This window comes from Microplitis demolitor, chromosome 8 (assembly GCF_026212275.2).
Source record: "Microplitis demolitor isolate Queensland-Clemson2020A chromosome 8, iyMicDemo2.1a, whole genome shotgun sequence".
Classification (NCBI taxonomy): domain Eukaryota; kingdom Metazoa; phylum Arthropoda; class Insecta; order Hymenoptera; family Braconidae; genus Microplitis; species Microplitis demolitor.
In genome coordinates, this window is record NC_068552.1 from 10,818,265 (window position 1) to 10,890,353 (window position 72,089).

Here is a 72,089-nt window from a genome sequence, read left to right on the forward strand (position 1 = left end):
AACCGTCTGGCTTAAATTTTATTAATAAATTAATTTTATGACTAATTAATTATTGACTATGGGCCTAGACGCGGATTGCCCCCGACGAACGACTAAGTATTTTGAATTAAATTAATATTCTGGCTTCGGCCTAAAATAATTAATCTAATTAATACCTGATTCTTTTCCTGATGCGGTTTCTCCTTTTATTTTCACCGTCTCTCGTCAGATTCTCCGGTTGTCTCTCGTCTTTTCTCCTGTTAATTCTTGTCTTTCCCTTTTGTTATTTTCCTTTTGGTTCTTTGTTGGCTCCTTCACCTGCTTTTCCAAATAATTAATATATTGTTATCAAAGGTACCGGCTAATGGCCTGGTATCAATAATAGTTAATAAAAATATCGCTTAGTTCCACAAAAGAATCCAAGTCTATAATTAATTAATTACCTGTCTAATGGAGAGCGTCTTAAACTTTCAGCGTCTTGTCCAGTTGTGTGTCTCGGCCTCGGTTTTCTCTTCACTTATCATTGTACACCCACTCGACCGAATTCGGCAACTTCCGGAAACTTCGCCACCCCTACTTATCACTAAGTGGGACTGACGGACAAGCCCCTACGATTTCCGCGCAGGACGACAGTCGCACTCTACCCCGGATAACCCTGGGGCAGTAATAGATTATATCGACCGCGCACATGATAGAAAATCACGGCAACTGAGCGTGGAAAATTCAAAATTCCCTGTTACAGCCTAAGTCAAATGTATAAATTTGCCACGTCAATTCACCAACTTATAATCATTATAAAATTTATAGTTTAATAGACACCGAACAATACTTGCTTTCATCCCAGATGTGTTGGTGGAATCGTTAGAGAGGCACCTCCAACACATCCTGCCTCATACTTACCCGACTAGAAATTGTGCCAATCCATATATTGGGTCCCAATTAGGAATCGCTGTGGCATGCCCAGTAGGTCTACCCCAGTTGGAACTCAGTTGAGAACTTGTTAGGATATCTCAATGCAAAACTTACTTACCCAACATCAGTTTTTCCCAAAGAGTACCTAATTGGGAACTCGTTGGGATAACTCAATGGAACAATCAATGTGTAAAATGAGCGAATAAACTAATTGGATCTGGTTTAGGCGAGGTTAGATAAACAATTAAAAATTACTCAGATTTTATCAAAAAATAAATTATAGATTTATTTACACTTATTTACACTTAAAAATTATGAAAACTTATATTTAAGCGAATGCGACTCGAAATTAATACGCGATAGCGAATGCAAACTCAGATATTTAATTCACGTATAAATTGACACGTGGTCAGTAGCGGTTAAGTCAACGGAAAATTAATTTACAATAAATTACTAGCGAAAGAACAATTTATATATTCTCAATAAATAGCAGCCTTGATATACTGACTAAATATTGAGGATAATTCAGCGTAGCGGTTTAGTTTAATATCACAAAAGTTATTAATTACTGAAGCGGTTCAAGCACGAGGTTGCAAGCAGCAAAGACACGTTGTAGAAACGTCTGAGCGAAGCGGTTAGACAGATAGTTGTAGAAAGAAAATTGGTAGCGTCGTTGAGACGTCGAGGAGCTTGGTGTCGACGTGGCAGCCTTGCTGCATATAACGAATTTTCCTATTGGCTTAAAAGCGTGCCAACAGGTAGCAGTTGATAGCGAGCTCTCTCATAGGCTGACCAATATAAAACGAATTTTGTGATTGGTCAGCTTGTAGCAGGTTCTCAGGACGTCTTGACACGATCCTGAGTTAGAAATTGTATGTGCCGGGCCCAAATAGCGAGTGACCCGGCACTATTCTGACCTTCAGTCAGTAGCGAACTCGGCAACTCCCGAACTGAGCAGAAGTGCACGAAGCTTGATTCAAATTAATCAAGCTCGTGACTGAACACAATGACATATTGGTTTTGCCACATCGAGATCCTATTGGGAACTTGTTGGAGTAGCCCAATCCAAAAATTATAATTATTTTATTAACATTTATGATTCACATACAATCTAAAATGCTCAAAATTTGTTATTAAAAATTTTTTTTTTTTTCAAAAATTTAATAATCAAACAAATTTATTTTTTACGCTCGTACACAATACTTATATTAAAATTATTTTTTTCTTATCTAAATTGTTTATAAACAATTTCATTTTATCAAATTTATTTAATTTTCAAATCAAATTATTTTTTACTTCTTCTGAACAAGATATTCTGTTTTGTGTCCCTCCCTCTTCTCTTTCCTATTCTTCCGGGTATAATTTTGGTTGAATAAAATTTTGATTGAATGATTTTGTTTTGATTTATTTGAAGTACCATGAGGTTATAATTTGAAAATTCATTAGACAAATTTTTAATTTTTCTTAATATGTTGTTTACTGGCTAAAAATTAAACAAAGTACATAACAATAATATATTTATATAAAGAGTACGTCAATCATTGCATCACGGATTTGTTATTTCTTCGAGTTATTCTTTGGTATCATAATTAATATACTATTCACACTCACGCGATCGCATTCGTGAGTCAGTGCAGTGGATAGCTTCAAAAATTTTGGATCGGAAGGATGTAGGTTAGAGCCCAGCAGTCATCGGGACTTTTTCATCAATCAAAATCATGTACAATTCCTCTAAGCAACCGCTTCTAATATAATAGATCACATTTCGGATCTAATTAAAATTATTTTTTTTTTAAGAAAGTCGATGATTTTCGAAAATTTCGGGAAGTTATTGTTTTCACCCCGATTTTCGAAAATCGAGTTTTCATCAGATGTCGACGTTTTGAAGTCCTAGGAAACTATTTGAATATTTTCAGATTGATGTCCGAGCGTCCGTATGTGTGTTTGTGTGAGCGTATGTGTCTGTATGTATGTGTGTGACCGTTTTATAACTTTTTACCTAACGAACCGATTTGAATGGTTCTTGCGGCAATCGAAAGAGCTTCTTGGCCATCAACTTTCCTGAAAGTTTCAGATCATTTGATCAAGTAGACTCGAAAATACTTGCGAATTACAAAAAAAATTTTTTTTTTTAGTTTTTTATCGATTTCTCAGAAACGAGTTGAAAAATCGACTCCAAAATCTAATCAGCTGTAGAACTTAATAGAACGCGTCCATTGCTGCCTTAGCCATCCAAATCGGTTAATTCGTTCGCGAGATATCGTAAGAGAAAGAAATGCTAAAAATGGTTTTTATCGAAAACAATGTCAAACAAAAGTATTTTGGGACTGGCCCGCAGGGTCAAACGATAGACCGATTTTTTTAAGAGGGATCGTACGTTTGGGAATACATAGGTTTTACTCAATTGGGAACCTATAGGGATTGCACGATCGGGGCCCAAGTCCGTTTCTGCGTTTCATCCCGATGTAGGGTCCACATTGCGCAACCCCATTGGGTCCCAAGTTGGAGCACTTAAAAATTTCTAGTTGGGTAATACTGAAGTTATCAAAAAATTATAAATGGGTTTTTTCTGCAAAAATATTATATTGTGTTGTTCGGTGTAGGATGATAATTTTTGTAATGAATATTGTCCATTTTATTTCATTGGTTTATTAAATATATGTATCGAGATAGAAAGAGTTTTTAAGATCATTTGATGTTACGATCTGGCAATACTTGGTCGTCCTCAAAGTGACCTCATCCACTATGAATTTATTTAAGCAGTTGATATAGCTTTCACTACTCACGCTCATGAAATTCAAAGTTCGTACACTGTATGAGTATGTACTCTTCCTATGCACTTCCATCGTCAAATGTTTTATTTATTATTCATTTATCCCATCATTGCGACCAAGAATTTATTATTTCAATAACATTTTTACTTTTTAGTTATTAAAAAAATGCTGACGGTTAAATTGGCCCAACTAGAAATAAAACTTGAAATTCATCGAAATTAAAAATTATTTTTATTTTTATATCACTTGAGTCAGCTTGTATCTTTAATCTTAAAGTATATAAAGTTACTGACTTACTCCAACGTCACATTCAGATCATCATGCAGTATAGATTAACATAGCGTATCAGCCAGCATGATACGTAGAAATGACGATTTTGGCCAGTTTAGAGCTAGTTTTGGCCACAGGATTTTAAATAAAATAATTTGTAAAATACAACGACATAATTAGTATTTTAAATGTATTTTGAAGATACTTTAACACACTATTACAATGGAATTTCTTTTTTTCATACTCTTTTATTAATTAAAGTAAAGTATTGAATGTCTAAAAATGAAGCTGTGGCCACAAATGCTACTTCTACCCTATGTCATTGACCCGAGCGCTACTTCCAAACGTCATAGACTAACAAGAAAAAAAACAAACTCAAATTCTACATATTATTTATTTTTTTCTTTTTTTTTATCAATAATTCGACGATAAAAATACTTCCTATTAATTATAAAATATTAAAAATCATTTTCGTTTTCAAGAAGGAAATAAAATAAAGAAATGAATAAATTTTTCCATCGATCGAAAAATATGTGCTAGTACATGATAATTTATTTTAACAATCCAGAATAAAATTATTATTATAAATTTATAATAAACGATAAACTTTTAAAAAAAAATTCAATTATTTATAAATAAGAACATTTACTGTAGGTTTTTTTAATAAAATCAGCTGCTCTCTCACCTATCATCGTAACTGTTGCTTGAGGATTTCCTGAGACAACCTATAAACATTTAAAATAATGATAGTACCAATGTTGAAAATTTCTAATCAATTTTGAATGTGTTATTCATAATTGATTTAAAAATTTGAGTTAGGATATTAACTTTAAGTTTAAGACATTTTATTGATTCATTTTCAATTTTACAATATATGTTTATTGTTATTACGTAAATAAATGAAATGCCATTTGTTGTCGGCAGTGATTTGGTGGTTATAGCATTGGTTATAGCATTTTAATTTTGAGAAATTAAAAAAAAAAAAACAAAGAAAACAATTTTTTCGTAATTCTTTCGATAATAGTTTCTCTTGAACGAATAAAACGATTTTGATAGTTAAGGTGGCATTTGACGCAGCTTATAAAGTTTTAGAGCTGATTAGATTTTGGGATCAAGCCATCGAGCACATGAAAAACTATCCAAAAAAAAACATTTTTGAAAAAATTTTATTTTTGGAATTTCTCTGAACGCAACGGTAACAGTGCGTCTTTTGATTTTCGACTTGAAAATCGAGCGGAAAGCTTCAACTGATCTCACAGCCATCTATTGTGATAATTATACCTTAATTAACACTCTTTAGTCATCCGGGGCCAGGCCAGAGGCCCCCTAAATCGAATTCTATTGAGACAATAGTGGGGTAGTTTCCCACTCTCAGACTTTTCACGGCTTTCAGATATTGATAAGTCACGTCGAATGACACCTTAACGATCAAAATCGGTTTATTCATTCAAAAGTCACAGAATATTTACATACATACATACGTACGTATACATACATTCGGAAATAATTTTGAAATTAGTCAGAATAGCTTCGTAGAACCTCAAACGTTAAGATATGTTAGAAATTCGATTTAAGTAAGTTGTCAATTTTCCACGATAGCGAAAGTTGAGCGCACAAACGAAGTGAAAACTCACTTCGTTTGTGAGCTCATTCGCTCGTGTGGATCGTCGACTTGTTTACTTGTCGCACTCAAATTTACTTGTCGCACGCAGATAATCTTTTAATGCACACGAATTTCGTGGAAACAGTTGAATAGGCAAACAGCTATTTGGCCAACAAAAGAGCATGCGCTACGATAGCACTTATATTGCATGAATGATAAAAAAAAAATAAAGATTATATAACCCGAATATGAATACCTCAAGGTTGCTCGAAATTATATAGTTTCGATATTTGATAGAAAATTTTTAAAGACATTCATTTTTTATGCAATGACATTTTTTGGGAATACACTGATAGAAGGATTTGTTTAGGAGTAATAAATTGATTTATTAAATTTTTCTCAACTGACTTTTTTGGATTTAACAAATATTTAGTAATTATTAACAATATTTATTATAATGAAATAAGTAACTTCTTTATTATTAAGAAATATTTTTAATGCTAACAAAGTCTTATTAACATAAAAGAAATATTTGTTAGCACCAAACAAGGCTTGTTAATATTTAATAAATATTTCTTAGACGAATTTGTCGGTAGAGGGCTACACACGAGCCTGTAGTGGTGTACACGTATTAAAAGAGCTATATGTGTGTGTCGTTGCGACGTCATATTTTTTACTCCGTTCTAGCTTGCATTGTTGGTTAAACGTAACCTACAACTGAAGCTCTCATATACTTAAATAATATTTATATCAGAAGTGTTTTGTAAATTGTCATCCATATTATAAATATGAAAATATGGAAGCGTTGTTAATTTTATTCAGTTCAATTTTAATCAAATATAAAACCATTAAAAACACATGTACTATCAAACGGATTTTATGTTATTTCTCAGCGTAGTTTAATATAAGAAATTTTAATTTGTTTATTCTAGTTATAGTGTTAATTACTATGAAATTGTATTTTGAAATTAAAAGAACAGAAAATTTTATACGATGGTTGTTTTAGTTATTTTTGTTTATAAATATAAATATTAATGAATGTGTGTAGCTGCATGCAAAAACATATATAGATATATATTCTTGAACTGTGTGATTTTATGAATTAAATTTTAATAAATAAGTTAATAGATAATTTCTTAAATATAAAAAAAAAATTTGTTCAAATAATAAAAAATATATTAAATATAAAATATTCATTTATTAATTATTAAAAAGTGATTCATTAAATGTTAAAAAGTGATTTATTAAATACTAATAAATCATTTTTTAAATGGAAAGAAATCGTTTATTAAATATTAACAAATCGTTTATTAGATGCTAAGAAATATTTATTAAATAGAAAAAAATGATGTTTAAGAAATGATTTGTTAAATATTAATAAATATTTCTTAAATAAAGCTCCGTTAAGAAATAATTTGTTAAATATTAACAAATCTTTTTTAATACTAAGAAATCCTTCTATCAGTGTATAAAAAAAATTCAAATAGTCGATTTTTTTTGCGCTTTACTTATATATATATATATATATATATATATATATATATATATATATATATATATATATATATATACTAGCAGATCCCGCCCGCTTCGCGGGCAATAAAAAGGTATTACTAATATAAATTCACTTACATATATATTATAACAAAGGAGGTGTTTGTGCCTATAGTACGATTTGCAGCCGAAATTAATCATCGCGATCGAATAGTGTTCATATGTGGTAGTAGTCATAAGTCTCCTATGGTGCAAGGGGAGGTTGCGAGTGATAACTATAAGGATGTGGAAGATATGGGGGTTGAAAGAAGATGAACCTTGAAAATGTGTCTATGATAAGTTAAGAATTTTCTAGATTGTTCTAGAAATTTCAAGAATAATCTAGACATTTTGGGAATAATCTCAAAATCTCAGTTCTAAAATATAAATTAATTTTCTAAATTATTCGAAAATTAATTCTAATCAATGTGGAATGCTCAAAAATCAACGTAGTTGATTTAAATTACTGAAGATTTATTCTAATTAGTCAAGAATGCTCTTGATTGATATAAAAATTTCTAGACACATCTGAAATGCTCGAAAGTGAACTAAGTTGATTTAAATCACTTGACATTAATTCTAATGAGTCTAGAACGTTTTAGATCGTTCTACAAATTTCGAGACACATCTGGAATGCTCCAAATTGAACTTAGTTGATTCAAATCACTTGACATTAATTCCGAAGAGCCTAGAATGTTCTAGATTGTTCTAAAAATTTCGAAACATATCTAGAATACTGCAAATCACATTTAGTTAATTTAAATCACTCGACATTCATTCTAAGTAGTCTAGAATGTTCTAGATTGTTGCGAATATTTGGAGAATCATTCGAAAGCTCCAAATTATGATTAGTTGATTCAAATCTCATAAAAATGATTGTAATTAGTCTACAATGTTTCACGGAGAAAAATGCTGGCTCGAAACCTACTAATTTATATTATGCTGTCGACCAAACTTGAAACAGGAACTGAAGCATCCAAAAAATTATTTTGCTCATAACGATATAATATAAAGAAAATTTCTATGCTGTATCATAATATTTATTACAATCGATAAGCTTTAATAACATTTGCTTTCATACATTATAATAATTGTGATGCGGCATAATAATTTTTTATAAGAGCATAATAAATTTTTGGATGCTTTACTTCCTGTTTTAAATTTGGTCGACAGCATAATAAAAATTAGTAGGTTTCGAGTCAACATTTTTTTCCGTGTTTGCAAGGTTCTGGAAATCATATAACATTCTATAAAATGCAATTATATGTAAATACGTTAAATTACTTAAAAATTATTTCATGAATGTTGGATGCTCTGGATTGTTTTAAAAATTTGAAAAATGTTATAAAAATTGAAAATTATATTTCAAAGTCGTAAATTACACGAAAATAATTGGAACAACCCATTCGAAAAATAGTTTAGAACAATCAGAATTAATTTGAAGTGATGTTCGACATTCGAATATTTTAGAACTTATCAGGATCATTTTTGAAATTTTAGAGCAGCCTAAAAAATTTAATACATGAATAAAAGCACCACCAAAATATAACGCAGCGAATCGGGCGTTCACAGGTAGAATTTATATAAAAAAAAATTTTTTATCAAAACTATTGTCTGCATAGCAATAAAATTTCTCAACATTAAAGTTACTATTAGACATTTAAAATAAAATTTTTGTACGTTGAAACAAAAATTTAATATGATGATGATGATTATTATTATTATCAATATTTTCAGTACTTTTCAAAATATTAAGATAAAAGCCTATACCCGCTCATTTTTCATTGGAGTGAGATTAAATCGCTCAATATAAATTAATAAATCAAATGAAAAACCACATTTTTATTTTATAGTTATTTTTTGTAGTTTGAAGTATTGAAATAAAATTTTAGCTTGAAGAATAATGTAAAAAATTAATTATTATTTATTTTTTAAAGAAGATCCTTGAGTGTACTCATAGTTACTCACTAAAAGTTGTGATGTACCATTACTCGATCAACACATGTCCCTATCATCGATCAAAGTCAATATCAATTAAACTATGATAAGTTTATTGATTTGGAAAATAATTTATTAATTATATAACCTCATTTTTTCATAACATAAAATTTCATGAATTTTCAAAATATATCTAAGAAGATATAGTTATAATAATTCTTAAAAAATTTGACGAAACCTAAATTCAATCTAACGAATAAACGTTGAAGTATAAAATGCCTGGCTGAGCGCGATTTTGAAAACAGTCAGTTAATTTGGATTTATAATCTATTATAAAATAATTTGATACATGATATTTTAATATATTTAGATTTACGAATAATTATTTATTAATAATAATTGTTTTTTGTTGAAATTTTTTTTATAAAAATTATAAAAAGCGCATTAAACAGTTAAAGTGACCGACTTATGGTACTGAGCAGAAATAGGGGGTTTTACCTTAATTAGAAAACAAAATAAAATTTTGTCATGCTAAAAAAAAGACAGTTTCATACACTGATAGAAAAACTATCTTGATTCGAGAAAAATTTTTTCTTCAAAATGTGGTTCTCGTTTCAAAATTTTTAATTGTTTTAATTCAAGAAATAAGTCTTTGAACCAAAAAAATTAAAATTCTCAGATAGAGAAAAAAAATTTTTTGTTTGAGAATTTTATTCTTCGATGAAGCCTTTTTTGTTTTGAAACAAAATTCTGACATATTTCACTTAAGAATTTCTTGCTCTTGGATTAAGATAGACAAAATGTAGGTTTAAGACATGACCGATTTGTTTCGAGAATGGCGCGATTTTTAAATCAAGATACCAATTTATTCAGCTTGAAAAAAAAACTTTTTTTTTTATTTTAAAAATAAAATATTTTAAAGTGATTTTTTAGGACTATATTCATTTACTTAAGATATGTTAAAGTAGAAATTTATTTAAAAAAAAAATTTTTTTTTCATTACTTTAAAAACATCTTCCATCAAGGAATTATTACTTAAACCAAAAATTTAAAGTTCTCAAAACAATAACACGACATTTTTAGTTGAAGACAAATGGTTTTGCTTCAAGAATTTAATAGTATATCGATTGACGATAATATAGTTTTGGGTCAAGACACGAGAGTGATCCATCAAAGATACAAAATCTTTAGAGCCAAGAAAATCTAAATCAAGACAAGAATTTCTTTAAGCAAGACAATTGGTTTTCTTCAGAAATAAATTCATGGCTCAAGAAAATAATTATTGAGTCAATATAAAATTTCTATCAGTGTATATATTATGTTCTTTTGTTTTATTTGAAAAAAAAGAGAACGATTGATAATCGATAAAATTTATTAAAACGAAATTAAAAAAAATATAGTTTTTATCATCAAAATCGTAATAATATATAGCTAAAAACCATCTTTGAAACACGCAGAATTTTGTGCTGTAAATTTTATGTCAAAATATTCAGTAGTTTTTACGTGATGCGCGTTCAAAAAAAAGACTTGTCATTTTATATGTATATAAAATTTTTTTTTCTGTCCTACCTGGTAAACAAACAATTTATAGAACAAAAAAAATATTCCTGCTTGAAAAAAAATTCTAAGTCAATTAGGGGCTTCACACTCATCAAAAAATTCGATTTGCCATTTAAGTAACATTTAAGGGAAAAAAAAATTTTTTTTAGTTTGGAATGTTTTACCTCGGCAATGGCTCAATGTATGAATAAGCACAGCATAAATTTTTGTAGGGAATTTAACGCTCTACAAAAAAATCTCTTGTCGTTTTTTGATAAATCCATCTGTTCAAAAGTTATTGGACCTCGAAGTCAAGTTCGAGTAAATTTCGGGATCTTTTAATTTTTCTGGCGAAACTATGGAACTTATCATAAAATGCCATGAAATCTTTTTTGTAGACAATTTTATTTCCTACAAATTATCTAGAATGAATTTTTTTTTAATTCTGCATTGTTTTCTAGTTATTTCCATTTTAATGCTAAGCTCCTAAAAAAATAGTGTTCTGATCGATTTAAAGAGCTTGGCATCAAAATGGAAACGACGAGAAAACAATGCAGAATTAAAAAAAATTTGTTTAAGATCATTTGTAGGAAATAAAATTGTATACAAAAAAGATTTCATGGCATTTTATGATAAGTCCAATAGTTTCGCCGGAAAAGTAAAAAGGTTTCGAAATTTACTCTAACTTGACTTCGAGGTCCAATAACTTTTGAACAGATGGATTTATCAAAAAATGATAAGAGACTTTTTTTGTAGAGCTTTAAATTCCCTACAAAAATTTATGCCGTGCTTATTCGTACATTGAGCCATTGCCGAGGTAAAACATTCCAAACTAAAAAAAAATTTTTTTCCCATATAATTTAAATGGGAAATCAAATTTTTTTATCAGTGAAGCCTCTAATTGACTGAGGAATTTTTTTCAAGCGGGAATATTTTTTTTGTTCTATAAATTGTTCGTTTTACAGGTAGGACAGAGAAAAAAATATCGCTTAAGTGTGAAACACCCTAATAAGTATACTTTCCAAAATTTTTTTGTTTCAGGAAACATATTTTAGTTTAAAATCAATAAATGTAATATTAATAGTTGTTGGATTGAAACCGAAATAAAATTTAGTAGTAGTAGTAGTAGTAGTAGTACTAATAATAATAATAATAATAATAATAATAATAATAATAATAATAATAATAATAATAAAAATATATATTATAATATATTATGATATATATATATAATTATTATTATTATTATTAAATAATAATAATAATAAATAACCTTTGGCATAACAGAAGCATCTGCAACACGAAGTCCTTGAATACCATGTACTCTAAGATATGGATCAACGACAGCGAATGAATCGGAAGTAGGTCCCATTTTACATGTACCACTCTGGTGATTTTCTGTACGTGTGTCTATATGAACGGCACATTTGAAATAGTTATCAGAAAGAAATTTATATTTCTTGCATTCATCGATTGGTTGGCTTGCAAGAGTAAGACCTAGTGATTTCATAGTACTTGAATTTGCAATATTAATAAGAACATGAATACCATCGATCAATACGTCAACGTCTGCAGGATCGGCAAGATCATTACTCCAAATTATAGGATGCTCCAGTGGATTTTTACTTGCCAAACTTATAATTCCTTAAATAAAAAAAAACGATTTGAATAATTTTTTTTTTTCATCATCTTATAATTCATATAATTTGAATTGCAAATTAGTTTAGCAAATAACTCTGACCTCTACTTTTAGCATGTAGATTGACTGCTGTGAATCTGACTGTTCTTTTATTATAATAATTGGTAAGATCTACATTACCATTCTCACGACACGAAGCTTGAAAACCCGAAAAAAAAATTTGTAAATCTGGATAGTCTGGTGTTGTGTAACGTGATGATAAAATAGCGGTCACTTGAGCTAATCCAGATGACGATAATGGTCCCGTTTGATTACGTATATACTGACTTACATTATCTAAATTAAATCCTTCTGAATTAGGTTCATTGGCGAGTATAAAATCTAATTTATAAGAAACATGATTGTGAAGATTTTTTCCAACTCCTGGTAAGTCAAGAACGACAGGAATCCCTAAAGAATCAAGTTGCTCTTTCGGACCGATACCGGATAAAAGTAAAAGTTGAGGAGAGTTTACGGCACCTCCTGAGACTACAACTTCCCGAGTGACCTTTGCTTTATGAATTTTACCATTCTATCAAAAAATATTGATATTTACTTTCACTATAACATCATAAAGGCAATGTGTTACAGTAAATACAAATGATATGTATGTCGATTAAATTGATATTCATTTTTTTTCATTTTTTCTAGTCAAATTACTCACCATAAAATATTCAACTCCAATAACCTTTTGTTTTCTAGTCAATATTTTAGTGGCGGTAGAATTAAGCACTATATTGAGATTTTTCCTATTGCGAATTGGACGGAGAAATGCTGATGCTGTGCTCTGTCGCACTCCATTTTTACTCATTGTTTGAGCAACTGTAAAACCATGAATTTTTTCACCAACCATGTCTTCTGTTGTTCCGTATCCTGTTTCATTGGCAGCTTTTAATATTGCATCAGCGAATGCTGGTTTCCATGGAAATCTAACAATATACTATTTGAAATATTATATACATACTTATTACTTATAATATATAAGCAAAAATTAGATAAAATAAGGTATTTTAATTTGTTAAATTTTTTTTAGCAGGTATTGTATTTTGCTGGAAAATTTAATTGGCGTTAAATTTTTTTGAAGCCTACGATTTCTTCAATGTCTTCATTTGACTCGTCTTTAAGTAAGAAAAAAAAGTATATTTAATAATAGACACCTTTCAACTGTCATCGGACCTCCAGTTGCATGATATTGACGACCAACACGATTTATTTCTGAATTGTTTTCTGACTTCAGGAAAAATGGTAAAACCTAAAAAATTTATCAATGACATCAGACTGTTATTTCATAGCAATATTTTTTTTCTAAATCTTTATTTGAAAACTTTTAATAAATACTTGAAAAAAAAATCCTCGTGAATTTTATAACATTTGATATTTAAGTAAATATATAATTTTTTTTTTTTTGTACTTTTATGGTTTATTCATTTATTACTGGAAAATAGTAAGCGATTTTATAATAAATAACGATAATAATAAGTTGTAAGCTCTATCACTAACAAATAACAGACTCAGAAAGAAATTTAGTACGGTGTATTTTTTTTGTAAAGAATTTCATACCCTACAAAGCTGTAAAAATTGATAAGGCTAAAAAAAATTTCTTACTGTAGAAAATAATAATAAATTAAAAAAAAAATTTCATATTTTAATGGATGAGTATGAAATTCGAAAAGTTCTATTACCATTTTAATTAAGAGCTGTAATTCACAGAAGATTTTTTTTTGTGTTGACCAAAAAATTTTCACCAGTTAACGTGGTAAGTAAAACATGTTTCTTTTATTTGATAAAGAAAGAAATAAAAATTTTCGAGATTACTTCTGCCCATGACCATCCTTCATTGCCCATGGCAACCCAATTTTCATAATCTTTAGCGTTGCCCCGATGATAAGCCATCCCATGGTGAACTGTTGTCCCACCGAGATTACGTCCACGAGGCCAGTTGCATGACCCTTTTTGCGCCAGACAAGCATGAGTTTCATTAGTCGTTTTGTATTTCCAATCGAGACTACTGCCTTTAGAATTAAATCCCGCATTAAATGACAATATAAATAATATTTCATATTGTAACCTGAGTCGAAATTTAACTTCGCTTTAAGTAGTCAATATATTTAAATACATCTACTTTGGTACTTGAGATTCTTAAGTGGACCAAAATAAGTATTTTTTATACCTTATACTCTTATTAGTTCCTATATCCGTTCTAAGAAATCAAAATTTTACATCTTTTTATATCGAAAAAAGAGAACTGGTTTCATCGGTAAAAAAAATATTATATTTCGAAAAAAAATATGACACTTGTAATTAGATCCAAAATGTGATCAATGTATTAGAATCATTACTTAGAGGAAGTACACATGATTTTAATTGAAAAAATCCCGATGACTGCTTGGCTCGAACCTGCATCCTTCCGATTCAAAGCTTTCGATGCTATCCACTGCGCTGATTTACGCATATGATCGCGCGAGTGTAAATAGTATATTCGTTATGATACCAAACAATAACTGATGAAGAAATAAAAAATCCGTGATGTTATGATTGACGTACTCTTCATATCAATATATTATTGTTCTGTACTTCTATTTTTTTTTATTTTGAAAGTTTTTTATTAAAATGTTCAAAAATAGCACCATAATTATTAATTATATTTATATCTAATATAATATTTAATTATTTGCTAGTTAAAGTTACTAGTGAATTAGTGAAATTCACAAATTAACAAGTGCATAACAGCTTCACTTGTGGAAATTATGAAAATATCGCTAGATTATTAGTGAAAATCATTAATTTTCCTAGCGAAAATTATAAATCTAAATTCAATAGTGAAAATTCACTAATGAATTTGTTGTTGAAATTCACTGATTGTCAAGTGAATACTGCTTCACTAACACAATTAATAAAATTTTCACTAATTTATGTTTAGAGAGTAAAAATTAAAGTACTAATTAAGAAAATTTGTCGAGTGGTTCAATAAGATGTACAGTACTGGCAATCAATTATGAACTTTGATGAAGAAAATGAAATTATTACATCTCACACTGTAATTTTTAAAATCTTTATACTAAGTATTATCAATGTATCAGCAATCACGAACTTTTACTATTTAGAATGTCAAAATAGTAAAACTACATTTTAAAATATCGTTAATAAGTTTCATGAAATTATAAATTTACTTTTATATAGCTTTTGCAGTTTGACAACCATTCAGTAATAATTGAAAACTGAAAATTTGTGTCTCAATTCCATGAAATCACTTGCATTTAAATTTGTAAGTTTTACATTCTAGATGTTCAAACTTTAGACCGTACCACGGCAATTAGCTGACTGTATGAAAATACTACTAATACTACTCAATTGTCAGTGAAATTTTTTGAAGTAGTATATGTGAGTGCACATTGCAGTTACACTGAGAAAAAAATTTTCTTCTGACAACTAAATTTTAATTATGACAACAAAATAATTTGATTGCCCACTGCCAATCATATATTTGATTGTTTTAACTAAATACTTTATAATCCACCAACAAAATAAATTATTAGAGACTACAAAATATTTAGTAAAGATAATTACGCGTTAAGTAGCAAGCATAAAATCAAATTGATTACCTGTAGAGCCAATAAAGTAAGCATAATGAAGTATATTAGTGATCCTTAGAGAATGAGTTATTAATTATAGTTAAATATTATTTTAAAATTACAGAATATTTATTCAACGCTAAATAAATGCATATTTAGAAAAATAATTTATTTCCTTGACGTACTTTTTTTATGTACTGTGACAAAAATTGTTCAGGAAAACATTAATATAAAACATTAATGTCATAGTGTAATAGGATACCCTTATATTACTATCAAAAAGGGTTATCCTTATTCTGCTAATTAACAGCGGAGAATCCGTCTCATAAATGCTTCAAGTTTTGAATATAATAACTCTGAAATAAGTTTCTTATCAAGGACACTGCAAAAGGTGGGCGCGATCTAGTGACAAGCACCGAACTACTCCTGCTACTGCTGCCCAGGACCATAACTTTTTAAATCAATAATCATTAGGTTTTAATATATATTTATTAACATCAAACAAATATATATATTTATTCTAAATGAATATATTTTTTTGTGTCTAAGTAATATTTATTAGAGTTTAAATAATTATATTTTGCTTTAATATTTCATTTTGTTGGCACTACAAAATAATTTAGTTGTCTATCAAATAAATATTTTTTTAACTTTACCAAATGATTTTACTATCGTAGCAAGAGAAATATTAATATCAACCAAATAGAGTCTATTAAATCATTTGTTAAAAATGACAAAATAATTTCTGTTGACGTAATAAAATTGAGTTGTCCTAATTAAATATTAGTTTAACAGAATTTAAGAAAACCAATTTAATTGTCCGAAGAGAAATTTTTTCTCAGTGTAGCCAAGACCCATGCCTCAATATTAGAAGTTATAGTAAGAGTCTTCTGTTTCACGGTCGTCTCATGTGAAGTTATTATTCAACGTTGTGTTGTCTAGTAAAGTTTAAAGTTGTCTAATATTGTGAATGTTAATAATTAAATGATTATGTTTGATAATTAAATAAATTTTCTATACAATTTGCTTGTTTACTATTAATTTAATTTTCGTTTTCTTATTTTATACTGATTTTACTCGGTCGAAAGAATTCCCAACTGAAAAAAAAAAAAATAATTTTTTTTTCTCGGCCGAAAATTGGCCGAAAAAATGCCTAGGTATACGGAAAAAAAAAAGAACTGTAATAAATAAAGCTTGATGCCTAATAATTGTGATATTTTCAGCAATTAATATTCTTTCAAATTGTAAAATCATGATTTCAATATTTAATAAATAATAATTATAAATTGAATGCTAAAATATATAGTTCATTTAGATAAAATTATTATTCAAAATTATAAAAAAGAGAAAGTAAATGCTTAAAAAATTAAACTTTGAAGATTAACAGCCAAAGCTTAAATATGTGTTGTATGTAAAATAAGTAATTAAAGTCTCAAATAACAAAATATAAAAGATAGAAAATAATAAATTTAGTTAGAACGTTATTTTGTAAAGTCCTTTAAATAAAAAACTTTAGCATGAGTTGCTTTTAAATGTTGATATTAGTCAACAGTCAAATTTAATGATGTAAACAAAAATAAAAAAATTTTCATGGATATTTATTATTAAAGTAAATAATAAATATTCCCACTGAAATCAAAAAAGATTGACTATGTGAAACTGTATATTATACTTCATCAATTTGTAAAAACGTATGTATCAGCTTCAGCAAATTTTATTGTTTGATGCATTAAAATTTCATGTGCTACCATCATCTATTTAAGTGCGAAAATAACTTTCTGTTTTCATACGCATGCGGTGGCCGAGCGCTCTAAGTGCCAGGGACTGGTCCAGTGTACTGGACTCTGTTCACGAAAGGTTCGACGGTTCGAGCCCGTGAGTCGGCTAAAATTTTTCTGATGATTTTTCATATAAAAATTCGAACATCTATATACTGTATCGACTAAATTAGTTATTCATAATATAGACAAGGATGGAATCAATTAGATGTACGACGATAAGAAAAACAGACAATGGAAGAAGGGGGAGAGAAGGGGTGAAATCCGAAACCCGAATGTAACTTCGTACTACGAGAGCAACGGTAAAAGCCAGAAGTAAATAATTCAAAATAAACAAATACAAAATCGATCGAAAAAAAAAATAGACATATATATATATATATATATATTTTTTTTTTTTTTTTATTTTATATAATAAAAATGAGGGTTTAGAACAAAAATTATTAGTATGGTTGCACAAGATAAAATAACGATTGACTATGAAATTATATATATCGACTTGAAGATTTGTATTGCTTGAAACTTTAAAATTTATGGTCTAAGTTTTAATTTTTACCATAGTCAGTCTAAAAAATATCATCCTGCCAATAAATACAATTCAAGATATTAATTTTTACTATTGGAAATTTCAAAAACTATATGTTTATCATGTATTCTTCATTTTTGACCATCAGTATATTTTAACAGATCACTTATATATTTTAACTTTGTACCTTATAATATACAACAAAATCACACTCGGGTGCCGCAGTAATATTTGAAACAATAAAAAGTATTGAGAATTCGAATAAATTGTAACATTTTTTTTCCGTGTAGTGAATACGAGGCCGAAACTTTTTTTGTGTTCTTAATATATTTTTTTTATAAATTTTTTTCATGGGGGATATTTAGACATTTACATTGACTACGGAATATTTACGAGCTCTCTTGAAATATATTCTTAAGGAATAATTGTTTAAAATAATGAGCTGTTAATAATGAAAAATTTTGTTTGTATAAAGTTAAAATAATTGATTTTTCATTTTTGCTCATTAACATATTTTCACTCAGCGACGAACTGTCATTTAACTTGGATCAATGATACCACGAAAGAATATTTTCTACTGTATCAAAATATAAACTATTCCTATAAAAATTATGTCACTCTAACTATAAAATAATTAAATGTTTTCACTATGTCTTGCATAAAATTATAACTTAGTGAGTTACTCAAACATTTTATAAATTGAAAACATAATTTTTCTCGAAATTTTGAAATACATTTTTAAGTTCCACAACTTGAAACTTTTTTATGTTCTATTTTGAGTTGCATGAAATTTTTTTTTATGTACCATAATTTTATTTAATAAAAATCACTATAGCCGGAAACCGGCCGATTCGACTGTCGGCTAAATTTCGGCCAAAAATTTTTACTCGCGATAATTTTATTGGAAAAAAAAAAATATTCTGGCCGAAAACAGGCCGATTCAACTGTCGGCCAAATATCGGCTATATTTCCGCCTGTTTTTCGCCGAAGATTATTACTTGCGATAATTTTATTGAAAAAAAAAATGTATTCTGGCCGAAAAAAGGCCGATTCATTTGTCGGCCAATTATCGGCTGAATTTCGACCTCTTTAAGAAGAATAAAAATTTTTCGGCCAAATTAAGCTGTTTCGACATATTTTCAGCCAAATATTCTCATCTGGGTTATATAGTTGTCAATTCAAAAAGAAAATTGAAAGTGTGGTAATTATTGTTTTTTTTTTTTTATTTTTGGTCATGTTTAAGAATTTTGTAGCTTCTTTTATTATTGTATTCTATTTATTCTAAAACTATTGGTACAATGGACAATAACTATCGTGATGATACCTTCGGCAATACTAATCGAGCGGTTTATAGTGAATTAACCCCTGTTGCATCACGTTCGCCACGATATAGCAACGTTTGTTACGCTAGCCATGGTAATTATAACGCTGGATTCGTTTCTTAAATATGTTTTGGCTTTTGTATTGCTGTGGTCATATTTATACACGTAAAATAGCAAACATTTGATAGTATTCGGTATTAACTAAACAAATAATATATCTACTCTTTTAAAATGAACCAGTGAATTTCACTGGCTGAATCAGTGAATATCGCGCTCATTGGTTTCAACCAGTGAACTAAAAATATGTAAGCGCGCGGGTACAGCAGCATTCTGTACATGAATATATTTAAGTGTTTTATTGTGTCAATCAGTAAGTAATAGTTATTTATTATCTTTATTAGGGTGTGCCATTTTGAGGCTTTTTTTTTTAACAAAAAAACAAGCTGAAAACTCACAGGAAGGTAAGAAAAGAAGCCTGTTAAAAGCGGAGCTCTTAATATTAATATTTAGAGGTGCCTATTTCTAATTTTCCATTTCTTATTTAAATAACATGGGAAAAAAAATATTTTTTTTTTATTTTTCTAAATCGGCATTCACACCTCATATAAATAAGTCCATAGCATAGTCTTATAGAGAATTAAACGCTCTACAAAAAAGGTCACATCATTTTTTGATAAATCCATCCATTCAAAAGTTATTAGAGCTGGAATTCAAATCTATAATAAATTTCCAGATCTTTTTACTTTCCCAGCAAAACTATCAGACTTATCAAAAAATGTCTTGGAATCTTTTTTATAGACAATTTTATTTCCTACAAATTATTTCCAATTAAGTTTTTTGAAGTTCCGCATTGTTTTCTAGTTATTTTCATTTTAAAGCCAAGCTCGTAAAAATAATAGTCTTCTAATCTATTCTGAGAACTTAACATTAAAATGAAAATAACTGGAAAAAAATGCGGAAATTAAAAAATTTTATTGAAAATAATTTGTAGGAAATAAAATTGTCTATAAAAAAGATTCTATGACATTTTTTGATAAGTCTGATAGTTTTGCTGGAAAAGTAAAAAGATCTGGAAATTTATTAGAGATTTGAATTCCAGCTCTAATAACATTTGAATGGATAAACTTATCAAAAAATGATAAGATACCTTTTTCGTAGAGCGTTAAATTCTCTGTAAGATTAGCTATGGACTTATGTATATGAGGTGCAAATGTCAAGCTAGAAAAATAAAAAAATAAAATATTTTTTTTCCCATGTTATTTAAATGGAAAATGGAAAATTAGAAATAGGCACCTCTAAATATTAATATTAATAGCTCCGCTTTTAACAGGCTTCTTTTCTCACCTTTCTGCGAGTTTTCAGCCTGTTTTTTTGTGGAAAAAAAAGTCGCCTCAAAATGGCACACCCTAATCTTTATATAATATTTCAACTAACTTTTATATAACAATAATAATTATTTGACACAATTTTTACAGAATATAAAAATAAATAACTTCAAACTCCGTCAATTTCTTCTCAATTTTACATAAATTATTTAAATTAAATTATCCTTTCAGTTTAGATAATGTTTATAATTTTATTGATCACTACATTTTTAAAATAGCCACAGCCCGTAAGGCTGTCTCTTTTTTAAACATAAAATTAAACATTATAAAAAACCATTGAAAATGGAATCAAATTAAATTTTTATAATTCCTAATAAATTTTCACTTAACTCAAATAATGAAACAGATTCATCTTCTACGGAAATAAGGCACCTAATGATGAATTTGGTTTTGTACATAAATTACAATAGAATTCATAAGAAACGTATAATCAAATCTATTTACCCGATGAAAAAAGTTTTTGTCTAATTATATATGATTATATATAATTATACATGACCGCATACATAATTAGATCTGATCATACCTGGCTGTTATAAGTCCATATATACGTCTATATATGATCAGATCTGATTATATATGTTTATAGATAATTAGATATGATCAGACCAGGCTGTTATAACCCCATAAATAATCATACATAAGTCTATATATGTTATATCTGATTATATAAGAGTCTATATATGATCAGATCTAATCATATATTACTCTATATATAATTAGACATGATCATACTTGGCTGTCAACACCATTTATAACCATAATTGAGTCTATATATGATCAGACCTGATAATGTATAGGTCTTTATTAGACTGGGCCAAAAAAATGGACAATTTTTTTTTTTCTTTCGGTACTGTGAAAATATTATTCCTGCTGACCAAAAAAAATTATTGTGCAAGTTTGAGCCCTTAATATTAATATTAAGAGGTGTATCGTTATGTCTATTCGTTTTTTGACAGAATTTTCATTTTTTACCCAAAACTCGTAAATCATCTATCTGAAAAATTTGAACAATGTACATTCTTAAAGGAAATTAAATTCCCGACAAAATATCTCTCCTAGTAAATTGACGTAAAACGAGCCGTTTTTTTGTAGTCGTGCCTTATATATTGATTTGTTTTGCTAGAAATATTAACATTTATTCTACTCAAGATAAACATTTTTGAAGGAATTTTAATGCTCTACAAAAAAGGTCTCTTAACATTTTTTGCGAAATTCAATCCTCCAAAAGTTATTCAAGGTTGAAGCTAAGTAAAAACGACTTAAATAATCTGAATAACTTTCGAAGAAGTGAATTTAGCAAAAAATATTAAGAGACCTTATTTGTAGAGCATGAAATTTCCTTCAAAAATACGTATGTTGACTAGAAATAATTTTTATATTTCTAGTAGTTACAAAAATCCAAAATAGAAACAAAGAATTAAAAAAACAAATCAATATATAAGGCACGGTTACAAGAAAACGGCTCGTTTTACGTCAATATACTAGAAGAGATCTTTTGTAGGGAATTTAATTTTCTTTAAGAATGTACATTGTTCTAATTTTTCAGATAGATGATTTACGAGTTTTGGGTAAAAAATGAAATTTCTGTCAAAAAATGAATAGTCATAACGATACACCTCTTAATATTAATATTAAGGGCTCAAACTTGCACAATAATTGTTTTTGTCGTCAGGAATAATATTTTCACAGTATCGAAAGAAAAAATAAATAGTCGATTTTTTTGGCCCAGTCTAATATAGACCTATATATTATCCGATCTAATCATATATAGACTCACATAGGATCAGATCTGATTATATATAGACTTGTATATAGTTATAAATGGAGTTGACAGCCAAGTATGATCATTTCTAATTATATAGAGTCATATATGATTAGATTTGATCATATAGAGACACACGTATGGTTATATATGGAGTTATAACATCAGAAGCTGTTCCTCATGTTGTTCTCGTCGTCCGAAAAGATGAGTATGTCGTCGATGTAAACGAATATAAAGTCCAAGTCCCTGAGTAATTCGTCCATGTAGCGTTACCAGGATGGATCAGCATTTTAGAGACCATAGGCTATCCCTAGATATGCAAAAAGACCCCATGGGGTAATTATTGCTGTTTTTTCCACGTCTTCAGGATGTACTGGTAGTTGTAGATACGCTTTTTGTAGGTCTAGTTTTGTGCATCTTTTCTTACCACGTAGGCATGAGAAAAGTTCAAGTATCAACGAAGGAGGATAATTATCCGGTACAGTTACCTGGTTGAGATTGCGGTAATCACCACACATTCTCCAGTAATTATCTTTTATCCTTGTCAGATGAATAGGACTGGAGTATCTGCTGCTGGGGGGTCTGATTATATCCGCATTGAGCAGTTCTTTGAGCTGAGCTTTGGCTCAGGAGGCTTTTTCTCCCGATATTTTGCGTGCACGAGCAGTAGCTGGCAGTCGTTCGGTTATAATTCTGTGTGCGAAGGTTGTAGAGGCGAGCTGTGATTTCCCAATTGGGCAGGTGACTTCAATGTTTTGTTTCAGCAGTTCAAAATACTTTGTTGGCAGGTCCGAGTTGATTGTCGAGATGCCGTAGTATTTAGTTCCGATGGCTTTTCCTTTCGAGGATAATTGTGTAATTGGATCGATCAATTGTTGATTTTTAGGTCAATTAAGAGATTATTGTGAGCGAGGAAGTTGGCACCGATGATAGCATTATCCACATCCGCTATGATGAATGCCCAGGAGAAGTCTCGGCGAAGGTTCAGCTCGAGATTGACTACTTTAGTACCGTAAGTATTGATTTGCGTTGTGTTTGCGAAGAGAGTCAGTTAATCGACTTCTCGATTATGGTGAAAGGTTTTTGCAGGCAAGATTGATACGATTGATTCAAAATCTATCAGGAATTTCTGATGCGTGAAATTATCTATAATGTGGAGTCGGAGCTCTTTTTGTGAGGAATTATCGCTATCATTCACAGCCCCTAGTGATGACAGCGATTCTAGTTTTCCTGTTGTTTTAAAAGAAAATCTGAAGCCAAATTGCATGGTAAAATGCATTTTCGTGCTTCAGCCCCGAACTTGTTATGATAATAACACATACCATTACGCGTTGGAGTTAGAAATCTTCCCCGTTGGCGTTGCTGCAACATCTGAGGGTTAACAGCTTGTTGAAATTGTGTTTGTTGCTGCATGAATTGTTGATGTTGTGCATATTGATTTTACAGGAGTTGTTGCATGTTTTGCTGTTGAATTTCCAGGTCCTAAATCTCTTTTATGCACGTTTCTAGCGTCTGCTGTAATTCCAACACTTTCAATTCAACGTTAGTCCCGTTTTGAAACGAAATTTGTTGAGACGTAGCCACGACAGATGGAGATGGCCCTATCACTTCAATCAACCGATCAGCAAACTCGGCTACTGTTTCCAGCGGAAGTTACTCGTGGTGATGAGATGGGGTTTGATGTTCGGAGGAAGCCTGTCCAGCCATAGTGATTGTAGGACGCAGTCGTCAACGGTACCATTAGCTAGCTCACGCATTTTTCGCAGTAGTTGTGATGGTGTTTTCTCGTCCAAAGTGGTTTCACTTATGAGTTTGTGCACTTGTTTTTGTCTAGAATCAAAAAGTCGTGAGAGGATAGCTGTTTTTAAAGTGTGGTACTTCTCTGTCGCAGGTTCCTTGCGAATGACATCCGCTAGTTGATCATTTGTTGTCGCGTCTAGTTCCCTTATAACGTTGACGTATTTGATCCTGTCGTCGACTATTGATGCGATGTCGAATACGGCTTCCGCCATTATAAACCAGATTTCCGGTCTTTCCGTCATAAAACCTGGCTTTAGTTTTGGTTTTCCCATGGGCGTTTGGACTGTTTAATTTCTCTGCATCAAGTTGTTGTAAGCGATTAGTTGTTATAATGTGAGTGGATTTTGCATACCTGAGTTCATGGTGTTTGGCGGTATGTTTTTGTTCCCAGTGTCATCTGTTTTGCTGTTGTCTGCATTTATTCCAGCCAGTATTTGATTAGTCAGTATGCTGCACGAGTCACTGAACAAATTTGTGTTGAAAGCAGGTTGTTTCTTTGTGTCCGAATTTGGCCTCACCCTGTTGCCGCTGTTCATGGACTTGGCCTTGCCGGCTGTGTCGTAACCCATAAACTCTTGATCCAAGTAATCCTAAAACTTCGATTAAGGTCATCAGATTTTATTGAGGAATGTTGCAATCCCATCGTGTGTTTGATCTTGGTTGTTACTTGGTAGTTATTTTGTTATTTTATTTTATAGTTTATCTTTTTATCTACGCTAAATGCGATAGAGATAGCCACCGTTGATGCATGCTTTTTGGCGGACAAGCGATGCTGTACCACGATATAAAATATCACGTCAGGGTCACCAATTGTAGTATCACTTACACTAATACTACTAAATAAGTGGTACACAGCGTATATAATTATTTTATACTTTACTTATAAACAATGTGACGATTACAACAATATATTATTTAAGTAATCTATTTTTTGTACTCGACAGCTATAGCGTCTTCTTCATTATTTTTTACTTATTAAATTATTATTATTATCAGTCTTACCAACTCTCCAGTTGGTTTTTTCCTCTATTCCGGTGGTGGCGTCGAAGCGCGTTCGTTACGGCTTTGGCCACTGTGGCATGAACGAGGAGACTTAGCCGCCAGAGTATTAAGAGCATTAATTAGGCGAAGTAAACATGTTTTTCATTGATGAAAAAATCCCGATGAGTGCTGGACTTGAACCTGCGTCCTTCCGATTCAAAGTCCTTGATGCTATCCACTGCACTGACATGTATATGTGATCTTGTAAGTGTAAATATTATATTCATTATGATGTCAAAGACTAACTGATGAAGACGTAAAAAATCTGTGCTGCAATGATTGACGTGATTTTTATATAGAATTCATTCGTACTTTGTTTAATTTTTAGCCTGTAAATAAAATATTCAAAAGGATTGGATAACTTTTTTTAACTTCCCGCTAAGAAAATCGACGATTTTCAAAAATTTCGGGAAGTTATTGTTTTCACCCCGATTTTCGAAAATCGAGTTTTCATCAGATGTCGACGTTTTGAGGTCCTAGAAAGCTATTCTGACTATTTTCAGAATGATGTCTGAGTGTGTGTGTGTGTGTATGTATGTAAACTCTTTGTAACTTTGGAACTAATGAATCGATTTGGATGGTTGAGGTGGCAATCGAAAGAACTTTTTGGCCATCAACTTTCCTGAAAATTTCGGAACATTTGATTAAGTAGATTCGGAAATATTTGCGAATTACGAAAAAAAAAAAAATTTTTTTTTTAGTTTTTTATTGATTTCTCAGAAACGACCTATACGATCGACTTCAAAATCTAATCAGCTCTAGTACTCAATAAAACGCGTCGATTGCCACCTCAAACATCAAAATCGGATAATTCGTTCGAGAGTTATCGCGGGAGAAAGAAATGGTGAAAAACGGTATTTTCTAAATATTTTCGAAACGACTGACGCGATCGATTTCAAATTTTAATCAGCTCTAGAACTCAATAAAACGCGCCGATTGCCACGTCAACTATCGAAATCGATTGATTAGTTGAAAAGATATCGGCGTTGAAAAGTTAAAAAAATAACATTTTATGTTATTTTTTCCGGATAAATCATAATATAACGTACTGAAATGTGCCTGATATCATACCAACTCATCTTTTTATGATTTCTTTTGATCATATAATGTCATCGAACTTGATTTTCAGTTTAAATCATATTATCAACAAAAAAATCGATAAAACGTAGTTTTTAATATTTTTATCGGATATTTCATATTTTATTGTTTCTTACATGAGTTAAAATTTATTTAAATCTTGATTTTGATCCCCGACATTGATTTCTGCCTCAATACACTTATTTTACTGAACATAATCAGGAACTAAATTTTAAAAACCGCTTCATTGATGATTTTCGATTCTTAAATTTTCAAACTTCAGCATAAAGCGTAACTTGTTAGAGCTTGAAAAGATCGTAAAAAAACAATTGCATGTGATAGCATTTTCGAGCTCAAAGAGCTCGAAAATATATCTACACTAATGTTTTCGAGCTCTTTGAGGTCGAAAACAGCGGGAAGTTTTGGGGCTGGCCCGCAGGGTCAACCGACAGACCGATTTTTTTAATAAGGATATCCTGATGAAGTCCTGATAAGGAACTCGTCAGGTTTGTCCTAATAAGGCAAACCTTATATTAACCTGACAAGGTCCTTATGGTACTTCAGGCAAATCAGGAAAAAATTCTAGTCGGGAACGGGAGAACCTCTGCATGAATCCAAGAAAAAACTTACTTGGCTTAAGCTCGCAGTACTCTTGGTTCAAGATTTGTATTTTAGTTTAAATTATTACTTTTTATTGATTCGAAACATCGCATTACTTTATCTAATATTATACCTTTCTTGTACTGAACATTTATATTTTTTGGTTAAAGTAATAAATATATTACAGTGAGGAACAATATTTATTGAAACAAGAAATTTAAATTATTTAACTAAATAACTCAATTGTTGAATCAATCTTTGAAGATTTATTGAGTCAAAAATATTTTTTCTTTATTTGAAATTTAAAATCCAAGGATTTTTTTTCACTTTCCTCAAAAAAATGTCGATTTCCATTCTCTGTCCTCAAAATGTTCTTGGCTCAAGAAAAATTACTTTGAGCCAAATAATTTTTTTTCTGTGCACGAGTGATATTTAAAAACTGTTGAATTTACTTCTCATATTGAATGAATTTTGCGTGCAAATATTTTTTATTATGCACATGTAGATATTAAAATCTACAAAAATCTGCTACTTTCCTTTCTTTTATAAAAATAAATTGAAATTATTAGGACTTAATTCAAGTGACAAGTATTGATAGGGTCAAATAAATATGTTAAAAGTATAGGTCTACTAGGTCCTAATAAATAATGTAAAATTCATAGGGTTCAGTCAGCTTTTATGGTATGTTCTGTCTCTGATAAGCATTAATAGTTTTTAATTATTACGCCTGTATATTGACTGAACCTGCAATTTTTAACCGTCACTGACATTTATAGGTTTTACATAGGAATTGTTTTTCTATAAGAATCAAGTACTTAGTAAATCCCTTTTTTCTCTTGATACTAGAATTTCTAGGTTCTAGTAAGGTTTTAAATTTCGACTTAGGAAATTACTGAATATTTTGTTTTTTTATTACCGATATAAACTCCAAAATTCGACGGAATTTCAGCACCAGCCGGTTCATCAGGACCAGCTTCAAGTAATAACACTCTCCAACTAGGAACTTCACTTAGCCTACCTGCAACTGCACTTCCTGCAGCTCCTCCTATTGCGTCAAAAATATATCTCATTATTTATAACGTTCAGAAAAAAAAGAATCATTACGAACTTATAGATTATTTTCAAATTTTATTTATATATAATTACGTATATTAAGGTATACCTATATAATAAGGTATACTATAGTACTATCAATACCACAAGTGTCAAATGTATACTTCGTGTAATTTGACTTCCATATTATATACATTTGGCAACGCCGCGTAAAAGCAAATGAGATAGAAGTATGCTTACAGCAACTCTGTTTCAGTCATTCAATTAATTCCAATCGGATTTAATCCTAAACTTTCGAATGATTTTGATTGAAAGTTAATCAACAATTTCCGATTTTTGGGAAAAAAAATTTCTATATAATTATATAAAGTTATACAGAGTTTTATATATTATCCCTCATTAACACAAACGATTTAAATCGATTCGAAAATTTGAACCTCTAGTAACTGATTAAATGAACTATCTCAATCAGATTCAATCGGGAAATAATCGAAAATTAAATTTATTTTTATCTGACTGAATCTGATTGAAAAATTCCAATCAGATTTAATCGGGAAATAAAAAATTTTTTTTATTCGATTGAATCCGATTGAAATTCAATCGGAGACTTCGAACGCTCCCGAACATTTCCGTTTAAAACTGATAGAATTCCGATTGAGTTCCAATCAGATTCAATTGGAGTTTTTAATCAGGGGCAAGTTATTGGCTTCATATGTTTGTTTATTAAAATACTATGCTGCATTATTTAATAATATAACTGTATTAATAAAAGATATGTTGTATGTTTTGTACTAAATTATGTGTATAACACTGATATTCCCACACACCGCATTTGTTGCATGTTTAAATTTCGCGCGCGTCATAACCTTCTTGGCAGCGTTGCCACATGTAAGTAACATAGCACATTTTTCTTAATTATTTACTAATTACTCTCATTACAAACTCTGAAGCTAATATTCGGATTAACCAAAATGTTTTCATTAAAATTTAAACGTCACTTTTTGTGAAATAAAATAAACTCTGTGATTCTACATAAGGATCAATGGTAAAGGCAAACATTTTTTATTATTAATATCTTTTTTTCAGTTCTCTGAAGACCTTCAAAAATTTAACTGGTTCATTATCTTATTATAATGTACCAATATGCTAAGTTTCAATAGTCTCAAAGTCTCAAAGTAAAATATTCACTGTGCCTTTTGTTCGAGAATATATCGTTTCAGATCGGAATAAACATTTATTATTATTTAACTCTCTGTCCGTCACACTATGAGCGCAGCGCTGCAATTTTGATTGAAAAATTATTTAAATCGACAATAAATTTCCTAGTCTTTTGAAATTTTATAAGTTCTATTTGCTATACTTTCTAGTATCAAATGAATAAAATGATAATTATTGTTCAGATTTTTTAAGCTCGAGTAAATTCGAGCGTTGAATTTGTTCGGATTTTCTGCGCAGCGTTACTAGTTACCATCAGTGACTCATTTCCAGCTCATTTATTTTGCAGTATAAAAGTTATAAAAAAAATTACAATTGTCTAGTCGTATAAGCTTGTGTGGTTTTTAATTTTGAAAACCATAATTATGATACTTGGCAACGGCGCAATGTTACACACATGGCGGTGGAATGCTACGGCGCGACGAGCGAAGGGTGGCAAGATCGCGCGACGGACGGAGGGTTAATTAAAATAGTTGAATGAAAAAATAATTTAATACTAATGAAAATAAAATTTAATTATTTGATTACCATCTGTCCTAAGTTATTTCATTATGATGTATTATTATTATCATTTTATTGTATATTCTCACCTCCAATTACAATAAAATCATAAACGTCACGTGGCTTTTCGTCAGCAGTAACACGACCACAGGGATCAGCAATTGCCGGGCTTATGTCAATTAAATTGTTTACAATATACAAAAATAATACAGTTGACGCTCTTGTTGATGGGCAAACTTCTGTTATAGAAGGGCCACCCATAAACTGATTTGGACAAGCCATTGAGTAGTTGAAAAAATTTAAATCTCCCTAATAGACATTTATTTGTTAAATAAAGCTTAAATAATAATTAATAATTAGTGCATGTTATTCAAATATGAGCCTTTAGTATGAAAAAAAATTTGGAATAAATAGAGAGTGGATTTTTATGTTTTTATTCACGAAGTAAAAGAAATAAAATCTTTACATCAGAAATTAATGTAAACTGATTGACATATGATCTATAGAGCTCTCTCATGATTAATCCTCACATTAATTCTTACTCTCGACGAAACTATTTACTAACCGTTACTTTATACAGAAATAAATTAAAATATATTGTGATTTAGGTTTGCAACCCAAAATTAAAAGAAATTCAATTTTTCTTAATCCTCGACCCTAAAGTATGGACCTCCTGGCTGCTTTTTTACACCAGAAAGAACAAATTTTGTGGCTTACAAGAATTACTGCGCGCTTTAGTGGACTACGTTTTTTCTTTCTGGCTCGGTCGCGTAACTATATTCACAAACGCGCTTGTGTGAGCATACTCACACTATAAAGTGTATAGTATACAGTGCCGTCGTAGTGGCAGCTCAACATAACCAACAATATAACCAACACAGTCCGCCCCTTTCTCCACCTTCGAACGTATTTCCGTACTTTCGGTTGGAGATAAAGAAAAATAGTGTTCAACCCACGGACAGAATGTTGGATACCCTGATGCATGGAATATAGAAGCCTCGGCCTCTACATCCCATGCGCCAGAAAATCCAAATTTCTGGACTTGGGTTGTAATATACTATTTCTTCATACTCGGACGAATGTACATACTCTCTGTCTCGAGATCACTAGCAGAAAGTCTAACATTTGTGTCGTGCTGAGATTACTGACGTGCCGTCTTTCAACAATTTTTTGTCGGAAATTTATCGCTCTACAAAAAAGGTCTCTTATATTTTTTCAATAAATTCAATCGTTTAAGAGATATTTAAGCTCGAAATAAAAGGAATTTTTTATATCGTCAGAGCGAAATTTAGAGTCGGTTTGTGAAAGTTGTCTTTCAACTTATTAGTGCTTAAATAGCTTTTAAATAGTTGAGTTTATCGAAAAGAATATAAGAGACCTTTTTTGTAGAGCGGTAAATTTTTGACCAAAAACTGTTGTAAGCCAAAGTATATATCTGTTTGCTGAAGAGTTATAGAATTTTAATCGAAAAACATTATTTTTTAAATCTATCAATTTTAAACTTCGATATCACTTAAATGGTTGGATTTACGAAAAAAGTGTAGGAAACCTTTTTAAAAGAGTGATAAATTTGCTATACGAAAGTTTATAGCGCTTAATTTTATGTCCATGTGTGAGAGAGTAATCAAATTTCAAACAAAAACGTCAATTTTTTCAAACAAATGAAACTTTGACCTTCAATATCTCTCAAACGGTTGGATTCATGAAAAAAACATAAGAGACCTTTATTGAAGAGTGGTAAATTTCCAAAAAATGAAATGTTACTTATTGCTGTTCACTTATTTTTAAACGAGTAATAAAAGTATGCTCATTGTACTAAAATGGGAATGTATTATTACCTGGACAGGGTTAAACGACATTAGAATAAACTTTTTTGTTTTTTTTTTTTCATTGTTTTTGGATCATAAATAAATGATTTATATCATCGCCGAGTAAAAAATTTAATTTGGTAAATCACAAATACCTTAATCTTTATATCTTTGATTTGTCAACGTACTCTCGTCCGGATATAAAGAAAAATAGTATACACTACAAGGGCAGAAAGTTGAGATTCCTGCACTACGCGCCATAATGCCCGAGGCTTCGCCCGGAAAATTTGATAAATTTCTTTATTGATAGTTTTCTAAGGATCACTCTGGAACCACACATAATAAAAAAATTTGAAACCCAGACCGAAAATTAGACACTTTAAGCTACAATTTGCCTTTTTGTTATTGTCGTATGACCATTTTCCTTCTAGTTACAACCTGTTGAAAATCACTTGAAAATTTGAAAGGTATTGCGAGTTTTGATCCCTCGACAAAATATCCCCGGAAAAATATCTCGAACAAAATATCCCCAGGACAAAATATCTTCAGACAAATTATCCTCGGACAAAATACTACCGTAACAACATATTATTGCATTTTTTTGGGAAATTTCTATATTTTTTATCATTTTGGAACTTATACCTTTTATTTCAACAAAAACATTATAAAAAGTATTAGTCTAATTTTTTTTTGAAACAGTACAGTACTATTGCAAGTGTATAAAATTATGTATTTTATAATTACGCACACATATAACCTGTGAAAAAAAGCACAGTACTATTCTAAGCGTATATGTTCATATATTTTATAATTCCACGCGTAAAAAACCTGTGAAGAAATTGCATACTTTTATTCATATTTTCTAAAGTATGATATACATATTATATTAAGTTATATTTGCGAGACATAATGTCATGAAGACAAATTATTCTTGGGCAAAAAATCTTGAGCCTTTTTGGCTAGTTTTTTACACATATTTTGAATATCTGTTTCTCACTGGTGTCAAGCAATGGAATTTCTGCATGTATTACATTATTTATAATCCACAAGAGTTTTTACACGCTTCGAACACCAAACAAAGAGGTTATGCTTAATTACCAACTTGTCAAGGTCAAGTGATTTCCTCACATTAAACTGAATATAATATTTTTATATCACACTTAAACGTTATGAAAAACATTATTATAAAGAAGTAATACTAATAAATAAGCCTGATACTTTTTTAAAGTTGTCCAAAAAGTATTCTTAGAAAAAAAACTTGATTCAACAAACATGGGCGATTCAAATTTTTTTAATATTTAACTTTTTAAAATATAACATGAGTGTTCGAGGCGTACACTTTCGGAATTCCCAATTTTTTTTTTCAAATTTCAGTTAATGATGATCAATATTTCATTATTAAAGAGATTTTTTGTAAAAATATTCTGACAAATGAAATTTATTGCTTCACGGATATTTTGTCCGAAGACATTTAGTCTTGAGGATATTTTATCGGGGATTAAAACGCACCGAACCATTTGAAATTTTTTTAACATCCCTTAATTTTTATAACTAGTGTATTATTGAAAAATTTTTTAATTTTGAGCTGTCACAATTTAATTCCCGGATACTTTTCGAAATGCTCTGACATTTCCATGATATTTCCCAGTTGCATTAAATTCCCTGATAATTCCCAATATTGCCGGTTTGTGGTCACCCTGATTTTGTTAAATAAAAAAAAAACTAGTCAATATTTTTATTTATAACTTTACAGAATTATGCAAGGGCATTTACTGATTGTTTTTCCGGCAAAAACTCTTCAAAAATCGTCAAAAATCGAGTTACGATGTTGCGTTAGAAAACCTTCGAATATATTCTAAGATATATTTTCAACATACTTACAATACATTTAAAATATATGAAATATCTACGAAAATCGACCAAAAGTTAGCTATTTAAAATATATTTTTATAGATGTTTTATATATATTTATGTACTTTTTATATATTTTTAATGCATTTTTTTTTTATATTTTGACATATATTTTTTTTATAAATTTTTTCCATGGGGGAAGTTAACCTTCTAGGAGACATAATTTCTGATGACAAGACCCCATGATGAAAAGGACACTACGTGAATATGGCCGCGATAGCTGAAGGCTACGACTCATAGCGACGGGAGAACGACGGTGGGCTTAGCTAACGCTAGCTCCTGGTTCTTTCTGAACTATAGTGGGGACTCCTGACAGCGGCTGTGCTTCGCTGTTTTCTCGGATTCGGGGCGGGTAATCACCGAAATAAAAACTATGTCTCCTCCACCCATAAACTCACAAGCAATAGGCAAATTATAAATAGTTGTCGACAGGACAGTGGGCTTGCTAAGTTCGTCGTTAGGTAGTCCGACAAAAAGCAAAGCCTAATAATGATAATCGCTAGAACCGTGATCTTCTCCGACAACTACAAAATTGTCCTCAGTGGGTCCGGGTACAGTGACTCTCTAGCTGATTGCCCGGTAAAAATCAACTAATTCTCACAATCTTCTGATTTTTTACAGTGTAATACATACCATTATTACGAAAATTTTTTTTGTTTTTTCACTACACACTGATGAAATTGTTATGACTGAGCTATTAATACTCATTGTTAGCTACTTATACCACATATTATTTAAATGCAGAATTATTTTTAAATAACGATGTATTTAGCATAGATTAACAATATTATCACTCTATAATTAGCTGTTATTTAAAATTACTGCTGTCATTACAATAAATTAACTTTAAGTTATTATCAATTATCAATTATGTGAAGAATATTTATATGTGCGACATATGTTTACTTGTAACTGTACGTTACTATTATGTCATATGATAATATTATTGATTTGTTATTTTTTAAAAGATATTCTTATCACTTAGAGAAAAAAATGGTTTTTTGAACTATAAAAAACATTGGATAAATTCAAAAAGTTGATTTTTTTTTATTCTCAACTCAAGTGAAGTACAGGGGTAGTTACGTTTATACTGCATTTATATATTAATATCATACTTACATGCTCGCTCTTCTCTCCGAGCATTGGATTCTGATCACTACTCTATGAAGGATTCGAACTTAACACTTAACATATTAGATGTGCGAGAGACCAACGATAATGCCACTACACGGAGAGAAATTTATGGTAACAATTACGATATATTATGGGAATGGTTCCCATCCCATACAGGAACTGCCAGAGTTGAACGAAGGAGCCCTCCTTGGCTCAGCACTGGGGAACCTAGCCTTGGCCGTTACAATGATTTCCCGGTCTTGGGCCAAAATTGGGTTTTCCTGTCTTGGCCATCCAATAGAAACCTCCACTTGGGCCAGGACTGGATAACCTAACCTTGGCCGTTACAATGATTACTCGAGTTTAAGCCAAGACTAGGCTTCTCTGCCTTGATCATTCAATGGCAACCCAGCAGAATTTTCACCGAGATTTTTCACGTCATTTACCTCACTTAAATAGTTTAAACGTTAATGATCACAAATTCTAGTACGTTAATAATAATAAAATTTTTTGTTAATTAAATGTATTTGTTTTTTCGTTGCATGGGTAGGGTCTGGCAACCAGGCTTGGCACGATGCTATCATTCCAGACTTCTACCAAGGCTGGCTTACAAGTTTGGCCTAGAGTTCTATATAGTTGAACCAAGCCTGGGCCCGTCGTACTTTTCTGTCTGGGATAATTCATGGTAACCGGTTTTTTTTAAATGTTAATTATACGAACGGCATCTATATATGTTATAGTTATCGTTACCATAAGATTATGGTAATGGTTACTATAATATTTTGGTATTGGTTACCATAATATTATGGTAATGGTTACCATATATATAGTAATAGTTACCATAATGTTATGGTAATGTATAGATTTATACATTCGTTATTTGTAGGAGTGAACTAAAAAAGTATTGTTATTATTATTGCTGAAGTGTAAGTTCTGAGAAATAATATTAAATAGTTTCCATAACAGAACAAAAAATGTTAATCATGCTTAGTTAATATTACTACTTCCAAATAGGTCTGGACACTATGATATAGTACAAGAAACTAGAAATATTAGTCAAGATTACTATTTTTTCTTACTCATCCCTTTCTAGTTACCACAACCATGCACTTTTCTCTCAGTGTATACATACTGAAAATTTTCCACTATTAAATAAATACTTTTAAACATTAAATTAACTGTTCAAAATCCAGGTTGGGCCTCACTGGGGTGTCAAAAGACCTCGGTGGGCTCTGGTCGTCGATTATTTTATAGGATTATTACCTCATCCACGCGTTGACATTTTGGTTTGTCTACGGATGGATTGCGTCGACGTTTTATTATTATTATTAACGATATTTCCGTTTACACCTTTCAGAAATTTTTGATAGCTTTTAGAATATATAACGAGTTACAAATTCAATTAAATACGAATTCTAAAATATTTCTAAGAAGTAGGCAGTGAACGCCAGTGTTCTCTTAATCCTAGCCAATCGTGTTTGAAAAATGCTGCTGCTCTTTCCCCTATCATCATTGCTGGAGCGCCCGTATTTCCAGACTTAACCTGACAAAAAATTAATGATTTCTATACATATTTGTACAGATAGATATATAATATAAAAAAGTCAACTTTAAATTGATGAGTTTGTATACATCGTTCTTTTAAATTTTTTATATTTTAATTAATCGTAATCGTAATTAATCGTAATTTCATCAAAATACTTTAAGATTTACGTTCAGCCCCTGTAGGAAAAAATATTGACAGCGACGCCGGTCTCGGCACAATACTGGGCTTTTCAGACTCGACCTCGAAAGGTTTGTCCGAGATCCGACCAACGTTCAAGTGACGAGCTTCGGTTCGCCAGTCTTGTGCCTAGATTCAGCTACTTGAAACAGGGAACTTTGAATTTTCCGCGCTCAATTGTCGTGATTTTCTATCATGTGCGCGGTCGATATAATCTATTACTGCCCCAGGGTTATCCGGGGTAGAGTGCGACTGTCGTTCCGCGCGGAAATCGTAGGGGCTTGTCTGTCAGTCCCACTTAGTGATAAGTAGGGGTAGCTAAGTTTCCGGAAGTTGCCGAATTCGGTCGAGTGGGTGTACAATTATAAGTGAAGAGACAACCCAGACTGAGACACACAACCGGACAAGACGCCGAACAACCAAGACGCTCTTCATCAGTCAGGTAATTAATTAATTTTAGACTTGGATTCTTTTGTCGAACCAAGCGATAATTGTACTAATTATTATTGATACCAGGCCGTTAGCCGGTACCTTTGATATCACTGTATTAATTATTTGGAAAAGCAGGTGAAGGAGCCAACACCAATTAAAAAAAAAGACGAGAGACAACAGGAGGAAAGACGCGAGACAAAGCAGGAGAACGCGACGAACGAGACGGGAAAAGGATCTGACGAGAGACGGTGAAACAAAGAGAACCGCATCAGAAAGTAATCAGGTATTAATTAAATTAATTATTTTAGGCCGAAGCCAGAATATTAATTTAATTTACAAATACTTAGTCGTTCGTCGAGGTATCCGCGTCTAGGCCCATATTTAATTAATTAGTTGTAAAATTAATTTAGTAATAAAAATTAAGCCAGACGGTTGTCTGACCGGGTCCAGGCCCAATTGCCGGGTCCAGGGCGTTGTCTTAAAATTCCAGGCCATTGCCGGAATTATATGCGTCGTAGAAAATTCTAGGCCGATGAGCCAGAATTTTCCATAGTTTAGTCCGCGTTGTTACAAATTAATTTATTAATTAAAATAATTAAATTAACCAAATTAAATATTAATTAAAATAATTACTCGGACCAGACTAATAATTAAAGTAAATTAGTAATAAATAGAATTAGTTAATAAAATTATTATACAATTATGTTCAAATAAAAGAAAATCTATAAAGTAATAAGTCGAGTAACTTGAGTGTTGAGTCAGGATTAGAAATGAGACTTTACTAACTAAAACTTAAAACATTAATTCTAGTAAATTCGGATCAGTATTATATTGAAGAAATAATGTTACTTATTGGAAATGAATTAATTGAAATTAATTAATTAATTAATAATCATAATTCTTCTCATAAATTAATTAATTAATCAAGTGCGTGGCGGGAAGAGCCATTTTAAATTCAGTGTGTGTGAAGAGAAGTCCAGGGGACTCGAGTGCAATATGAGTGTAGGAAATAAATTTTAAAATGTGTAAAATAGTTAATAAATAATTCGGGAGGTAACCGATTTTAAATTGTAAGTCCAAAGGTAGTTGGCAACGATTTTAACCGAGTGTGTGAGAGTGTGACGCCAAGGTAGTGGCTATGTAGATTAAGTAAATAAAGTCGCCAAAGGTAATTGGTAGGATTTTATTAGGTCAATTGTTATAAGGTAAATGGTCAAAGGTTATAAGGTCAAAAGGTCAATAGTTATAAGGTCTAAAGGTTATAAGGTATTAGGTCTAATAGTTATAAGGTATAAGGTTTAAGGTCAAAAGTTATAAGTTTATGGAAATTATAAAGTTTTAATTACAAAGTTGTGAATTAATAAAAAGTGAATATTGTGATAAATAAATCTAAGTTATTTATAAAATTATCCTTCCTCTTCCTCCTCTTACAATTAAATTTTACACCGACCCTGAGCATTAAGAACCGGTTCTGGAAGACCGTTTAATCTTTCCAGTGGCGCCCTTAAAAAGGAAATTAAGGACGACCAGAGTAACAGCATAGCCCTGTTATATACTACTCAAGTAACAAACCTTGGTTTGCCAGTCTTAGGCCAAGATTTAAAAGACATTTAATTGACAAACCTTGATTTGCTAGTCTCGGAGCAAGATTCAGCCGACATTTACTTGACAAGCAACCTACAGTCATTATGTGACTGGCTAATTATCACTACGAAATTTATGAAATTCACAAAATTTCTTGCCGCAAAAAATTTTTACTTGCACCAAAAACTTTTATGAGTTATGAATTGAATAAATTGAATAAATTCTAAATTAATTTTTGTTTTCGATTTACAATGGAAAAAAATTCTTGGGGCAAGTAATGATTTTCTTTAGGCGAGTGAAGATTTTTTGCGTCAATGAATCCTGTTTTTCTGTGTACGCTCTTTTGGCTTTGAGAAGCTTTCTAAAACCAAAAGGGAGTATAAAAATATGTCATTTTGGAATTAGTAACGCGATACAAATAATATAACTATACGGAGAAAAAAATATAGTAAAATTTACTAAAAAATATGGGAATAATTACTAAATTTAGATGGTAATCTTAAAACGCATATGATTTATATGCAAAATTCATGAACAGATAAGTAAATTTCACTATCCCGTTTAGTAAATTTTACTATTCCGTTTAGTAAATTGTACTATTCCATTTAGTGAATTTTACTGTCCCGTTTGGTAAATTTTACTATTCCGTTTAGTAAATTTTACTATCCCGTTTAGTAAATTTTACTACATGAGAATGGAAAAAAATAAAATTAAATTTTTATTAGCTTTCAACTTTTTATTATTATTACTATCATTTTGATTATTATTGCTATTTATGTCATCTGTATTGGTGTTGGTGTCGATTTGTGTTTTTTAAAAAATCACTTGGTTTCAACCGAGACTCGAACCCTGATCTCCCGCGCGCGAGTCCTTTCCTATGTCTGACGGCCCGATGTTTCCTTAGGACAAAAGTTTCAGAACTTGTAATACATATTCGTACATGCTATCCCGACTAAATTTTAATTTTATCTATACATAGTAGAATTTACTCTACAGATAGTAAAAAAATATAATCGTAGTAGCAAAAAATACATTGCGTATAGTAATTTTGAATATTATGTATAGTAACAAATTCTATATTGTATTAGAAAATTTACTTTCTTAAATTTGTATTTATTAAAAATACTTATCGTAAAATTTACTATATAGATCGTAAAAAATACAATTGTGTTAGCAAAAAATACATTACGCATAGTAATTTTTAATATCTTATTATGTAATTATTACTAACTAGTAAATTTTACTAAACGTTTAGTAATAATTACAATACAGAAGGTATTTTTTCATATCTGTTCGTAAATTTTACTATAAGATTGTAATTTTTACTATATTTTTTTCTCCGTGTATATATTCGGTTTTCTCGCGTCATTGAAATGTAATCCGAATGATACAGATAAATTGCTTTATCTCAATACTTGGCAATAAAAAAGAGTTTAAACTATTAAAACGCACAAATTCAAGTTAAGATGTTTCTAACGATCCCAATCCCGATAAAAAATGTTTAGATTCAAGCATATATGATTGGAACCAAACAGTCAGATATGCTTAAATCCAAATTTTGGCGCGATCCAAGCGGATCCAAACAGATCTGACAACATCCAAAGAGATTTCACTACACGGAGAGAAAATTATGGTAACCGTTCCTAGTACGTTTATGAAATATCATCCCATACTGTTATGGTAATGATTACTTAGGATTATGGGATATAGACCCATACTTTCTGGGAAAAGTTTCCATAAGTATGGGAACAATTCCTACCATTATGGTAACAGTTTCCATATCGCATGTGAAAGAATCATGGTAATGATTACCATACTCAAAGGAATAGTTCCCACAAGCAAATAGTAACCGATCCTATAACCACATTGTAATGGTTCCTAAGTGGGTATGGGAATAAGCTCTATATAATAAGGTAACTATTCCTATAATATTATGGTAAACATAACCATCATATTATGGTAACGGTTACCATAATATTATGGTAATCATTCCCATAATGTATGGAAATCATTACCATGATATTATGGTAACTATTCCCATACTATTATGGTAACCATTCTCATGATTTTATGGTAACCATTCTCATGATATTATGGTAACCATTCCCATGATATTATGGTAACGATTCCCATACTACTATGGTAATAATTCCCATACATTATGGTAATTATTACCATAATATTATGGTAATGATTACCATAATGTATGGGAATTATTACCATAATATTATGGTAACCATTATCATAGTTACATGATAACGATTACCATGATTCCATAGGAACTATTCCGATACCATATGGGAATTATACCCATAATTATAGGAATGATTACGATAATATATGTGGGTGCCGTTCCTATAATTAACATTTCAAAAAAACCTGTTACCATGCAGTATGGGAACCATTCCCAAAATATATTGTAACTGTTACCATAATTTTCTCTCCGTGTATATCTAAGTATATCCAAACAGATCTCAAAATATCCAAAGAGATCCAAAGAGATCTCACTATATCCACGAATACATAAGTGTATCCAAGCAGATCTGCGTAAATGTCAATCTTTAAAGAAAATTTAGAAATCTAAAGAAATTTCACTACATTCTAATGAATGCATGTATAAATATAAGGTACCGGCGGGTAATAAGGCCTAGCTAAGGAAGAATTTGAATAGAATCGAAAATATTGGATTTAATTATCGAAATGTATCATTAATACTTATTTCAATACATTAGCTATAAAATATAATATAGTAATGGTAATTTATACTACAAACAAACAAAAAATAAAACTTTTACAAAAACCATACAAATAGGCCTTATTTTACTACGGTAGGGTAATAAGGCCTAAGGGTTAAACAAACTGGAATAGTTTAATTATACTTAATAAAATTGGTATGAGAAATAAATCATCACTTAAATTTAGCGACAATACTTTTTTATAGACAGAAGACTAGATTGTTTTGCTCAACAGCACTTAAAACTATCAGTATTCTTTTTGAGAGTTTGAAGATCAGATTGTTTTTTAAGATTTCGTCTGCACTACGACATAATATGACGGATGATGAAATATAGAAGACAGGGAACGTGGTATCGGGACTCAATAAACTTGTCGTAATATCTCTACGCAAGACCCTTCTACTAGAGTAGCCTTTAGCGGAGGCGGTTATTTTAAATATCATTTCTGTCACTTAGGCCTTATTATTCGACAGGCCTTATGACCCGCAGGTACCTTATTATACTTTTGACCATTCTAAAAACAATACCTACTCACATCTTGGATCTTATTGCTATTACCTCTTAATGCTTTTGATGAACCTATGTATAACATATATCAAAAGTCAATTGATATTTAAGTTAAAAAAAATAGATGAATACTTCAGAAACATTGATCAAACTGATTTATTTTATTTATTCATTGCAGTCTTAAGTTTATGATTTAAATAACATGGATCTGACCAAATATGACTACATATAGACACACGTTTTTGGATACAGTCATAAATTCATGGATATACGTAGATCTGCTTGAATATAAATAATTTTTGCATCTATATACCCACATACATACAGTTAGGTCTGAGCAGATATAACTATATATACTTGTATCTGCTTGAATATAAGCATATCTGCATGGATATCGATTTTTATATCTGCTTATATATAGTTGCATCTCAGCGAATGTACTTATATATATGCTTGGATATGCGTATATCTACTTGGATATCAATCTTAATACATCTCTATATCTGCTTATATATAATTAGATCTGAGCAGATATAATTATATATGCTTATATCTAGCAAGATCAAATATTTGGATGTATTTGGATATAAACAGATCCAGACATATCTGGTTGGATCCAAACGCTTTTTAACGGGAATTTAATAACATTTACAATCCCTGATTAAAAATACTCATTGAAAAGGATTGAAAAAGATGAGAATTGAATACTTTTGAATACTTTCTATACCACCAGATTTTCATCTGGGCATAAAATTAATACTTTTCAATTCTATTGAACCCAAAAATAATATGAGAATTTCTAAATTTCCGAGAAATTGAAAAAGATTCAAAAGAATTGATATTTTTAATCTTTCTGAATACTTTTCAATACCAAAATAATATCACATTTCGGGTTACGTGTAGGATTGAAAAGAATTTAAATGAATTGAAATTTTTTAATCTTTTTCTATCCTTCTCAATACCAAAATAGTTCAGTATTTCGGATCGAGTGTAGGATTGAAAAGAATTCGAATGAATTGAAATTTTTGAATCTTTCTGAATCCCTCTCAATACCAAAATAATTCCATAATGGAAGGTATTGAAATGATGAAAGATTGAATTCCTTTCAATACTTTTGAATTCCATTTTAAGAATTACAAAGTATTCAAATGATCAAAATTTCAATTCCATTCAATACTTTCCAAAACCTCCGTATGGATTGAGAAGAATTAAAATAATTTTCAATTTTTTTCAATAAGTATTTTTAATCAGGGGTAATTCAGTCTTGTAGATGTGGCGCCCGAGTCGAAATTCAAGAACCGATTTAATCGTAACAGTTTTCAATCACTTTAATGTTTCATTTACCGCCTAAAACAACGCCTGTTTTGACCGTGCAAGATGAAACGGAAGAATAAATACGATAAAACCAGGCCTAAAATAATGATAATAATAATAATAATAATAATAATAATAATAATAATAATAATAATAATAATAATAATAACAATAATAATAACTATCTTTAAAAGTACCTAGCGAGTGTGGGTACGAATCCCACTTACATTAATTCTTTTTTTTTAACTTCCCGCTAAGAAAATCGACGATTTTCAAAAATTTCAGGAAGTTATTGTTTTCACCCCGATTTTCGAAAATCGAGTTTTCATCAGATGTCGACGTTTTAAGGTCCTAGAAAGCTATTCTGACTATTTTCAGAATGATGTCCGAGTGTGTGTATGTGTGTGTGTGTGTGTGTGTGTGTGTGTGTGTGTGTGTGTGTGTGTGTGTGTGTGTGTGTGTAAACTCTTTGTAACTTTTGAACTAATGAATTGATTTGGATGATTGAGGTAGCAATCGAAAGAGCTTGTTGGCCATCAACTTTTCTGAAAATTTCAGATTATTTGATCGAATAGACTCGAAAATATTTGTGAATTACGAAAAAAAAAAATTTTTTTTTTAGTTTTTTATTAATTTCTCAAAAACGACTTATACGATTGACTTCAAAATCTCATCAGCTCTAGTACTCAATAAAACGTGTCGATTGCCACCTCAAACATCAAAATCGGATAATTCGTTCGAGAGTTATCGCGGGAGAAAGAACTGGTGAAAAACGGTTTTTCCTAAATATTTTCGAAATGACTGACGCGATCGATTTCAAATTTTAATCAGTTCTAGAATTCAATAAAACGCGCCGATTGCTACGTCAACTATCAAAATCGATTGATTAGTTCAAAAGATATCGGCGTTGAAAAGTTAAAAAAATAACATTTTATGTTATTTTTTCCGGATAAATCATAATATAACGTACTAAAATGTGCCTGATATCATACCAACTCATCTTTTTATGGTTTCTTTTAATCATATAATGTCATCGAACTTGATTTTCAGTTTAAATCATATTATCAACAAAAAAATCGATGAAACGTAGTTTTTAATATTTTTATCGGATATTTCATATTTTATTGTTTCTTACATGAGTCAAAACTTATTTAAATCATGATTTTGATCCCCGACATTGATTTCTGCCTCAATACACTTATTTTACTGAACATATTCAGGAACTAAATTTTAAAAACCGCTTCATTGATGATTTTCGATTCTTAAATTTTCAAACTTCAGCATAACAGGTAACTTGTTAGAGCTTGAAAAGATCGTAAAAAAACAATTGCATGTGATAGCATTTTCGAGCTCAAAGAGTTCGAGAATATGTCTACACTAATGTTTTCGAGCTCTGTAAGGTCGAAAACAGCGGGAAGTTTTGGGGCTGGCCCGCAGGGTCAACCGACGCCCAGATTTTTTTTATTATTTTTATTCCTTTTAAATTATCTGTTTAATAATCAGTAAGGAAATAATATAAAATTACATAGAATTTTAATTTTTAACTTACCGCTTAGAAAATCGATGATTTTCAAAAATTTCGGGAAGGTATTGTTTTCACCCCGATTTTCAAAAATCGAGTTTTCATCAGATGTCGACGTTTTGGGGTCCTTGGAAGCTATTCTGACTATTTTCAGAATTATGTCCGCGCGCGCGCGCGCGTGTGTGTGTGTGTGTGTGTGAATGGTCTATAACTTTTTAACTAATGAATCGATTTGGATTTTTAAGGCAACAATCGAAAGAGTTTATTGGCCATCAACTTTCCTGAAAATTTCAGATCATTTGATCAAGTAGACTCGAAAATATTGGCGAATTACGAAAAAAAAATTTTTTTTTTTAAATTTTTTATTGATTTTTCCAAAACGAATCGAACGATCGACGCCAAATTCTAATCAGCTCTGGAATTCAATAAAACGCGCGTATTGCCACTTCAAACGTCAAAATCGGTTAATTAGTTCAAAAGATATCAGCGTTGAAAAGTTAAAAAAATAACATTCTATGTTATTTTTTCCAGATGAATCAAAATGTACTGCACTAAAATATGTCTAAAATCTTACAAATTTTTCCTCTTTATGGTCTCTTTTGGTCATCATATAATGCCATCAAACCTCTTCTTTAGTGTAAAATATTATCAATGAAAAAATCGAGAAAAAAAAGTTTTTAATAATTTTCTCGGATATTTTACATATTATTGCTCTGACCTAAGCCAAAACTCATTTAAATCTTGATTTCGATCACTGACATTGATTTCTGCTTCAATACATTTAGTGTATTGAACATAATCGGAAATTAAAATTTAAAAACCGCTTGTTCATTAATGATTTTCGATTCTTGAACTTTTAAACTTTAGCATAAAGCGTAACTTGTTAGAGTTTGAAAAGCTCATAAAAAAACAATGGCATGCAATATGATTTTCGAGCTCGAAGAGCTCGAAAACAGCAGGAAGTTTTGGGGCTAGCCCAACCGACGCCCGGATTTTTTTGTACATTTTTACACAACATCATAAAATATTTAAAAATTTTATATTTCTTATTCGAATTTAACATTTTTTTTTCTTTATTAAACTTCATGCGATTTTTATTCAAATTTTACTTTTTATTTATTTTTTTTTTCATTGCACGTCAGAAAATTCGTAAAATTTGATTGATTTTAAAATAGTCCCTTAAATAGATCAAAGTTTTTAAAAATTTTGAACGGCCAGCAAAAAAAATCGTTATGAAAATCAAAGTTTTTATACATGAGCATAAAATTTCATAAAACTCGCTAAACTATTAAAAAATCATATCAATTATGCTAACAACATTTGAACTTAAAAAATATTTTTAATTTATTTATTTATAAATCTTCCTGAAAGTAGTTTATTAAATAATATATTCGATATAGAATATGAATTATGGAGTAAACCATGATCTTAACATTTCTTAATAAGTTATTCTTTTATATTTCAATAAATATACCATTTACTCCAACGCGATCACGTCCGTAGGCCAGCGCAGTGGATAGCAGCAAGGACTTAGTATCGAATGGATCCGGGTTCGAGACCAACAAATACCAGGGATTTTTTCATCAACATCACACATACTCGCTCAATCTCAGTAAATATCCTCACCCAACAGATCATAGAAAATGTCTAGATAAAACTTTTTTTTTTTTGCAATTTAAAATCAAATTCAAAAATAATTACTATCCATAAAATTTTAGGTAACTCTATAAAATTTATTTGGTTTGTTATAAAATGAAAGAAAAAAAATTCAAAAATCTTTGTGGGATTTGAACCCACGCTTGCTAGATACTTTTAAGGATGTTTATTATTGTTATTATTATTATTATTATTATTATTATTATTATTATTTCTTTTTAAATTTTTTCAATGTTTTTGTAGTTCTATAGATTGAAAACTCGGAAATTATTGGAAATAATTTAGCTTACTGCTAATTACCACGCTGATCGTTAAATCACTTAAACGCTATCCCTGAACTAACGATAAAATGAAATAACAAACTCACACTAGATACTCATAATAATAACAATACTTATAATGAAGAGAACGATAAAATAATAATAACAATAAGAATCAATATTGATGAATAAATACATACTTTCGGGCTTGATAGAGGTATCAGCAACTCGAAGACCATTTATTCCGTGAACTTTGAGTGTCGAATCAACGACAGCCATTGGATCACTAACCGGTCCCATTTTACAAGAACCAGCTTGATGATTTTCCGGTCCAGTGTCTTGTTTAACAACACAATTCCAGTACTTTTTACTTAAATATCTAAACTGGGAGCACACTTGTATAGAAGGGTTCATTAAGATAAGGTTGAATTTTGCTAGTTCACTTGAATTCATAAGGGATATAGCTAGTTGAATGCCCTCTATCAAAACTGCAACGTCTTGAGGATCTTGAAAATATTTTGCCTGGATGATAGGTTTACTTACAGAATTATTGTTTGCCAAACGAATAAATCCTAAATTACAAAACGAAAGTCCAATTATAAATTTTTCTTCAGAGTAGAATAGGCGCATAATAGATTGTGATACAAAAAAAATAATAATTGAAACCAATATCAAGTATATTTCATGTATGTTACAATGCATTAACACAAAACAATCCATTATATCATAGGATGTATAATGTTTATACATTATACATCCTATGATATAATGGATTGATGTAATACTAACCTCTGCTTCGGGGATGGAGATTAGTTGGTGATATACTAATACTCCGTAGGTTATTATCTATAAGCGTTCCAATTTGTCCGGTAGTTGCACAGGTTGCTTGAAAGCCTCCAAAGTAAAACTGCAAATCCGGATGATCTGGTGTACTATAACTCGACGATATAATACCGGTGATTTGCGACATACCAGTTGATGACATGGGACCTCTTTGATGACTCGCATATTCCAATGCAGCAGCCCAATTTAAGTCGTACTCATTTGGTTGATTAATTGTGTATGCGAGCGTATAAGATACGTGATTCTGCAAGTTTTCACCAACTCCTTCTAAGTCATTAACTACAGGTACTCTCATCTCTTTTAAATGTTTTTTTGGACCTATTCCAAACAATAATAATAAATGCAGTGAACCCGAATAGCTCCACCCGAAACAACCACTTCACGTGATATTCTTGCTGTACGGAATTCATTGTCCTAATTTGGATCAGTTGAAAAATTTTTAAATGGATAAAATTCAATTGATGATTATAAATAAAGTGAAAGTGTTAGGGGTTCAGTGCGCATATTTTTACCATTTCATAAGCTCAATATTCCTTCGATTATTTTAAATCCATTTTTATAAAGCTGGCTTAAGGGACGTGGGGGGGGGGGGGGGGGGGCAAATCATGAAAAAAACGCTTTTTTTATGATTTTTTTTTAGTCGTATGGATCAAGCTAATTTATTAACACCTTTCGAACGTTTTTAAGTATATATTCAACAACGTTAGGTAATTTTTTTATGTAAAAGTATCCGCAAACAAGCCAGTGACGGAGCTTTTCCCAGAACTTCTTTAAAAAAAGATGATTTGCGGTTAGCAGTGTATCTCAGCTGGGAATTATCTGAAATGAAAAATCATTGGAATTTAGTCAAAGTATTATTAAAACCTCCCCCCCCCCCCCCGACGTTCCCTGATTATTTTTTTTTTTTCATTTTTTCATTTATTAATGGTCATTTAAAGTAAAAACCGCTATTTTTTACGAAAATTTGCACCGTGCTCACGGACTGTGCTCACTGCTATTTAAAAACAACATCGTTGATTTATTTCAAACTTGGTACACACTTTCTATGTGTAATATACCTCCCCCCAAAGTTGAATTTTAGAATTTTTTTTTACATCAGGGGGTTTTCCATCTCCAAAACGGCGCAAATTTTCGTAAAAAATAGCAGTTTTTACTTTAAATGACCATTAATAAATGAAAAAATGAAAAAAAAAAAATAATCAGGGAACGTCGGGAGGGGGGGGGGGGGAGGGTTAATAATACTTTGACTTAATTCCAATGGTTTTTTATTTCAGATCATTTCCAGCTGCAATACACTGCTCAACGCAAATCATCTTTTTTTAAAGACGTTCTGGGAAAAGCTCCATCACTGGCTTGTTTGTGGATACTTTCTCATAAAAAAATTACCTAATGTTGTTGAATATATACTTAACAATGTTCAAAAGGTTTTAATAAATTAGCTCAATCCATACGACCAAAAAAAATCTTAAAAAAAAGGTTTTTTTCAGGATTTAGCCAGCCCCCCCCCCCCCCTAAGATATAATAAAATAATAATAATAATAATAATAATAATAAGAAAAGAAGGTCTCGGACTCTTTCCCTTTATCGTTAATTTGAAGTTTTAAGATGAACCTTCCCCAGAAAAAATTTTTATATAAAATCATATAATATTATATGTAACCCGATTATATATAATTATATATAACTCGATTATATATAATTATATATAAAAAATAGCCAAATATAATCATATATAATCATAGGGGCGGGGGGGGGGGCGCAAAACGGTGTACCTAAGGAAATACTAAGTTTTTGAGGACTAAAATACGCTAAATCTTTTTTTTTTAATGATATTCAAGATTAATAGACAAAATTTTGAGCTGCCGTTAAGAAATATAATTTTTACTTTTGGCGGGCAAAATGGGGTACCCTGAAAAAAAGCTGAAAAAAAAAAAATTTCTGAAAGTTGATCAAATTTCATTAAATTAAATTTTTTTTTTATGTAAAATACATGAAGAAAAATTACATTTCACATCATTGGTGGATACGAAGGCATTTGACGATAAAAATATGAAAGAATCATTTTTCAGAATTTTCGGCTGGTCCATTTTGCCCCAGGTGTCATGTGTAGGGGTAAAAACGCGCAAATATATCGGATATACAGTAATTAGACAAAAAAAAAATTTTTTTTTTTTATAAAATTTTTGGGGTACCCCGTTTTGCCCCCCCCCCTCCCCTATATAAGTATATATAATTATATATAATCGAGTTATATATAATTATATATAATTTCATATGATTATATATAAAAATTTTTTCTCGGAAAGGTTAATTGTAAGTTTAGGTTTTACTATATTTAAAAATTAATGCATTTTTAAATATAGTGAAACCTAAACTTACAATAACTTTCTCAATAAGACAATTTACAGATAAATTGAGCAAAATATAGATAGCCCGAATTGGGGATCAAACCCAGACCATAACGATATCGTGCTGATCCGGGTGAAAAAAATAACTCAATTTTGACGTAATTTTCGAAATTTAAAATAAAGCAAATCTAGGAAGACAAAAGCAAGTTAAGTTGAAGATTCTTCTTTTTAATAGATAGAAAACATATTTTGAGATATAAAAATACGTTTGGTTTTGACTTGCTTTTGACTAAGTTGTTTTACTTAGTACCCATTTACGCCAACTAAGTCCAATTCAAGTCACGTTGTCTTGAATTTGACTTAGTTGACTCAAATTTTTATGTTAAAAAAGTCATATTGAAACTAAAAAAAATTCATGCAGAAACAGTTATTGATAGTATATAAAATATATTTAGTACACATAGTAATTGATTTAATAATATGTAATTCCTTAATTAAATAATAAAATTTATGAAAAAAAAAAAAAAACATTTTTAATTATCGATTTGAATTATTAACAATCGATTAAGCTTATCAATTATAACTTCTAAAGTAAAGTACATTAGCTGCATTATTTCATTACACAATTATAATAAATTAAATTTTAATTATTCTAATTACGTACAACAACTTTTTTTCTTTTATTTAAATCATTATGTTAATAAATCATTACAAACATTCAAAAGCAGAGTAAATTTCTGAGGTTGAGTAGAATGATTCAGAATCTATGTGCTAAAATATCTAAAATTGTAAATAGTACAAGATTACATGAAATTAGTATAAACTCTAATGAAAATCGTACGTCATCATACATCTCAAAAAAAAAGAAATATTTGTCCCAAATAAATCAATTTTTTAGTGGCTTTTTTTGAATATTTCTTAATGACAAATACATATATTTGGTACAACTGAATATGACAGTTGATTCATATGATTTTATAATTTAACTGAAATATATAATTTATTTGTGATAAAGAAATTGCATATTTGTGGTAAAGACATTAAATTTCTGACGAATAACGGAAAATTTGGTGATACTTGAGCACATGGCCCATCTAACCTTTATTTGCAGAAATTGGATCGATTCTTTACCCCAAATTAATGATTTATTTCACGCAATTCAATTGCTTGATTATATTATTACTTTCTCACAATTAAATATTTATTTGGCCATATAAAAATAAACGATATATTTGGCTCAAATAAATCTTTTTTTCAGTGTTATATCTAGAATAGCTTCCTTCAATTTCCAATATATTCTAAAATAGCCTTTAACTATGCTTATTCACTAATAGATTTTTATAAGTTATCAAAAATAAAATCAAACAATACTTACTATCAATTTCTAAAATTCGAACGGATTGCTTGGTTGATTGTTTAGTTTTTTTATCCACCTAGGTTAGAGAGGTTAGAGCTCCTTCCTTTAATGCTGTCGAAGGGATTTTAGATGTAGGTATTACATCAAATTTATATTCAACAATCCAGTGTATCAATGCGTATGTCATGTTTGTTATTTTGATTAAAATAATATAAAATCACTTATTTTTATTAGTAAATAGTTTGGTTTCACGGTAAAAAAGAAGTCACTGTAGCAACAATAATGGCTTTGTTCACTTTAGTAACACACTAATAATTTTTCTTTGTCCCCTATATATGTTAACTTTTTTCGTTTATAAGATATATATGTGTACTTTTACGAAGCATACTTTTTATATTAATAATTTGTCAATTATTCCGGTAGAAATATTTAAAAAAATTTATTTTTTTTTTTGTTTAGTACAATAATATAATATGTGGAATTTATATGTATTATATATTTATATAAATGTTGCAATATTATGTAGATAATGAAATAACTAATCAGAAAAAGTTTACTCACTAATGACAAATAAAAAAAAATTTTAACTGAATTTCTTTAAATGCATTAAACATAAATATCAGTAAGTTCTCGTATTTACTTTTTTTACTGTTCGTTTCACTAAAAAATATATTAAATTATAAGCGTTATTGCATTCGAATCCATAATTTAACCATCATTACTGTCAGAGTAATTAAAAATGTTTTTTTCGTTTCAAGATAATTTTAAGAAGTTTTAATAGATTAAATAACCGTTTGATAACTACAAAAAAATTATATTTATGCGTTTATTAATTATTAAATTTTTCAACCTGTAAACTTTGAAATAATAATTTATTAAAATTTTTAAATATAATTTACATAGTTTTAGGAGAAGAAATTATTATACTCTAAGAAATAAAACTCAGTTTTAACTTACTTTTGGCGTGTTTTTTTAAGTCAAAAAAGGAACAAGCAATACGTAATTTTAAATTCCTTTAGTAAGTCAAAATCAAGTCAAGTCGACGAGTTACTAAGTGTAGCCAAAAGCAAGTTACTTATGTCAAAAGCAAGTCAAATAATTCAAAAAAGTCAAAATCAAGTTATTTTTTTGACCCGGGGAGTCAACTTTTATTTTTAGATATACTTTCAATTTTTGAATACCATAAAATACTATATTACACATCTAGGGAAGTAAAGTAAGAAATGTCTCAGATCACATTTACGTAAATGTGACGTCAGAGTAACGCTACGCTATGTCATGATTTACGTAAGATATAAGTCATGAATGAGTCAGGTGTGACTCATTATTTCACACTTTTTTAAGTAAGATTATGACGTAAAACTAATGACGTATACATGACGTAAATGTGATGTCTGTGTGACATTCCATGACGTCAGTATGACTTATGGGTGATGTCAAAATCATCAATCCGGAAAAAATATTTTTGAAAAAAAAGAAAAAAAAAAATTAATTACCGAATTTTTGAATTGATTATCACCGCACGAACGCATTACGAATTTAGAAAAAAAATTTGATAGCAGTTAATTATGAAAAAATCCTGGGCGTTTGCTGGGTTCGAACACGGCTCCTCTTGGCTGGCAGTCCTGAATGTTGCTCACTGGTCACATCACGAGAGTTAAAGTCTTGTGCTTAATTGATGTATTTGGAGTGAAGTGCTGGTAAAGACAGAGTGCATAAGTTTTCGTGATGGATTTTTACCAAATTTAAAAAAACTCCATGAACATAAATGATAATTTAAAGAGTTCAAACTGTCGTACATTTTCTTTGTCATCCTTAATAGTATTTTCGGTATATTATTTAAAAAAATAAAGTTAATTTTTTTATGCTCACGCTAATGTTTTAATCTAAAACGTCTGAATTATATTATCGAGTTTATCGATTACTTTGGCCCCAAGAATATTCGACACTTATTTGTTATTTTTACTCATTTACACATTTTTGAAAATTCATTCTATGATTGTTTTATTTTAATAAATAAATGATAAAAACACTATGACTCAGAAATTACATCAGCACTGCGTAAAATACTGACTTGTCACTGATGTAAAGATATGATTTAAAAGTGACATTCATATTACGTATAACTGAGACTTTTCTACTGACATAAATGTATGATTTTAAAATTACGTCATTATGATATACAATATTGACTTTATTACTACGTAACAACACTGTAAATCAAAGTGTTTTAATTTAAAACACCTAAGTGTTTTGTTGCCATTTAAAAACATTGTAGTCACTTTCTAAACGTTTGCAAGTGTGTAGAAAGTGACTACAATGTATTTAAATGACAACTAAACACTTAAGTGTTTAAAGTTTAAACACTTCGATTTACAGTGAATGTGATGTAGATTTTATGTCAAGCGTACGTAACACATAAGCCATAACTGTGACGTCATACAAGAGTCATGCTGACATCAATATGATGTCAAGCGTACGTAACACATAAGTCATAGCTGTGACGTCATACAAGAGTCATGCTTACATCAATATGATGTCAAGTTTTTACATCATATTAAAGTCATGTAGAACGTCAGATTGTAATCAAATTTACATAAGATGCCGTGACATCTCTGTGACCTACGTATGACGTCAAAATAAAGTCATGTGTTCACTGGGTTATTTACTTCCCGTGGTGTGTATACTATTTTTCGCATCGACGGAGGCGGAAAGTGGCAACTTCGTTTTGCACAGCGGGACAAAAGTTGACGCTTTCCGCCCGGAGGTGAGAAGAAAAAATTTCTTTTTTTTTTTTTTTGAAACATCCTAATCATTATATACAATTATATATGGATATATGTATAAGATTATATATAATCATATTTGATTATATATAAGAAAATTTTCTCGAAACAGTATTATATATAATCATATATATCCATATATAATTATACATAATTATATGTGATTATATATAAACATTTTTTCTCGGGTTACCTACTTGAATATATTGAACGCCAATAGCTTTGCGAGATTCAATTAGAATTTTGGTAACTGTTGCATTTAATGCAATATCAAGATTGCGACGATTCCTAATGGGTCGTAAGAATGCACTTGCACTGCTTACACGAACTCCATTTTTACTAGTAGATTGTGCTATCGTGAATCCAGTTATTATGTCATCATTTAGATCATTACTTAATCCAAATCCCTTATCTTCAGCAGCACGAAGGATGTCATCAGATATAGGTGGTCGCCATGGAAATTTTTCGACTCTCAAAGGTCCTCCTGTACTGTGATATTTATCATTAACTATATCAATATCTCCATTATCTTCCATGTTCATAAAATGAGGTAGTACCTATTATTGTAAGTGTAAATTGTAAGTAGGCACTGTAGTGCTAGGATATAATAACATTTTTTAACACATTAATGGATACTTATTTATTAAATTCACACAATTACTAACGTCACGCCGACTCCATCCCTCATTCCCCATATACTCCCAGTCGTCGTTATCTCTAGCGTGACCACGAATATACATCATTCCGTTGTGGACGGAAGAACCACCGAGATTTCTACCCCGCGGCCACCCGCAAGATCCATTTGTTGATAGACAAGCATTTTTCTCATTTGTTGTTCTATATTGCCAGTCAAGTTCTGTTCCTATTATTTCAATGGGACACGAATTATAGTTTATGCACGGAAAGAATTTTTGTATGAATATTGCCATGTCGTTTATTCTGAAAACTACTCTTTCAGAGTAAAATTCAATCAGATAGATTTTTACTCACAATAACGAGTAAAAATTACCCCTAGCGGCTATCTAAATCAACACTTTTTAATTCAATTTATGCTTGTAAGTTATGATAAAAAGTCGATGATTCATTTTAGAGAATCTGTATTGAATTTAAATAAAAATTACAATCAATACGTTGAAATTCCTATAAAAAATCTAAAACCATCTAATTGCATTAGAATACGACTTAAAATAAATATGTTTTGAAAAAGAAAAAAAAATTACTGGCATTATGTTAAAAAAGAAAAGATATAAATTTTTTTTTTAATTTAAAATAAATATTAATTTATATAGAGATAAATAGATCGTCTTTTTCCAAGCATACGGTTAATTGTGTGCATAACATAGAAGTTGTCACGAGCAAAACAACAAAAGACATTTAATCGAAGCCGATATTAACCGAAGATTAACAAAGACTACTGAATTATTACTCTGTACTTTAGAGTAAAAAATACTTCAATCGATTCGAAATTTTATTCGAAGTACAAGTAATTTTTCATCATAACATCAATAGGGTTAAAGAAATGCTATATTGGAGCATAAAAATTAATACACGTAGAAAAAAAATTGGTACATAGAAAAAACAGTTAACTTGGTCCAAGAAAAATATTGTCTTCCGAATTTTCTTTTTCGGTTCAATAAAAATGAAACACTTGATTCAAAAACTCTTTTTTGGTTCAAGACAGTAAATTCTTTTGCTCGAAAAAATAAACGTTTCAAATGAAAAAAACGTCTCTTAGGCCAAAAAAAATTCTCTTGCTCCGAAAAATAATTTGCTCAAGTGAAAATAAAAGTTACTCGGGCCAAGAAAAACAATTTCTTGCTTCAAAAGTTTGCTTCTTCAATAAAAACGAAAAATTTTCTCAGTCAGAAATGTATTCTCTCTCCAAAAGGTTGAAAATTTCAAGATTATTGTTTGCTTGGTGCGAGTAAATTTTGATTTTTCGAATCGATCAAGAAAAATTTTTTGAATCAAGAATATTTTTCTTGATTGAAGCTAATTGTTTTTTCTGTGTAGATACAGATAAAAAATTCACAATAACTGATTAAATATGGGATCCCAACAAAGTATAAAATCATAGAATTATACCACTTTATCTACTGTTAAAAAATTACTCACTAGTAGAGTAAAATATAGTCTAGTGATATTAATATTTCAACGAAAAATATTAAAAGTTGAAATAAAAAATACTAATTTTTTGGAATAGCCCAGGATTACTCGAAATTGCAGAGTAATTTTCATCAAAAAGTTCTTTCCATGGGGTTTTACAAATTAAATTTCAACGAAACCATGTAAAATGGAAATTTTATGGGAATAATAGATGGTTCTGATTTTAATTACGTTCAATCTTTCATTTATTATTTATATTTGAAAGGAATAAGACAACTGTTCGGGTACCGTAGATTTTATTTTTTTTATTTTTGAGTAAAATACAACATCCTCAGATATAAAGATTAAATATTTTTATCAAAATTCAACAGCTTTTATATTTACTTCATAAGTCGAAAAGAAGTATTATTTGCAATAATATTTTAGGGTCATGACATGGAAAAACATTTTAAAGAATAAATATCAAGTGTTTTAAAATGCTAAAAATAGTCATTAAAGTAATACATTATTATTTAATACCATTAAAAAAAAATCGTTTATTTCGGCCGTTCTCTATATATATATATTCATTTGTATGGTTAGACTTACCTAGGAACATAGCAACCATACTCGGAATATCGGCACCAGGTGGTTCATCCGGACCAGCTTCCACAAGTAAAACTTTCCACTCTGGTACGTCACTCAGTCGAGCTGCTACAACCGCACCAGCGGACCCTCCTATTGACCAAAAAATAGAAAAATATGAAATAAATAAACAACTGTTAAAAAAATCGATTCTAAGAATAACAGAAAACTATTTTTACTACCAATCATATTTAATATAAAAAAAAAGAATAGTAAAAAATATAATTTTATATCTATGAATAAACTGAATCAAGATTAATTGGATAAAATGATTTATTGAAATATTTTCATTATCTTGATTTTTCATATATTCTGGTGATATTTTTTTAGATTCATCAATCATATTTCTGGAAGTACTGGTAGAATTATTAATTCTTAATGAAGTAGATTGAATCGAAAATAAACTATTGAGTTATGAAGAAAGTAACTTTGATAACTTATATTTTATCACGTCATTCATGAAATATTCATACACTTTTTTTTTATAAATCATTCGAAATAATATGAAAGAGATAAAAGGAAAAATATTTGGAGTATCTAAATAAGAAAAAACAGTACTTAAATTATATTATTGTCTAATTAAGAGAATTTTATTCTGTTTAATTGTAGAACCAATACTGATTATGAGAAATAGCTTTCTTGTGTGTTACTCAAGCGAGAGGATTTCATTCCGGATCAATGGCAAAGACGGAAACGTATTATTGTCCTGTGGAAAGCAGAGTAGCGTGCTCACTAATCAGACGAGTGTTTTACTAGGCTAATTATCTAGTGTCGAAATTGGAGGGACGTCTAAATAATGCACCATCATTAGTAAATTTCTCTAGCCATCCAATCATTGTCAGTGTAGTTAAACATTGTAAATTCGATTGTATTATTTGCATCAAAGTAATTTAATTTTACCAAAAATCTACTGCTCATAAACATTTGATCATTAGTGAATGCTTTAAATATTCATTATTACAAACTCTTAACTACAAGTTTATTTTTCTATCAAGCGAGCACTCTTTGGTTCAGTAATATTAAACTCTGATTCACGTTAATAATTAATTATTTGAAACATTTGCTTAATTGTGTCACGCACACACATATTTTCTTTATTTTTTATGTATAATAAAGATTCAGAAATCCACTAAATATAACAAAATATTTAATATTACAGAACCGTAAAAGGAAAGAGAAAGAATGTAAAAATTTTAATTATACCGATACAACCGAGATCTCGACTACAAATTGTCCCAATACACATATTGGGCCCCCATTACAAAAATTAGTTACCCAACATCAGTTTTTCCTAAGTAGTACCTAATTAGGAACTTGTTGGGATAAATTAGAATCTCGACTAACTTCCACAAGTATATGAATCTATAGTCTAGTCGCAAAGAAAAAAAACATAATAATTTAAAACATAACTTGTTTAAATTTTAAACTTAAAACGAAAAAAAAAAGACAAGAATCACTTTTTGTTAGTAACAAAAAACTTAAACAAAATAAAATAATATAAATATTTTAAATGATATATTTTTAGTGAATACTTCAATAAATATCTAAATATTTTAAATATTTTTAATAAAATTACATAATAACAGATTAATTTTTCATCCACTTATAATACAGCGCAAAGATTGTGATCAAAGTACTGTCAGCTTTCTGTAGCTTACGATTGGGTTCAGAATGTTTTTTAATCATCAGCAAACCAACGATAATCATTGATCAATCTACCATCGGTTGGTTGACTGGCCGCTGTCTAGCCAGTGCCTTAGATACGGAATCCATGGGCCACTTATCGAATATTACTGGCCCATTAATGTAATTCGATCATCGGTCAACCAAGGTTACCTATTGATCGGCTAGCCATTGGCTGAATGACTGGCCAAGTGTATCACTGGCGATTTCGATACAAGATCCATGGGCCACTCATCAACCATTAATGGCCCAATACTGGTATTTTGATCATCGGTCAATGATTGCAAGCCATGAATAGACCAGTCATCGGCATTTTTGTATGCCTGGCGGGTCCTACACGAGATGCCACGCTCCATTTTGATCATTTTTATAAATTAATGACAAAAACATTGAATTTATCAAGCATAATCATAAGCAAATCTCTTAAAAACGATCCTTATTGATTATTTTCAATTTTTCGAATTTTCGGAGAGCAATAGGAAAGTCGAAAAGCTCAAACATATGTAGATAATTATTTTTCCGAGAACCGTGAGCTTGAAAACAACGGGAAGTTTTGGGGCTGATCCACACGGTTAACTGGTTTACAGGTTATTTTATTCTGTTTTGTAGATCATAAAATACATGCTCACATCCGTATACTCTGGTCAAAGTTAATTTATTCCGCATGTACATCGTTTAAGGCTGATTATATAACACCGTTAAGTAGCAATGCTACATCGGTATATTTTCATTTCAACATCGCCTTTTTTTCAGTATGTTGAAAGAATGAACAGTAGACTTGAAAAATTAATTTACTTTAATTACTTTCTAAAACAAGTTATCATTATTACTACTTGACTTACCTCCAATTACAATAAAATCATAATAATAATCTGGTGGATTTGTGAGTAACACTCGATTGCACAGTTGAGATATTTCTGGATTGGAACGTATAAATGTATCTAAAAGAGTCATAAAGAGAAAAAACTGTGATCCAGGACATGCTTGTGCCAAAGTAGGCCCCAAAAATGGTTCACCACAAGTTGGAAAAATTGATATGTTGTAAGACATAATAAAAAAAAAATATATTGTTGATTCTATAATGTCTATTTTGAAATGGCAGAGTAAAGCAGATATACTTATATATGCTTGGATATGCATATATCCCTTGTAGGAAAAAAAATATTGACAACGGGGCTGGCCTTGGCACAATACTGGGCTACCGAGGCTCGGCCTCCTAAGGTTGGTCCGAAATCCGACCAACGTTCAAGTGACGAGCCTCGGTTCGCCAGCTTTGGGCCAAGATTCAGCCAGTACTTAAGTGACAAGCCTTGGTTTTCCAGCCTTGGGCCGACATTCAGCCAATACTTAAGTGACAAGCCTTGGTTTGCCAGTCTTGAGACACGGTTCAGCCATTACTCAAGTGACAAGCCTTGGTTTACCTGTCGAAATAACAAATGGTACCTGAAAACCGCTGGCTTCTGTAAATAGCGTAGCAGCCTAGTGGATAAGACGCTTGCCTACCAGTCTTGAAGGACCAGGTTCGAGACCCAGCAAACGCAAAAAAAATGAGTTTCATCGATCCACCTGATTTATTTGTGTACAAATTTATTTCCATATGTTACCATCACGCACATGTCTACCAATATTTTTTTGTTTTTAATTTATTTTTAATATGCATAGGTGCTTATTTAGCAACAGTCGTGGCACAATACTGGCTCTCGATATTGGGCCAATACTAAGATGCAGTCTTGGCACAGCGCTGTCATTCAAGCTTAGCTTGGTGTTATCATTTTGATGCTTAGACAGACTTGGGCCAAGCTTGGATTTCGAGCTTTCCCCAGAGTTGATAAGTCTTGCGCCAAGCCTAAGCCAAGCTTTGGCCTACTGTTTCTTCCTATAAGGGTATCTACTAAGATATCAATCTTAATACGTCTCTATATATGTGCTTACATATGATTAGATCTGAGCAGATATAATTATATATGCTTATATCTAGCAAGATCAAATACTTGGATGTATTTGGATATAAACAGATATAACGACATCCAGACATATCTGGTTGGATCCAAACGTTTCTTATCGGGAAAGGCATCAATAACCGGATGTACAAGCTCTGATATCAAGAACTTGCCGTTAACTTGACGTCCAATTACAGCCGTAGATTTACAGTAAGTTGACAACAGCGTGGCTATCAGAGAAAGTAATCAGGGTTGCCAAGTTTTTAGTATTTAGTATATAGAATATACCAGGTATTTTTTTATGTCCCTGCGTGTAACAAATTTCATTGAAAAAAAAGTCCTTAAGTTTATTTGTAAATCAATATTGTGATTTTATTACTATTTTAATGACTAAAATATTTAGGCTTTGTATACAATGAAATAAGATGAAACTGAGATAATCGGAAGCGCCCATGTGTGGCTAAAAATTGAATTATATATATATATATATTTTATCCAATTTAATATAGTGGAAACCTAAAACATGCAAACCTTCTCAATAAGACAATTTATAGATAAATTGAGAAAAATATAGATAGCCCGAACTGGAAATCGAACCCAGACCATGTCGGTATCGCGCCGAGTGCTCTACCAGTTGAGCTATCCGGCACTATACTATATTCCGTTCAATTTGATCTATAACTTATTGAGCCACACCGTCCATCGTACGGTATTACACCAATTTAATATAGTGGAAACCTAAATATATATATATATATATATATATATATATATATATATATACAAAAAAGACTGTTTACTGTTAATGAATTTATTCATTTTTAGGATTAAACTACATTGAATTAGGCGGTAATTTTAAATAGGCTACACGGAGAAAAAATTTGGCTCAAAACTTACTAATTCTTATTATGCTGTCGACCAAACTTGAAACAGGAAGGGAAGCATCTAAAAAATTATTATGCTCTTATGAAAAATTATTATCCCGATGAAAAAAGTTTTTGTCTAATCATATATAATTATGCATAATCGTCTATATATGATTGGATCCAAAAATTGGCCAGGTCTAATTATATATAATCAGATCTGTTTGAACATGATCATGCATAAATGAATATAGTCATTTTTAGAATCTCATTTAGAATACCTTTAAATTATTAATTAAGTAATTTAATTAGGATTTATTGATTTCATCAATATAAATATCGATTAAATTTAAATAAAAAAAAAAAATTACTATTCGTTGACCACCACTTTACTACGAGGTCACCCATCCAATCAATGACCTACGCCGATGCTGCTTAACTTTAGTGATCGCTGGATTGTACTCTGATCCTCTAGTCTGTTATGAATTTACCATAAAGGTAAGTTTATGGCATTACTTAACTCAAATAATCAAGTCGATACATCATACGTAAATAATGCACCTAATGATGAATTTGATTTTGTACATAAATTACAATAGAATTCAATAGATACATATAATCAAATCTATTTATCTATAAACTTATAAATATTCGTATATAAATCGATATCGATTAATACTTTTAAATTGCCGCCGAAACCTTTGAACATTTTTTAAGTATTGGGAATTTAAGTTTATTTGATAGTTGACAAAATAAAAATTTAATAACATTTATATTAAAAAATTGTCATATTATGTAATATATATATATATAACCAAGATCCAATTATATATAAACTTATGCACGAGCATACATGAATTTATAGTAGCCATGTCTGATCAGATCTAATTGTATATGGATTTGTATCAGTCATGTCTAAACAGATCTCATTATGTATAGACTTATATATACTTAGATCTGATCATATATAGACTTATATATGGTAGTAAATGGAGTTATACCAGCCAAGTATGAACGTATCTAATTATATATAGACTTATATATGGGCTAATAACAGCCAGGTATGATCAGATCTAATTATGTATGGGGTCATATATAATTATATATAATCATGCATGATTATATATAACTTCATATATGATTATATATATGAACATATATAATTATATATAATTAGACAAAAACTTTTTTCATCGGGATGCCGCATCACAATTATTTTAATGTAAAGAAGTAATTGTTATTAAATCTTATCGATAAGTGTCTCGCACGTAGTAAGTATTATGATACAGCATAATAATTTTTCGTATGAGCATAATAATTTTTTGGATGCTTCCATTCTTGTTTCAAGTTTAATCGACAGCATAATAAAAATTGGTAGGTTTCGAGCCAACATTTTTTTTCGTGTATAACTCAGAATGATACTGAAGCGAATGAAAAAAAAAAAAAAAAATGACTCAAAAAGTGAAGTTTTTTGGGCGTTATCGTGAACACATACATCATCCGCACATACAGACAACCTGAGGTCCACCGAAATATTTTTTCAAAACGGTTTTTTTTTATACTATCGAGAGTATTTCCTTCGGTTTCTAGATTCGATTAGATTTCTAGATCTAGAAAAAATAGTGTTTTTTAAAGTATTGACTGTCATAAAAAAGTGTTATTGTTGATATTTGTCAACTCATTTAATACTCAAAGTGCAAAAAAAGATCAGATAAACACTATTTAAGCCGATATAATTGCTTGACCTTGAGAGAGTGAGAGTAAAGAACTACTCAAACGCTTCGCGTTCAGACGTGCAATTAAATTTAAAAAAAAATGTTTGTTTTAGATAACTTCAAATGTACTCGATGAATCAATTTCAAAATTTAATCAGCTCTAAAACTTTCTAAGTCGCGTCGAATATCATCTCAACCGTGAACGAAAGAATTAAAAAAAATTATTTTTTTTTGGTTTTTTTGAAATTTCTCAAAAACGATTCGATAAATCAACTTCAAAATTTGATCCGCTGTAGAACTCAATAAAAAGCGTCGATTGCCACCCCAACCGGCTTAATCGGTTAATTCGTTCGAGAGATATCGTTGAAGAAATAAATAATAAAAAACGTTTTTTTCCGAAAACAACGTTGTTGGTAGTATATATATACCTTAGAAATATTTTGAAAAAATAATCAATCAAAATTTTTCAAAGTAAACCGCTTTGTCTCAGTTTTTTTTACTTGTTATATTATTCCATAAATAAAATTGCAAGTAAATTCTTCTCATAGACATCGTCAATGCCCCTGCCTTGATAGGGCCCAAGAATATGTACAAACATTTGCGTAACTCCAAATGTTGATTTGTTTATTATACCTTTTTGAATTTAAATATTAATAATATTTTTCTTTATTCCTGTGTCTTTTTATTCTAAACTTCAAAGCTTTGTTGTTATATAAAATTAACGTACGGGAATATACATGCCTCTTACAAAAAAAAAATGGCCCCAGGATTCCAATGTGTAACTTGAAAGTTAATTAAAATATTAATTCAACAACTAGTGAAAGAATCCGGAATGAGTAAAAAAATTCATCTTTTATATTACGTTAAAAGTATAAAAATGTATTATTTATTCATATGCTTATAAATTTACTTTAATTTCGTTGACTCAAAGTCTACAAGAAAGTTGTTTTCTATTTAAACTAAAAATTATAAAGATAAATTTTTATTTATAAAGATTTTAAATCAAACAAACATTGAAAAATATTATGAAGTAAACAATTATCATTTCCTAAAAAGTTAAACTTTTCTAAATAAAAGTTGGAAATTAAACTTAAGTTTTTAATATTAAACTGCTAATTTTATAAATAGACGATGTTATTAAAACATTACTCATTTATTCAAAAAAAAAATTTCTTTTAATTTTTTTAATTTATTTTAATACTAAAATTAGTGAGTAATCAAAATATTTATGCATATTTATGCTAGTGAATAAATAATTAAATAAATTATAGAATTAATTAAATTGATGTGTGAATGGACAAAACAATAGTTGATGATGATCAATACCCGATTTGTGAACATTACCAGTGTGGAAATCTCTTTCGGTCACAGCATACACGATGTGTCACGAAATCGAACAGTTGAGTGGAGGTACGAGTCCGTGAGAGAATAAGAGAATCACGGGAGAGATCTAGCTAGCTCGCGCATAAACACCCGTCACACCCAATACCAGAATTCATCGCACACAGGAATTTCAATTGAATCAAATGGTATTGCGCATCAAACCTTCTTCATTCGTATATACAGCTCCCATACAAAATCATTCCATTTGTCACGATTAAATTTTTAAAACTAAATCCAAATCCAATATATAGTTTACAAATATTTGCAAATAAATATTCAAGTTTTCTAAATTAAACAATTTAAATTAATATAAAAATTAATTATTGTGTTTATTAACTATTCAAGTTCGATGATTCATGCTGTGTTTATAAATAATAGTATAATTGACAATGACAACTGTTGAAAATCAACTAGAACAAAACTTTCCCAAACAATAGACTTGCTGTACTGTGAGTCCTTTCACTTTGTTATGACAATTTATGTTTGGTCTCCCATCGTTATTATTCTTTAATGACAATCTAATATAATATATAATCATACTTACAATTTGATACTGGTAATTATTAATTTTATATAAACTAATTAGTTTACAACTATTTTTTTACTGTGACAGTATCAACGAGTGCATGGATCAATAAATAATTTTAGTTATTTATCAAAGATATTAAATTAATTTGTAAGTGATTCATTGATTAAATATACAGTTAAGTTCGATATTTGTAAATTATATATGACACCCAAATCGATCTAATGTTAAATTATAATAATTATAATTAGTGATCATATAAAGCTGAATATGTAATTACAAACTGAATTATTGAAGTGTGAAAATGATGGTGTGAATGCATATGATGTTTTGCGATGGATACTGATTGTGATTACAAATCATTCAGTATTTGACTGATGTTAATTGAACTGTAACATGATTGTTTGGTAGTACCGATAAACGTTGAGGTTCAAATTATCTACTTTATACATTATTTTAATTTTAGATTATCTATAATTGTTTATAAAGTATTTAAATAGTGGATTAAAAACTAATTACTTTTTATTCACTTCCCACTATAAAAATTGACAATGTTCCAAAAAATCATTACTGCTGTTACGTCCAGCTCAGATGCTAAACTTTTTATATTAAATTTTATTTTCATATTAAAATTACGTGGCGACCAAATTTTATTTTTCTTTAATAATTCTAGAGCGATAAGAAATAATTTAGTTATAGAAAAAAAAGTTTTAGAATTAGTAAATCAGTTTTGCTCTGCCGCACGTAAAAAAATACTAGAACAAACAACCAAATGAATTTTTAATGACCTCTCGGGTCACAATAGATATTTCGGTGCCCACGTAAACGTAAAACAGATACCCAAAGAAATGAATTTAATGACACGTTGTCCAGAATATTCGAATGAATAATTTTAAATGAAATAAATTTAAACAAAGGACTTTTAACACAAAACATTCACATAAATGATATGAAAAATAAATTTTACTTAAAGGAAAGTTGAATAAATAATTTTTACATGAAGAAAATTAATAAAAGAATTATTTGAATAAATAATATCAAAATGAATAATAATCATCAACCAAATAAATAAATTAAATAATATTTAGATGAGTAAATTTATAAAAATACGTACATGAATATGCGGGATGTCATTTAATCACAATTTTATATAAATAATTAAATAAATTAATAAAATTTAAAGAAGTAAAAATTATGAGAAAAAAAAATATAAAATTTTATATGAACAAATAAATTAACTAATAGAATTTACATAAGAAAAGATTCATGCAAACAGATATAAAATTTTATATAAGTAAATAAGTAAACTAAAAAAACCTAAATAAATAAAATTATATAAATAAATAAAAGTAAATATTGATAAGGAAAATTTATAAAATAGATATAAATTTCTATTTTTATAAATAAGTTACAATATCGTTATACATGTAATATTGTGCAGTTTTCTCAGTCAGAGTTTCAGTCTCAATTCTCAGTCCTGGGTCAGTAAGGATGAGAAAATTTAAGTACAAGTGTTCTCACACTTATACACTAGTTCCGTACTAGTTTTCCATTTACAAGTGTTCTCACACCTCTACACTAGTTCCGTACTAGTTATTTTATTTGCAAGTATTCTCACACTTTGTTGTTTTATTTAATTGTACAAGTGTCCTCACACTTTATTTTATTAATTATATCGCTAGCCTTTAGTAAATATTGTTTCAGTTAGTGAATAATTAAATTAGAAATATCAAGTTTACGTCAAAACAAACTGTAACCGCGAATAGTACAGTACAGTAAACTCAGTGTAAACCAGAAAAATACTCCAATCTCCACAACTTCAGGTACTGTAATCTTTAAGTTTATGTATGCCAAAATATACAAACATTTCCAACACACAGAAATATTATGAAAGAACGAATTATATTCAAAATTCTGTAGTCCTCTCTAGTATTTGAAATCAATTTAATCGTAACCATTTTATTGTAAATTAGAGTCGGCGGACTAGCCACCTAATACTTTTAATATCAAGTTTATTGTATTCACATCATCAAAATTTTCAATTGTATAATATATGGTAGCTAAATTCGTATATTCAATATCTTTCATTTAAAAACAAACCTTCCAGATAATTACTCAGTGTGATCCCGGTCTATTGATCGAAAGACTAGGGCCGAAAATAATAATAATAATAACTTGTCCAACATCACAGTACAAGCTACTAGTTGGACATAACACTGCATTTTGATTTTTTTTTTTTTTAAGTCGACTTTTAAGGAAGTTTGAACGAATTTAATGTAGGAAGAATTTTTCCAATTTAAAGATTTGAAACTTAGTATAAATACAAATGAGTATTTTATCGATGTATTCTCAAAATTTGAAAACGATCCACCGTTTAGTTCCTTCGAAAAAAAATTTTAAAAACATTTTCAAAGTTCTTATATACTGATTCTCATGGCTAACAAGCTTCTGTTATGACATTTTATTTCTTTTATTATTAACCTTCCAAGTTTGAGAAATAAAAAATCACATATACATTTGAATGTTGGTGAAATATGATAACATTTGAACCACATAGTGTTTCGATTGTAATTATTCAAATAATTGAAGTTAAACTATATTTTTTGTCTTGTTTATTGACAGAGATATATATTATTGAGGGTTTGGCAACGTCATGAAAGCAGCTAAGAGAAAAGACAACGATATAAATATATTAAAAAGAGTGACGAAGTACGAAATAGATTTTTCCTGCTTTAATTTAAATAGCGATAATTGAGAAGTTAAAACGCGCTGTTGCCACACCTTTTCCTCCATGGTTTCATTATGAGCTTTTTAAGTTCAAACGAGTTAAGCGTTATGTTTCAGTTTGGAAATTTCAGAGTCGGAAATAATTAATCAACAAGCGTTTTTAAAATTGTTATTCCCGATTATGGCATAAAATACCATCACACCCATGGCTACCAATAAAATTTTTATTTTTTTTTTTTTCAATTTATTTTCAATAAGTACAGGTACTTCATTATTTAGTTACAGTCTTGGCACAAAACTAGCACTCGATATTGGACCAATACTTAGATACAGTCTCGGCACAATACTGGCACTCGATATTGAGTCAATAATTACTCTCTAAATCTCAAACAGTGACTATTCACTGTTTCACAGCTATAACTATACCTTTAGCTGTGGAATAGTGTATATACACAATTTTTAGTGGTTGTTACTGCTTCAGATTTAGAGAGTAGATATAGTTTTCGCACGTCGTTACTGACACTCGATATTGAACCAATACTTAGATGCAGTCTTGGCACAATACTGATAAGGTTAAAGTCCTTTTTATGAGACAATGTCCCCATTTATGATACACAACTGAAATATACGGTAAATAAAAAAAAAAAGACCAGGTAAACTTAAATATAAAAATTAAAACAAATACATATTTCACTAAGTTCCTAAGGCGATTCATTAATTTTATTATTTATTTATTAGATATTGTTTAAAAAAATTCCTGATTGCTAGGTTCATAATCTGCACTCAAATGACATCTAACGAGAGTGAAACAATGACAACTATCTAATTTTTTATTCTGGTCAATAAACATTCTTTTTGCGATTTTTATACGTATGTTATGTATCAATTAAAAGCTAATCAATAGTAAATTTAGTCCGTATTATCATTTTTATGTTATTTATGACAAAAGTATTTTATTTTCCAGTATCTTATAATACCTGCAGTTATTCGCTTGCATGTACGGTTTTATGAGACACTTTATCGGGTGTATCGCGTAACACGGACATATGTTTCTACCCGTAGTTCCGGTTCCATGAGACAGAGAATGTTTATAGCAATAATTATTAGTATTAAATAAAAATTCATAAAAAAACATTGTGAACATATAATTTTAAACTGTCATGAGACAACAGGGCCATACGCCTTTAAACTGTCTCATAAAAGGGCTCATAAAGGTTGCTTGCAAAAATTGTTTATTTTAACTCATTTCTTACTTAAAATTGAGTTTAAATATTAAATACCAGTCTAATAATCATAGAACAGTCGTATAATACTATTCAAATTGTATTTTTCTCTCAAGTACATTTTCAAACAGTAAAAATTTTCAACCTACCTTGAAATATGTCTCATAATAGGGACTTTTTACCTTACTCAATATTGGGCCAGGATAGAGTGGTAGGCCTGGCATAAAGATATCATCCTGATACTCAAACAAGCTCCGTCCAGACTTAAATTTCTAGCTTGCTCTAGAGTTAATAAGTATTGGGACAAGCCTTGACCACGCCTGGGTTCGTCGTCATTTCTTACAAAGGCTGTTCTTTAACTTTGGTATTTCGATCTTTCATACATTCAATTCCGAAAGTAAAAATGTTATGTTTTACTTCTTCTCTTTGATAGCATTTATGAAATATTTAAGTTTCATACACTGAGAAAAAAAAAACGTGCTACGAACTACGAACCGTCAATTCACTCAAACGAGATGTTTTTCACTCAAATATTTGGGATCGTTGAGTTAACGCTGTGATGAGAGGATTAAATCTAGTTACCAGCACATATTCTTTATTCTCAGTTTATGAATGAATACTCATTGCATATATTTAATATTAATTTAACAGAGGGTCAATCATTAAAGACCAGATGACATAGAAATGTCGAAACTGGGTCTGCTCCAGCAAGGGTCTGTTTGATTTCTCTATAAAAATAGGATAGTACTTCAAGACTCCAAAGACTTTAGACAAGCAGTGTCGTTCGGAAAGACTCCAGACGGAAGAAATAAACAAAAAAAAAAAAAAAAAAAAAAAAAAATATGCTTTTGGCTCTTGGAACGGATTCGAGTAGAGAATAGTTTTCGTTTCCGGTATCGGCCTTGGAATCGTACTAGAGTCCGCTTGAAGGCACGTTACAGAAGACGAGTTGCTGCCTCGAGGGATATCGCACAGCGGAATCTCTTTCGTGCTGTGGAAATACTCCAGTCGTGCTTGGATTCTTCTATTTTGCTCTACTCCCTTACTATGGCAACATGAATTTCTTGGCGATTTTTCTCGCTCACTCGATGATATGATTTCTGTACATACATGCTTACTTTATTTTATTTTTGTTTTCGTTAGGTGTGGTTCACAATTTATGCCTCAATATTTCATGTTTTAATTTATCATTACATTGTAAGTCGAAGTGTTTTAATTTCAAACACCTGAGTGTTTACTTCCCATTTAAATACATTGTAGTCACTTTCTAAACATTTACAAGCTTGTAGAAAGTGACTACAATGTGTTTAAGATAGTACTATCGGTTTTAAAATTGACGTTGAGAATTTAAATCATAATTTTTACAATAGGCTATCGTAAATTTTGTTTTATAATTAATACTACTACAAGATAGAAAAAATCAGATACTATAGAGTAAATTATACAAGTTGTGTTAATAAAAATTATAATGTAACTATCGTAAAATAAATGAGTCGGTAATGTAGAATTTCTTTAAATATAAAAGTATAATTAGAAGTCAACGGAGTAAAATTTATTTTCTTAAAAAAGTAGAACTTACAATAAAAAAAAAGAAAATTTATCATTTTGTATTTTTTTTCAATAATTAAATTGAGAAGGTAAATACAATGTCGAAATAAAAATAAAACATGTTGAAGTAATAATAATAAAACATTTATATAATATTTTTTGAAATATACTTTTTTGGTATATACAATTTATTAATTATTATTAATTATTCATTAATTTAACTTATAAGTTATAATATCACATCAGGTTCAAAAAGTATTATACTTTTTTTTTTAATAAAAATAACTCATTCCTTTATATCCATCATATGCACATGTAGGAAATTAAAAAAACCATAGGTCCAATTTTTTCAAAAATTTTTTTTTTCATAATTTATCATTTTTAAACAAATCCAAAAATTATTAGTCGTCGGCTTACTTCAGAAAGAAATACTAAATGTCCATAATTTGAGGATATTAAAATGTTTACCTCATCGCCAAGTCGGATAAAATTATTCATTGTCGACAAATAATTAATATCCTGTAAAAAAATTAGGAGAATTGAATATATTAAAAATGAAAAAAAAAAAATTCATTCTTTTAGACTCATTCATTCTATGACAATGATACTACTTGTTTATAGAAATAAACTTCATGTCCAGATGAATAATTTTAAAATGAGCGAAATACCCACAGAATATTTAGTTTAATAAGAAATGAATAGTAATAAATATACTTACACCACCAAATTATTATATTCCTTAATTTATGTAGGTTTGTCGTCAAGAAAGCACAGTTTTTTTTTTAATTTTTTATTTATCATTGTCCGAAGAATGTCATGAAAAATAACCTCTATTTCTGCACTGAAGTGGAGGTAAAGATGCACTGATTTATAAATATGTATCGTTGAACCACACATAATACGAACAAAATAGATGTTATCATTTGTATATACATATATACTCTCACACAAGCATCACATCATGGTATTGTGACAACATTTGTCTTTCATACGTAAACACTTCAGATGGCATATACTATACCATTTCAGGATATTTACAATCCAACTATCGTAATTTTTGTGGCTTGTATTGTAAAAACATAGAGGCAACACTGAAAATTGAAAGGAAGAATAAAGGAATAAATATAATAATTAAATCTTATTTTTATTCTTTTACTATTTACGATAGTAAGATTATAATATTTCTTATTGAATTTTATACAACAAACTCTTAATGAAATTACGATAGTGAATAATAAAAAATCTTTTAGAAGCTGTAAATTTTCGTATCATATATTTGAAAGTTACAGATAATAAAAGTATAGTCCAGGATTACGATAATAATATTGGAATTTTTCGTCGAATTTTTTTTCCGTGTATACAAAGTACAGAAAAAATGATAAATTAAATAAAAAAATAGGATAAAAAAATCTGGTAAAAGTAACAAATGGTAGGATGCAGTATAAGCCCCTATTGCTTTCTCAGAGAACACAGTTTCAAGAGCCTCTGAGCTTTTCAATCCGAAAAAGATCAAAAGTCTTACCCACAGCAACGCCAGGTCAAGTATCTTCTCTTTTCTACGTTTGTCAGATTTTTTAGTCAAGCTCTTCTTTTAACTTTCTTGCATCTACACTCTCGTTCATTCGTTTCCACTGTTTTTTTTTTTCTTAGTGAAGTTTATAATTAAATCGTAGCGTCACTAAACTATTTTCATTTTTCAACGCGAATATACTGAGTATTAAATGAGATGAAGTTTTAACTAATAATTATTTTAAATATCAAGTATAAAATTTGTGTTTATCGTTTAATCTCTGCGTAGTGTCAAATTAAATCTAAATACCTAAATATATATATATATATATATATACATATATATATATATACATATATATATATATACATATATATATATATATATATATATATATATATATATATATATATATATATACTAGCCGTTACCCACCCGCTTTGCTGGGCGTAAATGAAAGTTAAGTGATAATTTTTTTTTA

At 29.8% G+C, this 72,089-nt stretch overlaps 2 protein-coding genes across 2 annotated transcripts; both read right to left on the reverse strand.

Annotated features, from left to right (window-relative positions):
* Window positions 1–4,467: 4,467 nt before the first annotated feature.
* LOC103574243 (glucose dehydrogenase [FAD, quinone]-like) lies at window positions 4,468–30,143 on the reverse strand. Its single transcript, XM_008553651.2, has 8 exons — window positions 29,951–30,143; window positions 28,009–28,137; window positions 14,042–14,238; window positions 13,384–13,478; window positions 12,891–13,155; window positions 12,290–12,758; window positions 11,822–12,192; window positions 4,468–4,660 (listed from the first exon to the last, which is right to left on the reverse strand). Exons 1-8 carry the CDS (start codon window positions 30,141–30,143, stop codon window positions 4,565–4,567), a joined length of 1,815 nt encoding a protein of 604 aa, XP_008551873.1. The 3' UTR covers window positions 4,468–4,564.
* A 5,976-nt stretch (window positions 30,144–36,119) lies between these two features.
* Window positions 36,120–59,223, reverse strand: LOC103574244 (glucose dehydrogenase [FAD, quinone]-like). The gene is made up of 9 exons (XM_053741559.1): window positions 59,016–59,223; window positions 56,455–56,583; window positions 54,426–54,622; window positions 53,958–54,317; window positions 50,993–51,050; window positions 47,216–47,587; window positions 46,627–46,998; window positions 43,081–43,085; window positions 36,120–36,230 (listed from the first exon to the last, which is right to left on the reverse strand). The coding sequence occupies exons 1-9, from the start codon at window positions 59,221–59,223 to the stop codon at window positions 36,120–36,122; spliced, it is 1,812 nt and encodes a 603-aa protein (XP_053597534.1).
* Between the last annotated feature and the right edge of the window lie 12,866 nt (window positions 59,224–72,089).

What these genes read in the sequence shown, in the direction of transcription:
- LOC103574244 (XM_053741559.1), bottom strand. Translation starts at nt 59,223, where the DNA reads ATGTCTTACAACATATCAATTTTTCCAACTTGTGGTGAACCATTTTTG. An exon ending in TTGGCGTTCAATATATTCAA is followed by an intron (nt 51,051 to 53,957) that starts GTAGGTAACCCG and finishes TCTCTAACCTAG; the next exon opens with GTGGATAAAAAAACTAAACA. An exon ending in TCTCCATCCCCGAAGCAGAG is followed by an intron (nt 46,999 to 47,215) that starts GTTAGTATTACA and finishes TTTGTAATTTAG; the next exon opens with GATTTATTCGTTTGGCAAAC.
- LOC103574243 (XM_008553651.2), bottom strand. Translation starts at nt 30,143, where the DNA reads ATGGCTTGTCCAAATCAGTTTATGGGTGGCCCTTCTATAACAGAAGTT. An exon ending in GAATTTTGGAGTTTATATCG is followed by an intron (nt 14,239 to 28,008) that starts GTAATAAAAAAA and finishes TTAATTCTAAAG; the next exon opens with GCAGTAGTCTCGATTGGAAA. An exon ending in ATGCTTCTGTTATGCCAAAG is followed by an intron (nt 4,661 to 11,821) that starts GTTATTTATTAT and finishes AAATGTTTATAG; the next exon opens with GTTGTCTCAGGAAATCCTCA.